At 35.8% G+C, this 72,089-nt stretch overlaps 1 long non-coding RNA gene and 1 other non-coding gene across 3 annotated transcripts; both read left to right on the forward strand.

The window, feature by feature from the left end:
• Positions 1-5,830: 5,830 nt before the first annotated feature.
• LOC149537910 (uncharacterized) lies at positions 5,831-11,245 on the forward strand. Of its 2 annotated transcripts, none has more exons than XR_016355934.1 (3): positions 5,831-6,671; positions 6,868-6,965; positions 8,754-11,245. It is a non-coding gene; the product is annotated as an uncharacterized LOC149537910 (long non-coding RNA). The 2 variants fall into 2 exon arrangements; XR_016355933.1 differs by lacking the exon at positions 8,754-11,245 and adding an exon at positions 7,311-8,455 and having other exon boundaries at positions 5,832-6,671.
• On the forward strand, positions 6,442-6,525 carry LOC149537911 (small nucleolar RNA snoR8a). Its single transcript, XR_016356600.1, has one exon. It is a non-coding gene; the product is annotated as a small nucleolar RNA snoR8a (small nucleolar RNA).
• Positions 11,246-72,089: the final 60,844 nt, after the last annotated feature.

The raw sequence follows: 72,089 nt of genomic DNA on the forward strand, positions 1-72,089 counted from the left end.
AGGATTAGTTCCTGATTAGGTTTGTATCTTCTTGGTTTGGAGATCTTGTTTTCACTTGGTGCTGACAGTTTGGTTGCGTGAGTGTAGACCTGGAGGATCTTCATGTAGGAGATAGATTTTATGATGCCATGGGTTACTTGGTATCATGATTGAGTGGAAGTTCTTGGCATTGATATATTTATTGAGTGCTTGCAAATGTTGGAGGTTTCTCTTAGATCCTGTTGATGCAGAAGCGTCTTTGACATTTGCATGGTGCACTTGTTATCTTCATGTTATGTGAAGATGGTTAGGTTTTGAGGACTCATGGAGTTCTTGATTATCTTCATGGTGTGTGGAGATGGTTCTTCATGGTATGTGGAGATGGTTTTCTTCATGGTGTGTGGAGCTGGTTGCATCTTAAGGACTCACAGGGTTCTTGGTAAAGGTGTGGTTTATGATTCATTTGACATGTTATCCTTGGTGTGAGGATGGTTTTATTATTATGCCATGGTATACTCTTGATACACATTTAGAGTTTTGACATGTTATTTATGTTCATATGGAGCATGTTATCTCTTTGGTTGAGATGGTTAGATCATGTTGTCATGTTTATATTCCTGAGGCCGTGGTTGGAACTTTGACATTGATCTTGGTTTAGTTTCTTGGTATTGAGTACATTGATCATAAGCTGGATACTTCATCATATTGCTATGTTGCATTTGGAGTTGGCATGGATTTATTGGTTATAGGTGCTCATGGATACTTAAAGACGGTGGTGATGCTGATTTCTCTTAGATTACAGATGTGTTTGTTAGGATGGTTGATATTTTTAGTAGGAAAGTCCGAGGGACAATCACCTGATATGGATTTGAGAGGAGATTGCTCTTAGACGAGTCTTGGTTGGAGACTTGGATATCTTGATGAGCATTCTCATTCCCCACTCTTAGTCTACTTGGCAGTTTGCTACTTGAGAGGTATAGCCCATTGTTTCTTTTAGTTACATTATATTTATGCTTGTCTTTCATGGATATGGATCTTGAGCTATGGTACATGAGTTAGTTCTAAAGGGTTCATTTGAGAGATGGTTTAGCATTGGTTATCTCCATTTGCATATGTTGTTATGTTGGTTGAGTTTGGGAGATGGTTTTATATTGGGCATATTCCTTGGATTAGGAATGGTTTTATGAGTTTGATCTTCTTGTGAGAGGCTTACATCCATGATTAGATAAATTGTACGGTTTGTGTGTTATTGTGGCTTCTTGTTGGGGTTTTATGGAGGAGATCATACTTGCACAATTTACATCTAGAGGTGTGTGTAGAAGGATATGCGATAGGTTATGATTTGCATGGTTTCTCTTTGGTCTTGGTTATCTTCCTGGATGTTCGGTTTCACTTACATTGGTTTTGAGATTGGTTAGAGATTGTGATCACTAGTTTGTGCTTATGTATGTCATATGAGAGATGACATGGTTATTCCTTTATCTCTTTCCTCTATTGGTTGTGGAGAGCTTGGGAGATTGTTGGAGACTTGTTATCAGAGTTGTTCTTGCAAGATATTAGTTTATGTATTGTGGATTTCCTTGAGACTACATGGATTCACTTCTTTGAGATGTGAGTGGATTGGTTATAGATTTGACATTATCTTTTGTAGTGGAAGCTTCTTGGTATATAGGTGGCAAGTATTGCTTTTAAGGCTTGTAATTCTAGGTTATTGATTGGATATGTCAGTGATACAAGATTCACTTGGTATACCTTTAAAGGTATGGATAGTTGGATGGGTTTGACACTTGTTGTGGGTGCTATTTCAACTATGGAATTTTGACAACTACATATACATGTTAATACCTTTGGATCAAGTTTTTTTGTTGGCATTTTATTTGGTATAGGATTTTATGATCTTCTAATGCGACAGGTTGGGTGGCTTTCTCTTTGGATGGCTTCTATGTATGTCCAATGGCAATGGCATAAGAGGAGGTGAGATCATTCATGTTTGAGATGCTGGATACTTTGATTTGTTGTGGGTACCAGGATGGAGCACATGGTGTACTTTGATCCATGATGGTAGATGTGTTAGGAGGGATTGTTCCCTTGTTCATTTATGTGGCTACGAGTTGACCCTATGCAATGTATACAAGAAGTGGGAGATTGTTGAGATAATGAGTGTTGCACACATTGCATAATATTGTTATATTGTTTTATTTTATTTTATTATGTAATGTTGCATCTAGATGGATGTGCAAGATGTAAAGATTCCCATGGGATATACTTGATGAGTTGTATTGTAACATTGTGATAATATTTTATGTAATTATTTAATATTGGAGAAAAGAATTAAATGCCCAATATTAAATGTGGGGTCAGTGGGTTAGGTAGCACATGGTTTTATCACATGGTTTATGTAATACCACTTGGTGGTTTTGTGGGACTTGCTACTATACAAGCAGCCACAAGGGTAGTTGTTGTGAGAGAGTGACAAGGAGAAGATAGAAGACAAGAGTGAGTGAGACAAGGCTTGACAAGTTAGCCAAGAGAGCATTTGTGAAGGTTGGGAGCATGACATGGGATGTGTGGATTCATGCTTGTTCACATAGTTTGCTTGGTTGTGGCTATGGCTTTGAAGGCTTCCATGGTTGTATTACAATGGTATTTTGCTGAATAATACATGGTGATGGATGCTTTTGGACGTTGGGTTTTTCCCTCAATGAGGGTTTCCCAGGGTATATCTTGTGTCACATTTTTGTGGGTATGTTGTCTATTCTCTTGCATGTGGATTTTAATTCCGTGTTTATTTCAGATCTATTATGGGTTATGTGGAAACGGTTATATTCTTTATTGCAAGTTTCCTTACATAGGCAACAATCGGGGGAGGTGTTAAGCTATTGAAAACCATATCCAATTATTCCTAGTTTACCAAGGACACAATGAAGGCTAAAGCTGAAGTGTAGAAAGAGCTCAACTTTTTGATTGCTAATTTTGATCCTTTGTAATAATTGACTACTAATTTTGGCAACAAGGTAACCACTTTGAATCACAAATTGGCTCATTATTGGAGTAAGGAAGACAAAGAGAATGTTACAAAGCCTATTAAATCCTAAGTTGGACAACTTGCAACATGGTTTGAGGGAAACATATCAAGCTTTGGTAGTACCAAATGTGTCTGTTCTTGAAACTTGGAAGGCTTAGCATACTTAGTGGACACATTGTGCTTATGGAGGATAAAATTAAGACATGGGAGATTGATTTGTAGGTTTTGGAGGATGACTTCAAGGTTATTTTTAGTAAATGGAAAATATAATGACTCTTGCTACTCTTTTGTTAATAATTTTTTGCCATACTTTTGTTTACCTTTGTCATTGTTGTCAAAGGGGAGTAATGATATATACGTAATGCAAATTTTTCTACAAGGAGATTAGTGATATGTTGCGAGTAGTGCAATGAATATACAATTTTGTTTGTAATGGTCAAGGGTATAAATGTAGCTAGGTAAATAAACACTTCAATTTTTTCTAAGTCTTGCCATCAACACCAAAGGGGGATATTGTTGGCATTTGATACATAGTTGCATTGTTATGTTATCATTGTTGGCAACATGTTTTGATTCAAGTTATTGGGTCAGTTGCACCGATGAAGTTAAAAGGTCAGATCAATAGATTGCATAAGTGTCCAGGCGATCAGTGAATAGCTAGTATCTAGGTTCAACAAGTTGAATCTTTCTATGGAGATCGAGTTAAGGTGCATGATCATGTATTTATCATCTAAATAGGTGTATCTAAGTGTGTCTACAACTACACAAGTTAAGGTGAAGATTTGCATGGAAAATTAGGGATTTAAGTGATGTCGCTAGGAAGAATAAGAGGTAGGATGAACAGTTTGGTTGGATCAATTAACCAATCAACCTTATGGTCGATGTTGTTTTGTTCTTGAATTGCTATGTTTAGGGCTAACATTATATATTTCAAATTTGGATTTTGGCACGGTCAGTGGAAAAAGATAAGTGATAGGCCAACTTAATTGAAGGCGATGAAAAAATGTGTTATCGACTTGAAGTTGATATAAATTAATGATAAAATTGAGTTTTCATGTACATAAGTATTGTTGTGATTGCAAAGCTAGTTTATTTGATGTAGAGATTGATTAATAGTCAATAATGAAGTAGATTTGTTAGAAAGGAAATGTTATAATTAGATTTGCAAAGTAAATCATCTAGTGATGTCACTTCTAACAAGGTGAGAAGGATCTCTAACATGAATTTAAGGAGCTCTTAGACAAAGTTTGAAATCCCTTAAGAGCATGTTCTTAATAGAACTTTGTTTCTAGCCTTTAATCGGGATTAAGATACTTTGAACCGAGTATACCTTAAAAGGGTGTTGTAATTGCTCCTAACTAATCATATTTCATTAGTGTACTAATGGAATATTGTATGCATCATTTCTATATGTGGTTTTCACCCTCTAACAAGTGTTTCCATGAGAAAAAAACTTGTGATCACTTCATATGTGTTATTTTATTATGCATATCATTTATTGTTAGAGTTGTTTAAGAAGTGTTTGAGATTTTTGTCTAAAAATGTGCTATCGACTTGAAGTTGATATAAATTAATAATGAAATTGAGTTTTCATGGATGAAGTGTTGTTGAATTGCAAAGCTAGTTTGTTTGATGTAGACATTGATTAATGGTCAAATAATGAAACATATCTATTAGAAAGGAAGTGTCACAATCAAGTCATTTAATCTTGGGTCCATCTCAAGACAAGGCCTAATAGGTTTTCAAATTAAATCCTCTAATGATGTCACTTCTAAAAAGGTGAGAAGAATCTCTAACATGAATTGAAGGAGCTCTTACAAGGAGTCTGAAATCCCTTAAGAGGGCATTCTTAATAGAACTTTGTATTTAGCCTTTAATCAGGGTAAATATGCTCTTAACCAAGTACACCTTAAAAGGGTGTTACAATTGCTCCTAAGTAAGCATATTTCATTAGTGCACCAGTGGAAGATTGTGGACGTCATTTCCATATGTGGTTTTCACCCTCTAACAAGTGTTTCCACGAGAATAAAACTTGTGATCACTTTATATGCAATATTTTCTTTTGCATGTTTTTTATTGTTCAAGTTGTTTAAGAAGTGTGAGAGAATTTTGGTTGCATTGCTTCACCCTCCCTGACCCCAACCCTCACACTAATGCCCCCTCCTAACGTGTCTTTCAAGCCCAACACTAAAAAACTACAATATTTGTCATTTGAATAAAAGAATTGGTAAAAAATGATATCCCAACCAGGTACGATGATACAGAGTACTTTGATATAGAGGAATGTGTAGTGCCAAAGAAGGCTTAAAGACATTCACAACATCAGTCTAGTGAAAACACAAAACGTATAGTGATTTAGTGGCCTTAGTTTCAGAGGTGGCCATGTCAAGTGTAACATTATTTCCATAACTCACTATATATCTCTTTTGCATATAGACACCATCTAATACAATAGTTATTTTTGCTACTTTACGTGTACGAGTACATCATAAATGACCTTGATTATGCATGTATATGTTGTTGAATTTTTGATTCATCTTGTTTAATAAGTTGTTGTAGGTATGCATCACCTTGATTCCTCGTAATATTTTTCATTCCCTTAAATTTTTAATTGATACACCCCTTACACTCAAAACTACAAGTAATATGTTTCTCTAATCAGTAAATGGTTGTTTACAATATATGTTTGATGTTTGGACAAAAAATTTAATCAACCCTCGAAACTACTATTCTAACTCATTGTTACAACAATAAGTTAGAAAATGAACATATTATTTCAATTGTTACAACAACGAAAAATTTAAAGAATATCCTTGAAAATTTTGAAGATAATACTTTTCTTCATCCTTGATCTTGCAAGATGGGATCCTTCCCGAGTGGAAGATTTGACCCCACTGTAATATTTTTGACCCAAAACTTAATGAATGATTGAAAACTATAATAACTGGACCGACGAATTTTGGCGTTACGAAAAGACCTTTGAATTTTAGGGTTAGGTTTAGGGTTTAGGGTTCTGATACAGCTCCTTTTAGGGTTTCATGAAAGATTTACTCGTGATAAATAAGCCATTCTAAGAAATTTTGGGTTCATTGTGAGAGATGGAGGGCAGAGGAAATCCGTGATTTTGTGAATTGCCCTACGCATAACTTCACTGAATATATTTAGTAGTTTTAATGTCATCTGTATAAATGTCCGTAAGCCCTGTTACATTGTTGGGAGTAAGAGATTACGGTTAAGTTCATTCTGATAATGGCAGAAGAACGAAAATTGACTCTGCTCCCAACGGTAAACAATAAAGGAGCGTTTAAGCCTGTTGCTGTAAATCTATGACATCAGGGTTTCGCGTACCTTAATAACAGTTTTTTCCTATGTTGTTAGTAAGCTCTAATCTTTAATTTTAATAAATGGTTTAAAGAACTAGTTTTTGGTTTAGTTTTGAAGGAGCGATGATTAGAAAGAAATTCCTCGTTCTGAATGCTAAGGCATGATAGACCACGAATCACCCATAGAATATGAGCTCCAACCTTGCTGATTTGTCCTATTTTGGCATATTTCATCTCTTTTTTGTTTGTCTGAGTATATGCATTTACAGGTCAAAGTTTTGAAACTTAACAAAATGCATTTCAACCTTGTCAAATTTTGCTTCTTGGGGTTGAGCCTCGAAATTGTAAGTATTTTTTCTCTTACTAATTTTAAAGCTTGAAGGTTAATTCCTTGGTAATACAATTGTCAGTGAGATTTGACGATCGATGCAGTCTGTCAAGTTTCTCTGATAGTTATTCACTTAAAAAATGCATTTTATTTTGTCCATTTTTGTCATCATATTAGTTTTGAAAAAACGAAATTAGCTGTAATCCACTCAGAGAAACGAAGGCTATGGAGACAGTGTGTCGAGTTTGACTCGGTTGGAAGGGAAGAGAGTGAATCGTTTTGCGTGGTTTCAGACTAATGGGTTTGCCAGGTACAACAAGATATTCTCAGACGCTTTGATATTTTGAGAGTAGCATATGAGATCAGTTGTAACCAATGAATTTGAATTAGTTTTAACTTGTTAGAGATCATTTAGCATGTAATGGCGCCTTTTCAGCTATTATTATTCTAATTCTTTTGAATCAGTGAGGGTTTCATTATGACCACCTCTTATGCAATATGGCAACAGTACTTTTAGTCGAATACAATTTCCAACTGCGAGCTTTTTGACATATATTCACCTTGTTAAAGCATACGAGATAATTTCATCATTCAGGCAACATTGAAGTATAATATAGCTCAAGTCAGAACTTCAAAATCTTTTTGTTCTTGCAAGGTCACTAAATTTTATGCTGGTCCTATCAAGTGAGTGCAAGATTACAAGGCACACTGTATTGTTTGAGCTAGAGAAGATAATGTTTTATTTGCGAAAATAGAGTTGGGGTTTGGGAGAACAAAGACGAAAGTCACAAGAAATCTTTCAAAGAACACTTAACCTTGATGCTTGGCTAGCCGATGATTGTCAATACAGTAGCAGTCAGCGGCAGAATGACCCCAATCAAATCATCTGACAGATCATCTTCTTGTAATGTAAAGAGAGACCCTCAAAGCCTGAGAGCTGTTTCCAAGAACGGCCTTTCACTTATAGCTTACATAATAGTTTTGTTGGGAGATATTCTAAAATATCTAATTGATACTAAACGTGTGAAAGCGTTGTAAGTGAGAAAGTATAGGTTTCTGTATCGATGCCGATATGATTCTTCAGGAAGTTTTCAATTGTTGCAAAGGAAGGACAGATCCTAAGCTAAAGATGGATGTTGGAATGAATAAAAGTTATTAATAATGTTTTGGGACCGTGAAAGTGCGAAGTACCACTCTACTGGGCAGAATGCTATGAGTCTTAAAGAAGCTGTAACCTTTTACTTGAATCTTCATCCCAACGGTAGATTTTGATCTTGCAATATTTTCTAACTGTTATTCTTCAGGTATGTAGGTTAAGCTGCCTCCCTCTACGGTATTCACATAACCAGACTTGACTAGATCAGATTTGATTTTTTTTTGACTGGCATTTTAGCTTTTGAGTATGTAGCCTAAGGTGCCCTAAAATATCCATATAACTCGATTTGATTGTCATTGTAAGCTGGACATTACGTTGAAAAGTACACTTAGTCTCATTATTGTGATTCTCATCTTCCCCCTCATGAAGAGTCCTTGGTTCCCCCTGAGTCCCAACATTGGCCATGAAGAATAAGTTCTCCATCCTTGGTCAATCCAAATGCCACAATGTGACTTGTAGTGGGCTTTCCATGTGAGCATCCATGAAATGCCAGGCCGTTAGTGGTTGATTGACATAAAATCATTGTTCGAAGAGGCTGGGTTTCAGGATCCATATAGCAGGAGCAGGGCTCCCATGTAAACAACTGCACAGGGCTTTCACGTAAAGAAAGCCGTGTGAAGCAATTAAATCATATGTTTCAGAAATAGTAACAATCTCTTTTACAAAATAATAGTTACAAATAATAGTTTATTACTTATTATATATTCATTCATTCCACTAGACCAAGTATGCAAAATAATAAAACTAATGATACAAACTATAGATTTATAATCATAAACTATAGATTTATAATCATAATCCTTTTGTTCACTGAGTTTTCTACTAAAAATAATTTGAAAAACTCAACAAGATCTACTAAAATACTTTAGTAAGCTCCTCTTTATGAAATACTACCTTGGAGCACCATTTTAAATGGTTTCCTCGCAATGTGTGGCACACAAGGTCTGATACACAGAGGAAGGTAAAATACATAAGATGGCTTTGGAGCATTTCAGAGGTTTTATAGGTCCGTGGTCTTATCGTTCAAGCCCAACTGCATCCTCAAGAGTATAGTGGCTACTTCTGTGTTAGGAGCTGTTGTAAAGGGTATAACAGTTTTGGGTTCGGGGCAATGAGGTTAGGGAATTTGGAAAATATACTGCTGTCATTTTTTTTATGTTATCTTATGTTTTCATGTGGTTGCTTATATTTTGTGCTTAAATTCAAAATTCAAGTTTCCTGCTAAAAATTAAGCAGCCACTCCTAGCGAAAATAAGCTAAGTACTGCTGACATGGGAACATTCTCTTATAGTCTAGTTCAACCAGTACTCAAATTTTGATCTTGCCACTACCTTATGTGGGTGTCTTACATGTGAAACCTAATTCCATCTTTATTTTGATCTGTGTAGTGTAAAGTCACCAATATAGTTCTTTTGCTATACTTATGGTATTTTCTCATTTAAAGTCTAGATGAGCCATGAGCATAGTAACTACAGTGGATCTGCAAAGGGGAGAAAAAGAGGAAGTAAGGTTGTTTTGATTGGGAATTTAGGATAATATGTGCTTCATCATTCTGTTGTTGTAATAGCTTCTCTTGATTAGATCTTGACCTAACTATATTTGAATGTGCCTTAACCAATCTAACTTGTCTTAGGTAAGGGGACGATTCATGGGAGGGGGCTTGGGCTCTATTTTTGTGGAGTGGATATCTCCATGGTAATTTTTTGGAGGGGACTGAAGGTTTAATTGGAATCTCCTTCTACAAAATAGAAATATTAGAAATATTTTGTTTTAGGAATATTAAAAGGGAAGCGGTCCAATGGATTTGTATTGTGAAACTGTTTAAAAAAATTAGCTCCTAAATTTAAGAAAGCTTGTGGTCTAGTAGCTCCTGAATATTTAAAATTATATTTCTTCATAAACATGTTTAGTAGGATTATTTGATTTTGGTGGAAAAGAGAGTTGATTGTTCACAAATGCATGATTCTCCCCTAAGCTGGTAGCTCCACCCTGTTTTCACCTCTTAAAATTTAAATATGATAATAATGAAATAAAGATATTATACATTTAAAAAATAATATTGATGAGATCATTAGCTAGTTGCAATTTTACATAAATTAAAGAAATTTGTGATATTAAAAACTTTCAATAGTTGGGGTGATTTGAATGAAATTCCTCGTCCTCGTTCATAATGCAAGGCATGACTTACTCATATAATATGAACTCTATCAAAACTTGTTATTTCTGTAGATAATGTCAAGATTTAAATACTCTCTTTATCACTGGTCGGTCATTCATCTTTTCAAGGTGAACAAATCATTAGCCTACGATGGCTATATATATTTTGGAGCTTGCGGAACTATCTTTAGATTAGGGGGACTTTAGATCTTCATAATATAGATGGTCCAGATAAAATGAGTTCTAGGAATGACGGAAGTTCTTAAGGCACCACTAACTCTTGAAGCGAAGAGTGACAACTAGTTGGTCCTGCTAAAATTGAGCGAATTACATGAATCCAGAAATCTGCTGACAATTTTTTAAATTTGCTTTTCTGCATATAAATTTTCAAATTAACATTAGACTTCTAGCAGTCTAATTTGATTGGCATGGCTTTTCAAAGTTTCCTGCATGTATGAATTGGACTGAAGAGCCACCTACAGAGATGATTAGATTTTTGTATTTTTCACCAATGGTAAGTTGAAATTGTATGTTTTGTGTTGGCTTTTAATTAGTAATGTGTTTACTTGTCCAAAGCCGAAGATCTGATATATTTTCCCTATTCTTTACTGAGTTGTATGGTTAGTATATATAATCTGAATGATAAATGGGAGGAACATTATGGATATTGATTCACCCTCTTCATTCGGGATGAGTTGTAAATGTACTCCCAACAGTAAAGAGGTGAGACATGAGCTTGATGCATACCTTTCGCAAGTAGCATTGGGTTACGAAGTGCCTCGATATGCAACCATTGAGTGAAATATATCATGTGTTTTTTTCAGTGTCAGCAGATTTTTCAGTGCAAAATCTGAAAAACCTTCACAATTGGTATAGTGTTAAATTTTAAAGAAATCTTAAATTTGTCACCCGACTGTTTTAGCAATGGCAACTATTGGTATTTGGTTACCATAAGAGAGATGTGCTACAAGCATCAACCAGATTTCTGTCTGAAGATGGCTAGGCTGTGGAGATTTGCTATATGCTAATTAGTATGTTGTATAAAATATTAGAATATCTTGACAGGGCATGCAAGAATGCTAAATACACTTCGGTATGCTGTTGAAATTTGAATGCGTCTTGATTTGAGAAGAGTCAGGTCATATATATTTTTAAATTAGAGTAGGGATGACAAAGGGAGTTTATTGTAGAAATGTTTTGAATCTGAACTTCGATTCACAAGAGAGGTTCCCCTGTTTATTTGTTTTTCCATTTAATGTCATTTCAATTTTGAGGTAGTTGAATCTGTCTTTGTGTGCTTGATCTTTTCAAATGAAGGAGGGGTGAAAATTTATTTAAGCTGAAAGAGAAACAAGAACAAACAGAGAAAGGACATCAAACAGCCCTGTCATGATCAACCAAGTGATCAAGTTGATGGAACAAGCCCATCGGAAGTTGTCTTATGAACAATGTTCCAAGTACACATGGTCAGAATCCCACTTAGCCAAACAATCAACAACACTATTCCATTCTTTGGGAATATGAGTGAAAGTAATCGACTCCAAAGAAGTACACAAATTATGAATCCGGTTCGCAATCAAAGCTAACTTCCAACTAACAACTTTAGAATGTTGTTGATTCAATAGACGTATCACCACTTGTGAGTCAGATTCATAGAGAAGCCTTCTCCAACCAAGGTCACAAGCATTCTTCACAATAGACAAAATAGTTATGGCCTCCATCATGTTGTTAGTGTGATGACCTTTATAAATAGAAAACACAAACTAAACATCTTCCTTACTATCTTTACCAACACCACCAATGCCAGCAAGGCTTGGATTTCCCTTGGAAGATCCATTTGTGTTGATTTTAAGAATGCTTTGCGAAGGGGCACTCCATTTCCCCACATTATTTGTCTTTCGCAAGGGATGTCTACACATCTTTCTTAGCAATTTTTCATGTGAGAGGGGAATGTTCAGACGATTATTGAAAATATCCTCCCTTAGTTCCATGGCCTTAGAGGTGTCACATTTTGCAGAAACAATTTCTCCCAAAGAATGGAGAATTTTCCACCAGAAGTGGGGAACTTCTGAAAACTCATCCTTAAAGATACGATAGTTCCTTTCCAACCAGAGATGCCAAATAATAAAGGAGGGTCCAAGAGTCTAGGCAACTTGAAGAAATGAAGTTTTGACAAGAGCCTTACTTTAGTGAGCAAAAAATTTTGATAGTGAGGAAACATGCCAACAAGATTGGTTCCACACATTCCACCAAGAGTGCCAAATATGTCTAGTGAAGGAGCATTGGAAAAAGAGATGAGAGGTTTTTTTTTCACTAGTTTGGCATAAAACACACATGGAGGGTCCTTGGAAGCCACGCTTGCATAAATTATCCCACATAAGACATTGGCTATGGACCACCAACCACATAAAAAAAAACATTTGGGCCAAGAAATTTTGTACCAAATTTGCTTCCACCAAGGCATCTAAATGTCCCCCAACCTTTGTCGAAGAAGCTCAACATATCTTGTAGACATTGAAAATTTTTCAGAGAAATCTTCGTTGTCCCAAGCAAGAACACCATTACCAACCAAAGTAAGACTTGCTTCCACCAAGGCATCTAAATGTCCCCCAACCTTTGTCGAAGAAGCTCAACATATCTTGTAGACATTGAAAATTTTTCAGAGAAATCTTCGTTGTCCCAAGCAAGAACACCATTACCAACCAAAGTAGTACGCTCATGAGATTGCAAAATTTGAAACAACTCCAACCTGTCATCCTCAAATCCTCTTGGAGGCCATTCAAAAGGGTGTTTCCAACAAAAGGAAGGAGCCAAACCTCTAACACACCTTGTTTTATAAAAATCAATTATGTCCCAACCAATAGCAATAAAAGTTTGATAGAGGGCATGTAACTGAGGATGAGTGGTAAGAATAGGAGGGTGCCCATCCCAAGAGTCGAGCCAAAATAAAACTTGTGATTTCGAATGACAAATCCAAAACAAACCATCTTTAACCAACTGAGCTCCAAATTTTAGTGTATTCCAAATCATGGATCCTCTCCCTTCTAGAGGAAAGCGGTGAACTTCACCCACATCAATATTTGGAAAATACTTATGGGTGAGAATACGAGCTCAAAGTTGATGTTGGTTAGTACATCGATGCCAATAATATTTTGTAGTGAGAACTTGTCCATTTAAAATAGGTAATCGTAAGCCAAGGCCACCCTCTTTTTGAGGTTTACACATTGTTTCCTATTTAATTAGACTCCATTTAGAAGTTGAAAGGTTCCCATTCCAAAGGGATTGACAGTATAGAGCATCAAATTCTTGAAGAAAACACATAGGAGCAGCTTAAATATAACACATGTAAATAGGAAGGGCTTGAATAACTGATTTTAATAGAGTTAGGTGAGCAACAGTTGATAGCCATCAATGAGTCCAATGATTAACCTTTTGTCGTAGTTTATCAAGCAAAACTTGTTAGGAAGATCTAGGATGTCTACCAACAGTAAGAGGAATACGCAAATAAACAAAGGGAAGGGACCCAATTTGAAACCTCAAAATAGTAGTAATATGCCTTTGAATAGCTTGGGGAGAATTGAAGAAAAAAATGAAGGATTTTGTTTTCATTAACTTTCTGTCTTGAAGCTGCAAGATGCACATCCAAAGCATGCCTAAAAGAATTAGCTTCTTGAAGACAGGTTTGTCCCATAAATGAAGTATTGTCCACAAATTGAAGATGTGAAAGAGGCAAGCTAGCACCCCATTTCCATCCATGAATCAAACCCTGATGAGCATGAAGCTTAAGAAAGTGGCCCAAACCCTCAACTAGAATGATAAAGAGGTGAGGTGAAATAGGATCCCCTTAGCGAAGTCCTCTAGAGGTCCCAAAGGGCTTTGAAGGAACACCATTCACCAGAATAGAAAAAGAAGCTGAAGTAACACAACTCATAATCCAGTTCACCCACTATTGGCAAAAACCAAAGCCTAAGAGGATCTTTTGGAGAAAACTCTATTTGACTCTGTCATAAGCCTTAGCCATATCCAACTTAATAAACATAGCACATTGTTTTGATGTATGCATAGAATGAATAACTTTAGAAGCAATAACAATTCCATCAAGAATTTGTTTACCAGCCACAAAACTACGTTGTTCCTCTAAAATCACAACTGGAAGGCATATCTTGAGTTTGTTAGCAATCAATTTGGTGATAATTTTGTACACAATATTACAAAGAGTAATGGGACAAAAGGAATCAAGATTGTTAGCACCACCTTTCTTAGGGATAAGAGTCAGTAAAGTATAGTTCAATGCACGAAGCATTTGCTTAGTATGAAGGGATTCCTTAACCACCTCTAAGAGATCCATATTAATAATTTCTCAAAAATCTTGAAAGAATTCCACAGGGAAGCCATCTAGGCCTAGATCTTTACCTTTATTCATCTCAAATACAACCTTTTCAAGTTTAGATATCAAAACTTGACAAAAAAGAGAATCACCCATCACAAATCCTTCCTTGTCCTTTCCTTGAGGTTCAACCATCATGGGAGCTTTCCCTTTGTCCTCTTTACCTTGAGGAGGAGGTGCCAAAGAGGGGGAATGAGCTCCCTTACAAACTTTAGGGCAATGTTGTAGGAGATGGCCATACTCATGACAAAACCAACATCGAAAAGGTAGAGATTCATAATCTAATTGGTGAATCCATTATGAAGATCCCAAACAAATTTCCATCGAATCCAGTAGGGGATTATTTAGATCTATCTCAACACAAATTCGGGCAAAAGAAATCACCTTTTTTTATCAAGGTTTTGTGTAGCAACTATCGTAGGCTTTCCCAAGAGACTAGCAATTTTATTGTAATGGACACCCAGGAATGCCCAAAAGTTGAACCAACTGCTGAAATTATATTAATTCTAAAAATGCTGCAATCAAGTACAAAGAGATGTATTCCAAAGGCCAAACCATAAGGGAATGACGTCTAGAATGTGAAATAACCCCAACGGAATTATTGACTCTTTAAGCACCAAAAATCTTAAAACTTCAAGGGTTTGATATTTTGTCAAACAGTTAGCCAACAAGCTTTGATGCCACTGAAATGACCCTAACAGGATTATTACTACTTCCAACACCAAAATCTTATTACTTCAGGGGTTTGACATTACGTCAAACAGTTTGCAAACAAGTTCAGTCCTCACTGTAACATTAACTGTACTGGAAAATGATCAAAGTACTTGGCAATGAAACAAGACCAATCCTTACGCAATAATTAATGACAGAATTCAGAAAGAGAAGATCTTATTGGATCTGTTACAAGATCTAATATACATGCTCCTAACTTTCCCCAATTTCATACACTAATTTAGACAGCAAGAAACTATGAACAATTGAATTACATAACTTGCCGATTGAGGTGCCGATGCTGAAGACGGTGTTCAGCTTACTGTTTGCTGCCTACGGTATATAGACGTCTGCCAATTAAGGGCAGCGTGGACCATCAAATAATTATTGTAGGGGCTGTAAAGTTCCCACATAGCCTCTCTTAGTCTGATCGCAGACCTTCAAACTTGGGTCCAAGCTCGTAGTTGGACGCAAAGACAAATAAAGTCGTTATTTACTATTTGTGATAACTCCGTTTTTTCCTGCAGTGATATTAGCAAAAATCGGGAGACCATAATGCAAATCTGCTCCTATTTATGTTTGGCTTCGCTGACTCCTTTAGTCTGACACGTTTCGGTTTTCATAAATCGAAAGTCATGAATATATTTCAGACTGCTCCTTTGGTTTTCAAGACGATTGCCATCTTTCGATTTCCTATCTTGCTGTAATGAATTTGCCCTGTACAGTAACACTCGGATATAATGCCTGACTGGAGCGCTGGAAGATTGTGAGATCCCAATTCCACTCTTGCTGCAATTCGGGTCTCTAAATCGAGTCAAAGTAAAACCAAGAATAGCTGTGGGTCCATGACAGTAATAAGCTCGACCACTAATATGATGGTGCATGGAATGTCCCCAGCTCTAGCCGGCCTGCTCACAGAGATTATGCATTTTAATGCAATCGATGTCCATTGGAGCTCGTTCCTCTAATCTCGATCTGTTCTCACTGTAACCTTCTATATAAACGCTAAAGAAATCTCCTTAATCTTCTCACCAATAGATCTTGATGAAAATAATAAACTTCAAACCTTGCAAAGCGTAAATCTTCGAATATCCATCCTCAGAATGATCCTCCACAAATTTGGCCTTAAGCCATGAATGAACGCCCTGATGAAATGACTGAAACATCACCTCCAATCTGCAATAATTCAGATGATATTTCACACCCTCAAAATTGCGTACCTATTGAGAGTTATCGTTCTCAATGGCCAACTGTGACAATTGCGAAAACCCTTGGTTCCACAATGCACCTGTGATTGAATCACAATCTGAAATCAAAAGGAAGATAAACAACTGCTTGATTTGAATGGAGCCCCGGGGTGCCTATTTATTCTTTTCTCTCCACCTTCTACAGAGACTTCTAGAACAATTTTGATCTTATCTCTTAAGTGACTTTATTAAATATTTTATAATCCAAGTCACTTTATTAAATTAATTAAATATAAAGTTATCTTTTAATATTTATTTATTTGATAACTTTATAAGTAATTAACTTAATATCATTTATTTCTTTTAATTAAAATGATTAATTAGTCGTCCTCATAAAATATTCATTATTTTGGACAACCAGATTAATTAAATTAATTAAATCGAATTGTCACCAAAAAATGGGGACATGACAGTTCGCCCTTCCCAAAATTGCTTGTCCCCAAGCAATGGCTGAAACATGAACCAATCAGTCTACCTGGATCCCAAATGTAAATCTGTGTATCATCCCAATCCGCACCATTCTCTCGTGGAGAAAACATTATTACCAACAGCTGAAAAACTGTACTCAATTCCCAAACAACTGACAATTCTGATGAAATCATCTGAAAACCAACTGTAGATGTCGGTAGAAGAAACCTTTCTGTAGATCTCAACCCAACTGAAACATCAACTCCATCAAAATTCAAACCCCTGTCAAAATGACACCTGCACCCAACTGCACTGTAAATATGACAACAGCCATAGGTGCCTGAATCACTGCCGTCAAATCCAATCTCTGAAAAATTGCTCCGGGTGTGTCGATGCTGCAGGCTGAGTAATTTGCTACTACCAATTTTATTTTCAAAAGATGGTGCCAATCTATCCCCTAATGGATGGTAAGAAACTGGAGCCAATCTACATCTGCGTGAAATATAATCTTCTTTCTCTGTGTCAAAAGAAAAATGATGAGCGTACCCTACCGCATAACGCTGATAAGAACCTCCAAACTCTGCTGTTGGCTCATCATCACTGAACTGGGAATCAACAGATGGCTCCAATTTTTGACTCCGAGTGACTGTAGGTCGGATAGGACCCTGTACACTCTGCTCAACAAACCCCTCCTCGAGATCCTTGTGAGGTAGCATAGTAGAAAGGACCCCTATAATCTTCTCAACCAATCCGCGAATAACACTAGTATCTCGGATGAGAACACCTTCTGTCACTTTATGCGAGTCCAAATGAACACATGCACTATCCAGCAAATACTTCATGAACGGTTCAGTGCAGTAAAAATTATATGAGGAAACATTAACATACTCCCCTTTACACCACAACTGGTCCTCCTGTAAGGGTGGCATACTCATATGTACCACACTATCAACTATTTGAGAAGAATCAATCTGGAAACTTGACTCTACCGGTATACCAACTCATTAGAACCAGCTACTACCGAATTCTGAATATGTGTAACATGTTCCTCAGTAACAACTGTAGGAGTGTACTCACCACCAACCACCTCAATAGACAAATGAATTGGGTCTGGGGCTGGTTTTGACCGCAAATGCTCCAACTCCACGGTCACCTCCTTCAACTGAAACTGCGACTTTTGTAGATCCTGCCGTGTGTCCTCTAAAGCCTCAATAGTCGCTATGAGCTCCTGGGAAAGCTCACTCACCTCCTCTTAACGATCCAAGAGTGCCTCATAGGCTGTACTCCCCCACTCAACCAAGTGATCACGGTCGGCTACCAATCGTAAATAATCCTGCTTCAAAATCCGAACAGCTTCACTCAAGGCATGAATCTCTGCCAAAGAAGAGTAACCACCGCTGGACTCATCTGTCATAGAAGAACCCCAACCAGTAACAGCCAACAACTGACGAGCAGTATCAAAATGCTCACAAGCGATAGCAATGTCTCGCTCACTAACTTTCAACTGGCTAATCACATGATGGCTCTGGCTAGATTGTCTTCTATAAACTCCCTCTGACGCATTGTCTAAAGGAGTATCTTCAAAGATACTGGTATCTGGATTATTACCATCCATATTTTTCGAATCAACTCCAAAACTCATATCAACAGCCAGAGTGTCAAAATCTGTAGTTCTGCTGTCAAGCTCTTCTGTACCTAAAGAAACTGTCAAGGAAGCTGAATCTTCAAAACTGTTCACTTCATTCTCCCGGATGTCATCAAGGCCAAAACGATCCTGGGACTCATCTGTACATGCTTCCAAATATGAAAAATCTTCAACACCCTTCAGCAAGAATGGTCGTCTACATATATAAACCAAACCCAACAACGGTGTATAAAAACCAATACCAACATCGGTCAGGCTGTTGGCACAAAGAAAGACAACACCGGGTATTCTGCTAATCTAGTCCATGATAGTATTTAAACAATCATTGCTACCATTAAGTGTTCTCCAGTCAATTGAATCCCAGACGCTGCTAAAACATTCTTGAGTCCATATCCGTAAACAAGGAACAACTGGTAACTCAAGCAAACTACTTACCTGAGTAATGTGACCAATACCAACTAACTCCTCATATTTGTTTGACATTGTCCTTATATCCTGGATGTGAATGCAAGATGAACTCGTAACATTATCAGCTACCATATATGATCCGTCTGCTGCAGGGAGCTGAATGTCAGGCATGTAAGATGAAACTAAGCCCAGCTCCATGCCATGCTCATTTCCATGTCTCTCCCAGTCCGGTAATGCCAAAGTTGCTCGAGTTTCCTCAAGCTCGCAAGAAAGCTTGACAACTTCCTCCTCCTTCCTCCTCAAGGCTTCTGAATAGTCTTTGGCAAGGCTTAGAAGATGGTCACGATCTGATAGAAGATGTAAATAGCTCAACTTCGTCGTTCCCATTCCTTCACCAATTGCATGTAAGTCACAGCAAGAAGATTTTGCCTGAACTCCCTTATGTCTTCCTTGTAATTGAATCATCTGGGTGTGCTCTTCTAACATCTCCCGCATCCTGTCATGATGAGATAAAGAAGCCACAATACTATCTTTGCTTACCTTCAGCTGGCTGGACAAATCATGTGAAGTACTGCCATTCTCATCCTCATGTGACGAAGCATCTAACTGAGCCTGGTACTCTCTCACAGCAAAATCATGAATACTCAGTGTTTGCTCATCTCTACTTGGTATCTCATCATCAACATCCTTATCATCATCTGAACTCACTTCACTGTAATCATTGACTGTCGGAACCAAACTACCATGAGTACCTGAGACAACACCCTTGGGAAACTCGTATTCAACTGTCTCAACTTGAGTATCAAGTTGACAGTTACTATCCATCAGCGTAATATCCTTCACCACTTCTTCCTGTGACCGAACTGAAACCTCTGACCGGTTGCACACTTGTTTCTCGAACTCCTCATTAAGGTTCCTAGTAACATCTCCCACTGTATCAATCAAGGCTTTGCGAGAAGATTTTCCAAATCGAAATCCAGTTGACTTATTCACCTTAGCTGGATCGGACAGCCTGTCAATCATACGGTGGTGCTTAACCAACAGTTCAGACATGTTATGTCTGATTTTTCTGAGCTCATCCTGAATGTCTGAATAGCTCTCCTTTCCACAATTCCGACTCTGCATACTGTGTCTATTAATGGTCCAAGATTGTGTCCTCGGAGACTTTGTGATGTACCTGTCCATCTTGGTTGAAGTAGAGTGCTGATCACTCGTGTAATTCGGTTCTCACCCCACAGGATGGCAAGGAAAACCGCTCTGATACCACTGAAATAACCCCAACGGAATTATTGACTCTTTAAGCACCAAAAATCTTAAAACTTCAAGGGTTCGATATTTTGTCAAACAGTTAGCCAACAAGCTCTGATACCACTGAAATGACCCTAACAGGATTATTACTACTTCCAACACCAAAATCTTATTACTTCAGGGGTTTGACATTACGTCAAACAGTTTGCAAACAAGTTCAGTCCTCACTGTAACATTAACTGTACTGAAAAATGATCAAAGTACTTGGCAATGAAACAAGACCAATCCTTACGCAATAATTAATGACAGAATTCAGAAAGAGAAGATCTTATTGGATCTGTTACAAGATCTAATATATATGCTCCTAACTTTCCCCAATTTCATACACTAATTTAGACAGCAAGAAACTATGAACAATTGAATTATATAACTTGCCGATTGAGGTGCCGATGCTGAAGACGGTGTTCAGCTTACTGTTTGCTGCCTCCAGTATATAGACGTCTGCCAATTAAGGGCAGCGTGGACCATCAAATAATTATTGTAGGGGCTGTAAAGTTCCCACATAGCCTCTCTTAGTCTGATCGCAGGCCTTCAAACTTGGGTCCAAGCTCATAGCTGGACGCAAAGACAAATAAAGTCGTTATTTACTATTTGTGATAACTCCGTTTTTTCCTGCAGTGATATTAGCAAAAATCGGGAGACCATAATGCAAATCTGCTCCTATTTATGTCTGGCTCCGCTGACTCCTTTAGTTTGACACGTTTCGGTTTTCATAAATCGAAAGTCATGAATATATTTCAGACTGCTCCTTTGGTTTTCAAGACGATTGCCATCTTTCGATTTCCTATCTTGCTGTAATGAATTTGCCCTGTACAGTAACACTCGGATATAATGCCCGACTGGAGCGCTGGAAGATTGTGAGATCCCGATTCCACTCTTGCTGCGATTCGGGTCTCTAAATCGAGTCAAAGTAAAACCAGGAATAGCTGTGGATCCATGACAGTAATAAGCCCGACCACTAATATGATGGTGCAGGGAATGTCCCCAGCTCTAGCCGGCCTGCTCACAGAGATTATGCATTTTAATGCAATTGATGTCCATTGGAGCTCGTTCCTCTAATCTCGATCTGTTCTCACTGTAACCTTCTATATAAACGTTAAAGAAATCTCCTTAATCTTCTCACCAATAGATCTTGATGAAAATAATAAACTTCAAACCTTGCAAAGCGTAAATCTTCGAATATCCATCCTCAGAATGATCCTCCACAAATTTGGCCTTAAGCCATGAATGAACGCCATGATGAAATGACTGAAACGTCACCTCTAATCTGCAATAATTCAGATGATATTTCACACCCTCAAAATTGCGTACCTATTGAGAGTTATCGTTCTCAATGGCCAACTGTGACAATTGCGAAAACCCTTGGTTCCACAATGCACCTGTGATTGAATCACAATCTGAAATCAAAAGGAAGATAAACAACTGCTTGATTCGAATGGAGCCTTGGGGTGCCTATTTATTCTTTTCTCTCCACCTTCTCCAGAGACTTCTAGAACAATTTTGATCTTATCTCTTAAGTGACTATTAAATATTTTATAATCCAAGTCACTTTATTAAATTAATTAAATATAAATTTATCTTTTAATATTTAATTTTTTTGATAACTTTATAAGTAATTAACTTAATATCATTTATTTCTTTAATTAAAATGATTAATTAGTCGTCCTCATAAAATATTCATTATTTTGGACAACCAGATTAATTAAATTAATTAAATCGAACTGTCACCAAAAAATGGAGACATGACAGAATGTTACAACAGAGAATGAACGCTCTCTATTGCCAAAAGAAGGGAGTGTGATTCACACATCCAAATTCTTATCAAATGCAAGTTATAATCATCCGATACAATAATCCCATGCTAAACAATGAGACTCTCACCCCTATTTATCCTATTCCTTCACCCTTCTAGAAAGAACTAAAACATTAAATTGCAAGTGCTAGAAGCTTCCTCCTTCCAATAATTAATGCATTCTCTAGAAATCCCTCCCTAGCAATAATTAATTAAATGATGAGAGGCTTCCGTCCTTCCAATAATTAATACATACCCTAGAAGCTACTCCCTTGTAATTAATAATTAAATTAATTAAATACAAAGTCACATTTAAATTGAATGACTTTATAAGAAATTAATTTAATTTCTTCTTATCCTCCACTTAGACTTTGGAGAACGTGAAAGCTAAAACATGGGATCATTACAAAATGGGCACCTACTGGTTATAACTTCGTGAAACACTTTGTAATCAAGCTCTGATACCACTGTAATGGGCACCCTTGGATGTCCCCAAAAACTAAACCAAATTGCTCAAAGGAATTATGTCAAACAGTTTGCATTCAACTTCTTAAAACCCCTTATAACTCTGAAAATCAAACGTTTATTTGTTTGTTGTGTTTCGTGCATGGAATTGGTATCATACAACATAAACAAGAAATAAACTACAATAATATGCAAAGTGGAAATGAACGGCTGGTAATAAAATGTTATTTTTAGAATTCATAAAACCAAATACATGGCAGATTTATCAACTCACTAATTACTTCAGCAGTATTGACATAATACTCCAGCCCATGCTTTCGAACTTGCTGCTACAATACTTTGTCCTTCAATCAGTCCACTACTTTCATAATACCATTCCCTCAAAGCGGCATAAGCGTCGGACAAGTAGGGAAGAAGATATGAGCAAAATATCAAATCTGCCTGTAGCCGGAAATGCAACTAAATTGCCTGATAATGAAGCCAATAAGAAAGAATTCCAAAGGCCAAACCCCAAGGGAATGACGTCTAGAATGTTACAACAGAGAATGAACGTCCCCTATTGCCAAAAAAGAGTGCGATTCACACATCCAAGCTCTTATCAAATGCAAGTTATAATTATCCGATACAATAATCCCATGCTAAACAATGACACTCTCACCCCTATTTATCCTATTCCTTCACCCTTCTAGAAAAGAACTAAAACATTAATTAATTGCAAGTGCTAGAAGCTTCCTCCTTCCAATAATTAATGCATTCTTTAGAAATCCCTCTCTAGCAATAATTAATTAAATGACGAGAGGCTTTCGTCCTTCCAATAATTAATACATACCCTAGAAGCTACTCCCTTGTAATTAATAATTAAATTAATTAAATAAAAAGTCACCTTTAAATTGAATGACTTTATAAGAAATTAATTTAATTTCTTCTTATCCTCCACTTAGACTTTGGAGAACGTGAAAGCTAAAACATGAGATCATTACAAATCTGCCCTCCTTGAAATTGCTTGTCCTCAAGCAATTAAGTAACATAATGAACTCCAACCTCCACCTGGATCCCAATTGAAGTAATGTGTGATATCCATATGGACATTAAACAAACTACAAATGAACATCATTAAGATCAACCACATGTCCTGCAAATTAGCTCCCAAAACTTGTGTTGATGAAGTATAAGTCTGAATGTTGCCAGAAGGCGGCTCCATAGAAGATCTATGAAATGTCTTCTTCCTCGTATCCATCCACATAGTATATATTGGATTGGAATGCATATTATCACTATCATACATTGAAAAAGATGTAGCTGCAGGTGAACCATATGTACTCATGCTAACTGTATCAACAATAGGTGTTGCCGCATCGAAATATATGGACATAGGAACAACATTAACTGCTGCAACAGAAAACTGAACCGAATTTGTAGTTGATGAAAACTCATAATCAACAACTTGTGTGGCTTCATTAGAAAATACATCAACCACTGCATTTATACCATTAAACTCCTCATTGGATGCTTCAACTGACATAGAAGTGGCTGCTGATATGATAGTATCTTCGCATTCTCCTAATTCCACTATTGCTACATCATCATCCCCTGACAAGGCTTCATATGTGGTCTCCTGACTTTGCACGCATGTCTCTATTGACTCTACTGAAATGCCCACATCACCAACATCATAGCTGGCTGGCTCTATACATGTCTCGATCCCACCTGAGAAATCGACTACCTTCTGCTCTGGAGCAACATACAAATCATCAATGTTGATGCCCATCTGTCTAGCCATAAGCTGCAACATCATATCCATTCGCCTATTCTGCTCCTGTTGCATACGTTGCCTCTTCTCTAATGTACCCAATAACTGTCTGAACATCACATCTTGATCTGGACTAATATACATCTTTATCCGGCTATCAATATGATCTCCACAGGATGGCAGGACTTATAGCTCTGATACCACTGTAATGGGCACCTACTGGTTATAACTTCGTGAAACACTTTGTAATCAAGCTCTGATACCACTGTAATGGACACCCAGGAATGCCCAAAAGCTGAACCAACTACTGAAATTATATTAATTCTAAAAATGCTGCAATCAAGTACAAAGAGATGTATTCCAAAGGCCAAACCCTAAGGGAATGACGTCTAGAATGTTACAACAGAGAATGAACGTCCCTTATTGCCAAAAAAGAGTGTGATTCACACATCCAAGCTCTTATCAAATGCAAGTTATAATCATCCGATACAATAATCCCATGCTAAACAATGAGACTCTCACCCCTATTTATCCTATTCCTTCACCTTTCTAGAAAAGAACTAAAACATTAATTAATTGCAAGTGCTAGAAGCTTCCTCCTTCCAATAATTAATGCATTCTCTAGAAATCCCTCCCTAGCAATAATTAATTAAATGACGAGAGGCTTCCGTCCTTCCAATAATTAATACATACCCTAGAAGCTACTCCCTTGTAATTAATAATTAAATTAATTAAATACAAAGTCACCTTTAAATTGAATGACTTTATAAGAAATTAATTTAATTTCTTCTTATCCTCCACTTAGACTTTGGAGAACGTGAAAGCTAAAACATGGGATCATTACATTTATGTAAAATGTCTTCTTGCCAATACTCCAGGGGGAGGCGAGGTATAGACGAACCCAAACAGGAACTCGAGAAGGCATCTCTTCAATTGAATTAAAATCTGCATGCCATGGGTTAATAAATAATCCATCCTGATGATAAAAATATGAGCCATCTTCAAAAATTCTATGTTCAAGAAAATAACCATAAAATAGCTATTTGTTGCAAGCATTATGTCCATATCTCCTTCAATCTGCCAGGAACACCGGATCCAAGCCTCGAGAGTGGACAAAGAAATGCGAATATCAAGAAACCTATAGATTAGAGCATGTCTACTCCAATATGAGACATCTTCCACTGAATTAGGAGAAATGAGCAAAACTGGGCGATCTTGGGTTCTAGGAAGAAACCCATTAACCTTCTTTATATTAGGGCCAACACTCGTATAAAATGTATTTGCTTGTTGTGCATGCATGCTTGAAGAGGAACCATTATGAAACTTGTCCATGCGAGAAAGATCCACAATTGATGCTAGAGCAATCTCTGCATGCAAAGATGGATGCCATGAAAACAAACAAAAATTAGAACAATTGTTAGCAAACTAAAAAAGTCCCCATAGACGCCAAACAGAAACAAAACCCACTACAATAAACAAAAAACTACTCTGCTGCTAAAATGCTTCCACAAAACTCCTGCATGCAAACCTGCAACCAAGCTAGGGCACCTCCATCTTCAATCTCATTGCTTTGATCTTGGACGCACATTCTACTGGATAGTTTTATTAGTCAAACTTATTGGCCCATGTTTCGTGAGTAATGTTCTATTCATTCTCATGAAAGATGGATTCTTGTGAATTCAACGTGCTTGATCTTGCTCTAAGTGATGACACACCATTGATTTGAGACCTACTCATCTTTTTTATTTTATTGGATTGTTGTTTACATCTTCTGTTTTGAGAAGACTATTGTATTTCTTGTTTGATCATGTACACATGCACGGTGCATTCAAGTACATTTCATTGAATGTGAAACCAATGTTAGGAATACACCTCGATGTTGTACACCTTGTTCTCATCTTACATCTGGTTGTTCTAGTTGTTTTTGTGTAGTGTTTTGAGAGTCATAGTGTATTTCTTGTTTGATTGTGTACACATGCACAATGCATTCATGTACATTTAATTGTCCCTGAAACTAATATCATGAGTACACCTCATTGTTGTACACCTTGTTCTCCAAGTGATGATAGGCCATTGATTTGATATCTATTAATCTTACATTTGGTTGTTTTGCATATTGTGTTTTTGAGAACCCTAGTGTATTTCTTGTCTTGATTGGACATGGTATTCCATTTGGCATTTATGTTGGCATATCAAAACGAGTCTAATAAATGCGAGTTAATGGTCTTTCATTTTGGAACTCTCCAATTATGCTAGCGCCTATTTGTTTGTGGGAATTCAATTGGAATAGGAATTAGGATTTGGAATTTGTTTTTAATTCTCACTTCAGTGCACCAATTCGAAATTGTATTCATTTTAGCTAGAAAATGAGAATTAGTTTTTTTTCCAAAATATGTGTTATTGGAATTGGGAATTTCTATTCCCATTTTACTTTTTCATATTTGATCGAATTTTCATGTCTATTTTCCCCAATTCATGGTTACTAATACAAATTTGCAAAAAATGATAGAATTCTACGGTGTCCACACAAGCCTTTCTCTACTGAACCCGATTTGGTTCAATTTTAGTATGGGTTTGAAAAGAGGGCCACAAGAACTTGTACATATCTATATTAGTAGTTGAGAAAAATACTAGATGACATAATTTCTTGGATTTTCTTGATCATTTCCCTACATTTATCTTTCAAAGCCACTTCTTGAACAAGTGTAATAGTGCTTTGCTTAGCCTCTATATTGCTCTCTTGGAGATTGTGTACCAAATATGAAATGGTGTCTGACAATGTAGTGGCTACCCCTAGTTTGCATTTTATTACTATTGCCGAACTCTTTTAGGCTAGTTTTGTGCTTGATGATTAGTAGTATTGTTTTGAGATTAGCAGATATTGTTTCAGATTCAGTGTTTTATGATGAGATTACTTAGTAGTTTATACCTCATGTATGCATGATGATTATTACAGTGTTTTTAGTTATTGATGATGATTAGTTAGATGAATTATCATGTGTTTTTTTATGGATATTTACCTTGTACTGCATGTGTATGGTGTGCGTGTGTGTTTTCTTTATATATGGTGTTTCTAATGTGGTTAAGAAAGGGAGTCATAGTCACCTTTAGTCAGGATTTACATGATGTGTTGTTTCTTGCCATTACTTGCTTAGTTTAGAATATTGTGTTTGTACATGTGTGGATTTTATGCAAATTGCAGGTATCGGGTATCAACTTCCTTGAATTGCTAGGATGAGCGTACCTTATCGCATTATGTCAATGGTAAGATAGGGGAGATAAATTCTTAAGTCCAAATTCTAAACCTTTAAGCCATTTCTCTTAGAAAACTAAGAGAAGCATATGAGTTGATTGCCTTTCGAATGCGTAGTATGAAGTTAATTCGTTATTATAACCCTTTAGTTTGATCTTGTATGTGCTTTTTTATGATGAGTTTTTGAATTTTTTTGTATAAGTCTTTGGGGATTTTCTATTAATTAAGTAAAAAAAAAATTATTAAATTAATGAATTAATTTAATGGACATTTATTATGGTATGTTAATATTTAATTAATTGGGAAATTAATTAAATAAAAAGAATTAAATTTAAAATAAAAGTTATAATTTTAATTTTAGAACGCGATAATATTTATTTAATTTAATAATAATATATTTAGAGTTCATTTTTAAATAAATGTTAAATACTATTATTATTTAAATTAATAAATAATTCATCAATAAACATTTCAAAATTAAAAGTGAAAGAGAAATTAAATTATTAAAAGTTTTAAGATCGCATAAAGTGTACATGAGATTAAAATTTAGTAAATTAATTAAAAAGAGAAGTTTAGTAAATTAATTACAAAGAGAAGTTGATTAAAATTTAGTAAATTAATTACGAAGTTATTTTATAATTCAATAAACGCGCATGAAAAAGATAAAGTTATAGTTCTAATTTTGGTGTTTTATATTTATTTAATTTAATAATAATTTAGTTAGAAGTTTTATTTTAATTAATAAATTTTAAATAATATTGTTAGTTGAATTAATAAATATATTATTAAAGCATTTCATGATTTAATAAGAGAAAGAAAACATAATTTAATAAAATTGATTTTAATTAAATTGCATAAAGTTTATGCATGAAATTAAAATATAATAAATTAATAAATTAATTAAATAGAGTAAGCAATTATTTAATAAAGTGTATTTTAATTAAATTGCATAAAGTGTATGCATGAAATTAAAATATAATAAATTAAATAAAGTGAAAAAATTAATTAATTTAATAAAGATATTTTAATTAAATATCTAAAAATTTGTGCATGAAAAGGTAAAAGATAACAAGTAATAAACAATAATTGATTAGCGAGATCCCTCACATGATTGCACAATTAGAGTCCAAAATAAAGGGAAAACTCTTTATCAAAGATTGTGTGATTGCACATCAGAGTTCTAAATTAAGAGAGAACTCTTTATCAGAGATCTAGAACTTATTATGCAATTACATAGGTTTTGGAGGAGCAATTTTGAAGAGAGAAATTTTTAGAGAAAGGGGATTATTTTGCATGCTCAATGTGATCGTTATTTTAGCATCAGATCTAGGTAGGATCTTGTGGTTTATTTGTACAGTAATTTTCCGTCCTTTGAATTCTTGTTTTCTCCGTGTCTGGTGTGTTTTTATTTTTAGAATTCTTTTGAGTTGAGACCCTTATTTTGCATATTTATTGTTCTTCATTTTTGGAACTTTTGTAAGCAATTTAATGATTGAAAACCTTGTGTGTAGATTAGTTGCTTATCGTTCTCAAGAAACATATGTATACAAATTGGAAACTAGAAACCCCTCATGTTAAGATTTATTATTCTGTGTTCTTGAATACATATGTGAAAGAGTTAAATTGAAACCCTAATTGTTAAATTGAGGTTTTGTATATGGAATTGTTAAATAGGGTTTTGGGTTCTGAAAAGAAAATAAATTTTGTTTTATAGAATTTGATTGGTTGGTTCGGATTTCTATATCAGGGCTCTTTTGGAAAGTTTATGTTCTTAGTAGGTTTCTATTTTTAAAAAGTCTATATTTTTAGCAAGTTCTTATTTTTAGAAAGTCTCTATTTTTAGCAAGTTTCTATTTTGGGAAAGTTTTTATTTTAGCAAGTTTTTATTTTTAGAAAGTCTCTATTTTTACCAGGTTTCTATTTTTTGAAAAGCTTCTATTTTTAGTAGGTTTCTATTTTTAGAAAGTTTTAATTTTTATTAGGTTTCTATTTTCAGAAAGTTTTTTTAGTAGGTCACCAATGGAAAGTTTTTATTTTTAGCAAGTTTCCTTTTTGGGAAAGTTTTTCCAAAGTTTGATAAATTTAAAATTATTTTGGTAATAATTGATAATTATAATTATTAATTATTTTAATGAGTATTGTTAAAATTTGAAAATTTTATTTATTACTTTATTATTTAAATATAATTAAAAGTAAACTAAAAATCAAAGAAATTAATTGGGAGAATTAATATTTTCTTTTATAAACTTGGATGTGTTTATATGGTTCAGATATATGAAAATGGTTTGTAATATTAGGTAAATTTTATTATTCGAAAACCTTAGTAATTATAATACTTTGAAAAAATGAAAACTGAAACCTTACTATTAACTCAACAATGTGTTTTCAAATCAAACCAAACTATGAAACCTACAAATTTTTATCTGTATGTTGTCTATGTTTTGAGTTTAGGTTGACTAGAGTGTTGACTAGTCTTAGGATGTTACCAGAGGCTTGAGAGTTCTGCATTTGTGAGGTTATGATGATTTGATTTCGATTTTTTATACTCAACCATGGTAATGTGTCTTGTATGCTCTATGATATGTGTTTATCTATTGATTGTGATTGCTTTCCAATGTTTTATTGCGAAACTGAAGTGAAAGGTGTGACCCATCTGATATAACCATTTCGAGTCTTCGATCAGTTGTATTTGGATTGCTTTCTAATCGCTTTTATAGGACTGAAGTGTTTGGTATGAATTGTTCTTGGGGAATGTTATGACATAATTAACTTAACCATTTTGAGTCTTCGATTAGTATTTTTGGGATGCTTTCTAGTTGCTCGTAAAGAATTGATGTGTTATTATGAATTATCTTTCGATGCTTTCTAGTCACTTGTATAAGACAGAGATGATTTTATATAATTTTTTGATTTATACTTTTATGAGCCTAGGGTAGGTTATCTATATGTAATGTCGAGAAGTGGCGTGCAATGGAGGCTAGGGTCCTAAGTGGCTGCTAGGGTAACCCATTGTAAGTTGTCTAATAAGTGAAAACACTACACTAAATGTGAGTAAAATGAACCTAATAAGAGTCTTTGTATGTTCTCATCCATGCCTCGAGTGCTAGTACAAATTAAGATGAGAGTAGAGAGAATGCTTGGTTGCAACCTTGCATCTGTAGTATGCATTGTCAGTGCGAGAGGATACTAGTGGCCACATAGGGATCATTAGGGAGTTGGGGTCCTGAAAAATTGCCAGAGTAACTCTAGCGTGATTCGTGCAATGACACTTGCCCGCTTACATAGTAGGTTTCCTATGTGTCTTGTGTGCCTCTGAGTATAGATGTTGATTTATCTTGGAACCCTTGAGGTAGAATACTTTTAGGATTTCCTGGATTTAGAGAGTAATTTTGATATTTGGATTGATATCATGTTTGATATTTGAGACTATCTCCTTAGCGCGGTGGGAGTGGGCCTTCTTGGGTTACCATGTAGTCGGGTGGTAGTGCTTTTTACTCTTACAATTGAGATTCATCCATAGTCACCGTGGTTGGAGCTTCCTTGTCTGCATTTCCTTTCATTCCATCTTTGTATCATTGATGGATGGTTATATCTTATGATATATGTTTATATCTTTTATGGTGGATGCTTTCATTTATTGTATTGTACTTTGTATCATGAATCTGAGGAGGATGATGTAATTCTGTCTTTATATATGTATATTCTTTTAGCCTTTCATACCCTGTGACATGTACAGTGGATGATTGAGCATTTCAAATTTTATTGCCAAGAACAAATGTATATTATTTAAGTGGACATTGGACTTTTAATTATTCTTTCATGTGGATGTAGTTATTATTAGACTTAGTATTAATTAAAATTTAAATGTGACTCAATGTCTTGGGATCCTTAAGAAATGTAACCTGTTATGTTTGCTTCTATATCATTGTATGTTATTGCTTCCGCTACTTTATGTTTGACGTGTATGTTATTCTTTAAAAAAAAAAAAAAAATGTTTGGCAAACTTAGTAAAACTTTAGGTTAGTTCTTTTGGATCCCTTGGCAGGGCGTTATAGACAAGGCAAGCCAATCCATGGCTTATGATGTGAGGGGCAGGGCCACAGTGTTGTGATTGGCAAAAGTACTAGATGCATGTTTGATTGACTCATTCAAAGCCGTAGAGTTGTGATTGGCAAAAGCACCAAATCCATCTTATTCAACCACACTAGAATTGCCCATCCCTTTGGAATCACAAAATTTGCACCTGCCTAAGAAATGAAATGAGGGTTTTGTAGGAAGTATTCCCAATATATAATGATATGTTGAAGTTGCGGAAAACCCTATTCCCACTTTGGGACTCCCTAGAGCAAACCTTATTCCTCCATGTTGGGCATCCATTATTCTAATTTTAGTTTTGTAGAAACAAATAGATTAGGAATAATAGAATTGGAATATAAAATTCTAGAATATCAAATCTGGAATATCAAATTCCAACAGCCAAATGAGCCCTAATAATTGATTTCTCATTTTTTAAGCAAGTTCTTGTACAAGTGACATGAGTTGCCAACTTATCATTGTATCATAAAATTATTTTGTGGATTGCAAATGTGTTTAGCTCACTATTGTGCTTTGGCTGCTTGCATGCCATAGACCCTTGTGTTCTCTTGTTGGACATTAATAAGTTTTATCTTTATCTATGGTGGTGGTTGTAATATACTTCACTTTTGATCCTTCATTAGAACATGATTTTTGGAGGGTTTTCTTTTTGGGACAATTTAGTATTGAAAACAATATTTTATTTGCTTAAATCTTTCTAGGATTGGAAATAAAATAGTTCTTATACACTGCTTGGATGCTGAGCTTATGGTCAAACAATTGTTCATTGTCTCAGTTTAATTGGGATGCTCAAGTTTTGTTTTACCTTTGAGTTAAACAATGATTAGCTTGCAAGAGAGGCCATCCCATAACCGCTTCTAATTTTAGTTTAAGGTATGAAAAATTTTAGTTGGGTGGGGGAATGCTTGCTGGCATAAATGATTAGGTTCATGATTTTCTAAAACTTCAAACACTTTGAACAAAGAGTGTAACTGTCAAATTGTTAAACTAGTTGTTTGATGTTCTTGCTTTTGACAAAGTTTGGGGAATTATTTCTTTTGATTCCAGACTTTCTTCGTGGGCAACTTAGAGGTCTAACATTTGATGCTAAAGTGAACTTTCAAAGGGAAACTCATGTTTTTTTGGGTTCAAAACTGATTAGAGAAAAACATTGCTTAATCGAGGATGGATGCAAAGTCTACAATGGGCCTCTAAAATTGAAACCTTTGATGTGTTGACTAGGATGTGTGGAGTCCACCAATGAAAGTTGTTTGTCTTTTCAACAATATTGGTCACAATAGCTTCGTGTTTGTTAACCACATGGTCATCAAGTACACTTGTATGCATCATTTTGGGTTGTAAAATTTGAATGTCCCACAACATTTAATACGTGTCACCTTTCCTTATTTCACCACCTTTGTTACATAAATGATGCACAAAGCATTTATTATAATTGTATTTTTGTGGATTCACCTATTTATCATCTCATATTCCACTCTTTTTTTTTGGAGAGTTTTAATTGTTAGGGCTCAAAAAGTAAGTAGTAGAACATTGTATCATCTTAAAATGGAAGCACTTCCATGTTAAGAGTGCTTAGCCCTCCAAGTAAGTGCTCTAGGGTCATGTCAAGTGCCTTGAATAGGTCTTTGCATGGCTCTGGGGAAAATGTTCTACTTCTCACTCTCTCTCTCTCTCTCTCTCTCTCTCTCTCTCTCTCTCTCTCTCTCTCTCTCTCTCCAACCTATTTCTGACAACTTTCTCTGTAAAACTAAGGACTTTGACTTTCTGGGTCAAGGATGACCTCGACCCTGACCTAGGGCAAGGTTGACCTTGTCCCTGATCCCAAGTCCAATTTTCAAGTTCCAAGAATTTTAGGATATCGGGGAGTACCGAGCTTCAGAAGGTTCCATTTTCCTGCTTTCGGGTCGGTTGCTTTGGGTTTCAGAATGGTACACTCTTAAATTGCATTTAATCTAGGTCCATTTCTAGGGTTTAAGGTTAATTGAGATTTAATTCTCCAATGTCGACCTTCTCTAGAAGTCTATGCCCTAGATCTCTATATAAAGAAGCCTTCTTCCCTCATTTTGACATCCACTTTCTATGAACCATGATCTACAATCTATCCACCTAATGTATGCACACAAGAGATATTGGACAAACAATTATTCTATCAAGTGAAGAGTTACTATCTATCAAGCGTTCAAACATTCAAGTGTTCAAGCATCCAATTCATCAAGGAGGTTCGTTGTTAGCTATTGAAGGATTCAATCTCTATGGAGCCCTCTTGTTGAAGATTTCTCCATCCACATTCATCCAAGCCTTTTTTCTATGCAAAGATGCATTCAAGTTTGGTGTTGAAGATCTAATGCCATTGATTTGAGATTTCTAACAATCCATTTTGAGTATCTGTACTTGTGGATTCAAGGATTCAAATCCTCCACAAGGATTTCAATATAAGAAAGGTGAATAGTTTCATTTACTTTGTTTATTTATATTACAATTTCAATTATATTTCAAGGTTGATTCCAAGCTGGGGTTTGACCAAGGAAAACCCCTCATCCAAACAACAAAACCCTTTTTTCTTGTAGATCAGGAACATGACAATGAATTAAAGTGTAGATTTGGATACCCTTTTCGCCAAACTTGCAGGATTTGTGAACAAAAATTTTATCAGAGTAGTGTAGGTCAAGGTCAACTTTTCAGGGTATAATTGTGCCCAGGGTGATATTATGCCCCTTTATCTAGGTCAAGGTCAACCTGCATTCAAAAGGGCAAAAGTTCTTTGGGTTTTCTCTGTCTTGACATTTCCAATTTGAAATAGGTTGTAGAATTCTCTGAAACTGTACATGGACATCATAAGTTAGTATTTTCCTGATTTGCTGTATTTTGAGGTTAGTATTTGTCTTCTATTCATTCCAGATTTCAAGTACATACTTTTCCATACTAACTTTATAGGATCTCCTCCTTTCTTCGTATTCTCCATTGCTTGATCCATTTGTACATTGATCACTTCCTTGTGGTTAATCAATTTGGATCATTCCTTTTGAGAATTTGGGTTGAGGATAGGTCCTATTTTCACCCTATTCAAACACCTTGCAACTTCAACCATTACTTTTGGTTTCATCTAGATTTTTTGGTTGCATAGGTATATTTACCTTTGAACATGTTCTTTTTGCATTTCTTTGTTTCATTTGTAGTTAATGTCTCTTCTTTCATGTTTTTCATTCTTTTGTATTTGTAGATTTCTTAGTAGGTGAGTGTGCTTTAAACAAACCCTATTCAATCCAATTGAGGATTATTTCCTCATTTAAGATGACTATTTAATTTGGATGAATCTAACTTTTGTGTTTTGTTTGTCCATGGATAGTAATATTCACAAACACTTTAATGTCTAAGAGGGAAATGTACTCCTCTAGTCATCTATTACCATCAAATAAGGGTTGCCTATTTTTCAAGTGTCTTGCATGGAATTTTTACAAATTACTTTTGTAATGGGGGTTTTGAATGTCTAGTAATGGTTTTGCCAAGGTCGATATCATTTGTTTTTTGGTCCCATAGAGGTAAATGAAGCCACAATAGCTTTGTGTTTTTTATTAAGAAACAAGGTTTTGAAGAGACCCAACAATGGAGGTGCTTAGAAAGACTATACAATATGCTCTTCACAATGGCTTTGTGTCAATGGTGGCTTCATGTTTACATTCGTTGGTTTTGCATGTCTAGTAATGGTTTTGCCAACATTGATTTTATTTGTTTTTTTGGTCGCATAGAGGTATATGAAGCCACAACGACTTGGTGTTTTTTATTAAGAAAACATGTTTTGAAGAGACCCAACAATGTAGGTGCTCAGATAGACTATCTGCTAATCAGATTGAAAAATATACAATACGCTCTTCACAATGACTTTGTGTTAATGGTGGCTTCATGTTTACATTTGTTGGTTCCTTTTGTAGTTGATGTAAAATATTTTACGTTTTTCATTCATTCCTTCACATAAGTAAGGGGCTTCCATTGAGCGTGTCCAGACCCTTTTTCTTTAGCTTATTATTAGATGTCATCAGTTCACCCCTCACAACATTATTCTAGTTGAGTTTGGGGACCATCCCTTTAGGTTGGCTACCATTTTTGACCTGATCTAGTTTCTTCATCATCTTCGTGGTTTTGCTGACTCTGCTGGTGATCGATGCAAATACTCTTACTTGGCTTACTACTTCTCTGTCTTTCTGGCAGAGTCCGATCTGACCTCCTGGGCCTGTTGCTAGTTCACAGAGGCTTCATCTTTGTTGGGTTTGATCGAGATAGATATTGAGCACCTCCCTCCATTCCAATTAACTCTTGATGCTCCCACACACCTCCTCCCCTCTTAGCAGGAGTTGAACCAACATGTTAGACTTGATATTTATAGACAATATATCTCTATGACTTGGTGTAACCTCACTGGTGGGTTATGCTTGAAGACGACCTTTTAGGCAGAACACTTTCTGATTATCAGGGACTGTATCATTGTGCCCCCTTGTTACTTATCTAGGTGTTGTGTCATGCCTTATGCATCTCTCTATCATCCTTTAGGGTTGGATTCCATTGGCTTTGGATTTAGGCTGATCACCACATGGACAAAGAGTACCGAACTTGTCACTTATGTACCTTGGGCATGACTGAGATGAAGATCTATTTCATCTTTCACCATCCTTCCTACTATGAGATTCATGGGAGATTCTATTGCTTATTTAGGGAGTGTAGCTCCCTTGCGGCCTTCTTCAACTACACAGACCAAAGATGCCTTGCACTGTACCTCAGAGAGGCTATGCAGCTTCGTGACCACACCTTACAACTTTTATTCCCCCAGAGAGTGACCCCAGTTCAACTCATCATTGATTTCTTCTCTCCCTTGTCTCCAGCACATGAGACAAAGCGACCTTCCAGTGCCACCATCAGCAGTGGCTCTAGATCTATGAGACCTCGTAGTGGTTATACTTGTCAGTGAAACCCTTCCAACTCTTCTCAGCATTGGTTTAAGGCTCCTTCTCACCCTAGTTTGTACCCTTCCATGCTTGACTTCTTTCTTTCGAGGAAGGACCTTTAGTCCTTGCCTTATTCTTGTGCTCCTGGCTTCTTGTTTCTCTTATTTTTCTTGTTTTCTTTCTTTTCTTGGCACTGTTTGGTGCCCTAGTTGCTAGCGACCTTTTATCTTGTTCACTTTTCAGTCCCTTAGACCTTTGTGGTCTCTTGGTGGACATTAATAAATTTATCTTATCTTATCTAACATAAAAGGGTTTATAGATTTGGTTTCAACAAAATGCCTATTTGGATTGGTAAATCCTAATTTGTGTAATATGTAAATAAGAGTTTATTATAGTTTGGTTTTGAGTCTGTGAAACTTCTCTTGTACAGGTTTGTGTTAAGGATTTGATTATGATAACTCTAGTAATGGGTTATACAAATTGTGTGTTAAGGATTTGGTTCTCTTAATGATATGGAAATTGAGGTTTTGCAAATTGTGTTAAGGATTTGATTATAATAACTCTTATGTATTTTATTAATGTGTTTTTGATACTCAAGTCCCATTGAAAAAGGTGTAGTGGGTCTTTGGGTATACTTTTGACTGTTATTGTAACCCAAAGTATGGGTGGTTGATTTGTACAAATCCTTGTTTCTTTGAAACTCATTTGGAGTTTGTTAATTAATCTTTGTTTGTAAATCCCATTTGCCTTGCAAGGAATTTGTCTTATATTGATCATCTTTGCTTTTTTAGTCATCTTCATATTTATGTTATTTTGTGGTATTTCTAACATGTTAGCTAAAATACAGTTAGTTCTTACAAGTGTTTGTTTATTAAAGGTAACATTATGAAGTAAGAAAATTATAATCAAAGGTTGACATTTCATAGGTATAAATAAGATAAATGTTGTTTGCTCATTGTCAATGCAGACTTATAATTGAACAATCTACATGCTATGTGTAATTGAAGCCCTATGACACGACCACACCATGGTTTTCTACACTATTTTGCAAATGTAGTTGTGGAGAATCCAAACTACAAACTGGTGCAATGATAATAGTCATTCTATTTGCACTTTTTTGATTATGGAGTTTTTAATCCTACTCTTGTTGAGCTTGTTTTTGATTTTGTGTTCTTCACATCCGCAACACTAAATAATTGACCCCATGAATGCTTGCATTATTTTGTTGATCATAGTAGAGATGAATCCAATGTCACAATATAGTTTGATAACATTATGTCAGTTTTTGTCCTCTTCTAGCATTTTTTGTATTTTCAATCATACTCTTACTATTCTGTGAACTTGTACTTCTCACTTAGATTAGAATAGTAGAACACAAACAAGTCATTTTGATGATGAAGAATAGTAGTATCGAATGTTGAAAACAAATTCCATCATTACCATGTAAATTGAACAAACATTCATTTTTAAATTTTTTTTTAGAGTAGTAGACTTCTTGCATTATCAAGATATATTGAAGATGCAAGATTACCATTATAGACTCTTGAACATATATTCCTTGTGCATGTGTGTGTGCGTATGCGTGTGCATGCGTTTCAACCCATTAACATTTGGAATTAAAATAACAAGGATTCAATTGGTAAGAAAATGAGGGTACGACCCTTTGTAGGCATGAGGGACAAGGAGCTGCACATCCTAACTTCATTATATTGGAAAACTTTGATGAGTGCATGATCTTTGAAACCTTATAGTATGAAATATGTTTCACTAGATTAAATGTGTTAGGATTAACCACAAACATAAATAACAATAATAAATCGCATAGAAGAGAACACAAGACACCAAGATTTAACATGGTTCACCCAATCCCTAGGCTACGTCCACCAAACAACGAGTCCAATATTATTACTATCCAGTAATTATAACTTGATTACAATTCGTAATCCCTTATAACTCAATACTGCTACAAGAAGCAATTATCACATCACACCTTATGAAATCCCCAAATCTAAGCCTTTTTTTATACAAGATTTTTGTTGCTTTAGGGTTATAATTAATTATAACATGTCGACCCAAAATTATCGATAAAAATTATGAAAATTTTATAATAAATTCCTAACCAGTCATTGCATATCAACAATCTCCAACTTGGGGACTGATCAGGCTCCACACTAAACAACAACCTCCCACTTGGAGACTGATCTTGTCGTAATATCGCTATCACATAGAGCTCCCATTGGTTACCACCTTGGACTTAGCTGTTCTTTTATCTTGTTTAGTCGAGAAGACCAACCAAATATGAAGAGGAGTTCAAGTTCTCCCTTGTCACTACCTTTGTAAACATATCTGCTGGATTATCATATGTATGTATCTTGTCAAGTTTTAACTATCTATCATCTGAAACTGACCGAATGAAATGGTATTGCAACTATATGTGTTTTGTCTTTGAATGTAGAGCAGAATTCTTTGCAAGATGAATGACACTCTGGCTATTTGTAAACAAATAATTATTTCTCTATGGGTGTCCCAATTCTTCCAGAAAGAACTGAAGCCATATCATCTCCTTAGCTGCCTCTATAGCAACAACATACTCTGCCTCTGTAGTGGATAAGGAATTCTCTTATCGAGAAACTTAGCTCACTGTTGCCCCACCAACAGTAAATACATAACCTGTAGTACTCCACCTAGTATCAATATTCCCTTCCAAATCTGAGTCAACATAGCCCTATAATTTAGTAGTAGAGCCCCCAAAGTGTAAACACTTATTCTTCTCAAATATCTGAGAATCCATTTGACTGCATTCCAGTGCTCAATTCTAGGACGATTCATATACTTGCTAACAACTCTCACTGCATGTGCAATATCTGGCCTTGTACATACCATAGCATACATCAAGCTTCCTATAATTGAAGCATAAAGTACCTTGGACATCTTATCCTCCTCTTCTTATGCCTTTAGACACATCTCTTTAGTCAATTTTAAATGATTAGGAAAAGGCGTGTTGACAACTTTGGCATTCTCCATAGGGAAATGATGCAACACCTCAATATAATCAACCTGAGATAATGTCAATTTTTTGTTCTTCCTATCTTTGCAAATTTTCATGCCAAGAATTTTTTTTGCTGCCCCCAAATCCTTCATAGTAAATGAATATGCTAACTATTTTTTTAGCCCCTTAATGTATTCCATGTTAGACTCAACTACAAGCATATCATTAACATATAAACATAAAATGATGTAGTTGTCATTATCCAAGCTCTTCAAATAAACACAATGATCTGAATGACATCTACTGTATCCATGCTCATGCATAAAACTATCAAATTTTAAATATCATTGCCGAGATGCTTTCTTCAAGCCATATAAATTTTTTTTCAATCTACATACTAAGTTCTCCTTACCTTTGACTTCAAATCCTTGTGGTTGTGCCATATATATCTCTTCACCCAAATCACCATGAAGAAAGACTATTTTAACATCAAGCTACTCCAAATACAAATCTTCAGTAGCCACAATACTTAAAACAATGCAAATAGAAGTCATTTTAACAATATGAGAATATCTCAACAAAATCAATGCCCTTTTTCTATGCATATCCTTTTACCACTTACCTAGCTTGAAATATTTTCTTACCTCCATCCTCTTCTTTCAACCTGTAAACCCATTTATTATGTAAAACCCATTTACCTGCATGCAACTTGCATAAATCTCATGTCTTATTTTTTAGCAAAGAGTCCATCTCTTCTTTCATTGCAGACTCCCACTGAATCTTTGTATCCACATACACATCTTCATCATAACATTTAGGGTTACTAGTATCAACTAGTAAAATAGAGTTCAAAGAGGGAGAAAATATTTTTGGAGGTCTACTCAGCCTTGTTGACCATCTAATATGCACCGAGGTGTGTGGTATTTTTTGCTATGATTGTTGCAGATCATGGGAAACTGATGTAGCATCATTTTTTGAGTATCATCCAATACTACATAACCATTTTCTTTCTTCTCATGCTACTGCAATAGATCTTTATACAACACTTTCTCATTGAATATGACATTCCTGCTTCTTACAATTTTATGATTTTCAAATTTCCAAATCTTATAACCAAATTTATCAACACCATATCAAACAAGTATACATTTCTTTGACTTGGCTTCCAGCTTGGTTCTATTTTTAGAATCTATATGTGAAAATGCTTCACAACCGAAGGTTTTGAGAAAAGAATAACTCACCTTCTTACCAGTTCATGCTTCCTTTGGAATACCACAACCCAAAGGAGTAGAGGGACCTCTATTAATCAAATATACAATAGTATTGACAGCCTCTGCCCACATGTTTAAGAGAAATCCAACATGCAACCTCATGCTCCTTGCACACTCCATTATTATCTTGTTCATGCGTTCAACCACTCCATTTTCTTGTGGAGTCCTTGGAATAGTTTTTTGTCTGTGAATACCATTAGTGGAGAAATGATTTTCAAATTCATGACTTCAATATTCACCACCATTATCAGATTTGAGACATTTTAATCTCTTATCAGTCTCATTTTCAACCAAGCATTTCCATTACTTAAAAGTTTGAAATAAACCCATACTTTTCTAGTTGCATCATCAATGAATGTAACATAATAATGAGAGCAACCAAGGGAAGATACCTGAGCTGGTCCCCATACGTCTGTATGCACAAGCTCTAATTTCTCATTTTTGTTCTCCTTCCCACTCTTCACAAAACTCACTCTCTTTTGTTTTTCATACACACAACTTTCTCAAAAATCCATATTGACACATTCCAGACCTGGTAAAACTTTCTTTGAATGAAGCAATTTCATTCCTTTCTCACTTATGTGCCCAAATATATTGTGTTAAAGTGCTATATTAGAATCTACAAAAATTGTTTGTTCTCCCTGCTCAGTTGCAACAACTGTTCCTGAGCATTCATCTTTCTCTGGAACAATTGAAGTAGAAGGAACAATATGACATGTACAAAGATATAAGGTGCCTAGTTTCACACCTTTTGCTACTACAAGGGAACCTTTTGAAACCTTCCAATTTTTATCATTAAAAGTAACTACACAACCTTCATCACGGAGTTGCCTTACTGAAATTAAATTCCTACTTAGCCTTGGAATATGTCTTACCCCATGTAGTAGCCAATGATTCCTATTCTGCAACTTAATCTTAACTTTTCCCTTTCCAACAATTTGACAGGGTTCATTATCCCCCAAATAAATAAACCCAAAATCCCCTTGAACACGATCAATAAATAACATCTATGGGGTTGTTAGTACCTGATATGGACACAATTTTAAAACTTCAAGTGCAGAGTTTTGAACCACTTTGAACTGAAGTTTGAAGTAGTTCAAAGTGTTCAAAATAGTTCAATTTGCTCATGCAATTTTAATGATCTATCCTGAGAGGTTCACTTATACGTTTCAATGGCTTGGTTTCAGTAATTCATTTGCAGGGTAGAGTTGCAGTTTGTTGCCCCACAAAATTTGAAGCTCTGTGATACAAAGTTCATATAAAAGCCAAGTTCAAGGATCTTTCCTAATGGCATTAATGCAATCAAATGCGGTAGAAAACATCAAAAAATTTCCCCACCTTTTATGACTCAGCCTGGAAGTAGAGGCCTTGGTTTTGAATATCAAATTTGATTCAATGGGCACATTGTAGTTCACCTGGTTCAGGTATGATTCATAGGTTCGCAAAGCTTAAGGGAAAAGACTTGTGGGCTCTCAAACATTCACACATATAGATCATGGTCAAAATATCAGTATGAATGGAACCAATGAGTTGATCATTGAAGCAAGGAGATCAAAATTTGTCTAAGCAATCAGCTAATGACTTGATTCATCACGATGGGGGAAATCAAAAAAATACATTTCAATACAATTCCTTAAACAAAAAACATTCATAGTTTTATTGTGGTGGTCGATATGTGTGATTAAAGCCAAGTGTCATTCAGACATGACAGGATGATATAGCTGCTGATTCTCCCAATATAGAAGGTAAATGCAATTAATGCATTTTGCGATTAAAGATCATTCCCATGTGATAAGGAACCTATGGATTTCCTGGTATAAGGCAGGTGTAAGCCAAAAATTCCAATGCATAATGAACTCAAACTCATGATACCAAAAGAATCAAAAGCATTTCCCTACGAAGCTCAAATCCAAATACATCTAATGAATGAATGAGCCTTAATCATTCATATTTGACAATGGAATAGAGATGTTGTGAAGCCCGAATAAACCCGATTACCCACATCTTGTGCTCATAATTCAAAGATTACAGTTTCTCAAGGAAGGAAAAGCATATGACGTGCTGAGTATTACTTTGATCATTCTCTTTTGGATGCTATCATAGATTCACACTACTCAAAGTTGATCTCATTCAAATAGTTATGATGATAACTCTGAAGGAAACTCACAAGCCATGGTGATGAGTCAAAATGAGAATCCAAAATTATATTAAAGTAATTGGGTTCTTGGTAGCGAGAAAGGTGAAGGGAGTCTTAGACAATTTAGCATGAAAGTCTGTGAGAAGATTGAAAAAAAGTGCCAGACCACCTATAATGAAAGTTGCCAGATAGCGCAGCTTGGTGTGATGAGGAGCACTACGGAATAAAAAGGCACATTGAAGAGATTGTGATTGGAGATGAAGCAAAAGATAATGACATTCAGCTTTGAGAGGCCTGACAACAACTATGAATGCCTAGACCATTCTCAACAATGCGATTATGAAATAAAGTATGTCGATAATGGCTTTTCTATGGGAGTCTTTGTAAAAAGAGCAGGTACATGCATGTGCCCCATCACCCAACACAAAACGAAAGGAATAGAATGTGCTGCGATAACTTACAAAGGAGAATGGTCATCAAATTATAATTCACAATCACTAATCAAAACTGACACTACATTATGCACAGATCTCATGCATATGGCAATACTCAAGAACCCAGATCTAAGCCTTCTTCCTTGCCGATAATACAAATTCTAACATTCAATCATTAAGGTAGATACATGCTCGGGTATATGAAGCCACGACAGTTAATTTTAAAAACAAATGTTTCTTTTGATAATGATAAAGATCACATTCCCATGGATGTTCATAACCTTAATTGAAAGATAGTTACACATGGAACCGTGTTTTCAAAAAGGTTATTCAATTATTAAACTCGAAAGCAAGTATGAATTTAAGCCAATGAACTGCTCTCAAGAATAGAATTTGAGTTTGGAACAAGAGAATGGCCCTCGACATTAAGGATATGATAGTAGCAATTACATCGAACTGGGTGCTACAGTTATATCACCGGCAATCAAGAAATTTTTGATACCAAAATAGAAGTATGGATAGCTTGATGATTTCATGCCAAAGTAATCAGATAAAGTTTAAAAAGTTAAATTATATGCCAGCTATCTAAAGAAGCGCATATTTTGAGGCGTCGTCATTTCTTTTTAAAGAAATATTTTGAAGTGTTGTGCTTAATGTGAATGAAGGGGATTTTTACTCATTATTTCCAAAAAATGAAGTAGAAGGTGAAGAGTTAAAAACATGAGAAGGGAAATTAAAGATTCAGTTATAAAACTAAATAGCTGGGGGGTCTCATGATGATTTTTTATGGCAAGCATAGGGACATAGGGGCATCCATCTTTTTTTCTTCGAGACTGTAGACTGTGGGCTACAACAAGGAGAGAAATTTTCATGAACTTTCTCATTTTCTTGTGGAGGTTATAGGGAATAGAGCTAGGGTTTCTTTTCTCTTTTTGAACTGTGTGTTAGAAAGTAGGAGAGTTGTGATTTGTTTATGTAATGTAGAGGAGGAGTTTCAACTTTCTGTAATGGTGATTGTAATTGCAAATGCATGATAAGGTCTTTGCATCTTTTATGCTTTAGGGAAGGGAGACTTGAAAGTTGATTGTTTATCAAAATTTTAGGTTTGAGCAATCCTCTTTTCCACTAATTGTGATCTTTGTGTCACTTTAGTTTTCTCTAAATGTACTTTTACTATCGTTGTTTCTTGTATACATTCAGATTGCAAGACATCTTCATAGCTCTGTTTCTGCACTTTCTCAAGAAGATGGAAAACACATTTCTTGATTTCAAACTTTGTAGCATGTTAGGGTGAATGGACTTTGTGTCATTTACCATTTATTTTCTTGTTTTTGTTTAGTTTTTTCACATCTGCTATGTGTTTACAAGTAGATGTTTGAAATCCTTTCATGCTTTCTAGTTAAAAGCATCCACAATCAATTCGTTGTATATCTTGCACGGGGAGCTGTACCCGATAAAAATTCAGAGGAAGGTTATCAATCCAATGATAACCTATCCAATTTTTGGTGCCAATTAATCCTCCCACTTGGGCATTCAGGGTTATATTTGCACACATTTTCTTCGAGGACAATCTGTTCACTAACAGGGGTGTACCATAAAATGAAACCTTAGAATCTAAAACCCAAAGATCATCAACACTTTCTAAAGAAATAAGCAAAACATCCTCTTTGGATTTGCTACTTACCACATTTGCCTCCTTATTCACTTTTAGTTTATCTCCTTCATTTTTTTTTGAGTTCAACAATCTTTCTTCTTATGCCCCAACTTCTCACAGTACAAGTAATCTCTTGATCCTTTGGATTGAGACCTCTTTCCCTTTGAATTTCCTCTTGATTTCCCATGATTTCTAGAATTACTTCCTCTCTCAGTCATTTTGTCTCTGCTTTGTGTGTTCAAAGCACTTCCTGATGTAGATCCACCTAAGGTTTTCCTACAAGTTTCCTCACTTAGAATAACACCAATCACATCATCAAATTTTAGGGTACTAGATCTAGAAACCTAATTACTTAGCCATTACCAAGCCATTCCAAATTTCTGGCAAATATCACAAAATCAAGAGAGCCCTAATTTATTCATCAAAATTGACATTCACAGAGGATAATAGGACAATTGATTAGTAACAATATTAAATTCATTTAAACGATCTGCAATAGATCCACCTTCTGCCATCTTCATATTAAATAAATGCTTCATGAGAAACACCTTATTTGAAGTAGAGGGCTTTTCATAAAATTTCTCTAGGGTTTGCATCAACTCTTCTTTCATCTTTTCTTTTCTAATGTTACATGTCATTGATGGTGCCAGACATAGCCAAATGCTTCCGACTACTTTCCAGTCTAGAATTTCCCATTCCTCTTTTGTCATAGTTCTTTGTTTCTTAGTTTTTCCTTCCAATGACTTCTATAAATCCTTTTGATAAAGATACTCCTCCATTTGCATCTTCCATAACTGAAAGCTCTTCCAATTAAACTACTCAACCTTTACCTTACCCTCATCTTCCATTACTCCCACTCAACTGTGAGAGTCCCACTCAATCATGAGACTTTCCTGCAGAGTATAAGTGAAAAGACAACTAGGCTCTGATACCACTTGTAATTAGGATTAACCACAAACATAAATGACAATTACATGCAAATAAAACCAATATCAAAAAATAATAAATTGCACAAAAGAGAACATAAGACACCAAGATTTAACATTGTTCACCCAATCCTTGGGCTACATCCACCAAACAATGAGTCCAGTATTATTACTGTTCAATAGTAGTCAATAATAATTGTTGTATATCTCGCAAGCCTTGTTGAGTTGTTGGCAACACAAGTTTAGTTTAGGTGCGAGTCAAAGAGTTCTGGTTTGAATCAAGTTCTTATTATAGATGTGTTGAGTTAGGTGTCCATAATTTTAAGTTAGTGTCAAGTTTATGTGTGTGTTGTTAATCATGAAGTAGTTTGTTGTCAATCTAATTAGTAGTCATTTAGGAATATTGTTGGGTCAACTATTGTATAAATTTGTATCTATTATTCAATAAAATAAGAAGCTAGAAGTTCATTCTCTCTATTTAAAATATGTTGTTCTATTTTTCAATATGGTATCAAAACTATCTTCCTATTAAATTTTGTCTATTAGAGAAGTTGTTAAGAAGATGAGGCCAGGATAAGATCCACCGGATGATTATGATTTCATTGAAGAATTTGTTTGATTTTTAAGAGATCAATGCTTTGAAAAATAGGAAAAGATTGGTAGAGTCTAGACAAATGCTTGAATAGTTTGAGGTGCTACAGGATCATAGAAACTATAGCTTTACAAGGGTTATGAGGCATTCCATGTAGAAATTCTATGTCCATAGTACATATCCATAGCATAAAATCCACCACATAACATAATCAAAGATATGTCCAAATACTAGATAACCATATATCATCATAGATCTATCATCATCTCAAAATGGCATCAACATGCAAATATGATAAATTGAACAACATAGCAGTATAGCATCTATGATACTGAAATCAAAGCATAACATTTGACCCTCAGGTCATCTCAAAAGCATAAATAATAACAAGAGTATCTAGAATCTCTCAAAAAAAAAATACAACAAGGTTCAAATTGCAAACACGAGAGACACTACATGATTTGGAAGGACATAGGTTTAGTAAGGCTTGTGCATCATTAAACATAATTAGAATGGTGGTGATGCAAAGTGCAACAGTGGAAGGTTTGATCCAAGTGCAAATACCTCCAAATCACCAAGTCTTCAATAAAGACTTCAAAATGCTTCAATCACCTTTTAATGATTATTCCACACCTTAATTAAACCCTAAGGACAACAATCTAATCTCCCAAATGCACCTTTACAACTTCAAGGAAAGTTTCACTAACTTGCTCCCAAATAGGGCTACAAGGGCTAAAATTTGAAAAATTGCTGTATCTACCATAGCCACACCTACAATACCTGATCAAAGGATGGATTTAGGAAGTGTTTAATGACCCAAACAACATTCCCCAAGACCAACTCTTGATCTACACCAGCACTCCACTAATCTTCCTAGGTACACAGACCTAATAGGGCCCCTATAGGCTTGGTTTTCAAAGGAAGATCAATGAAATGGGTGCATAGACATGAAAAAAGTCTTTAGGACTCTGAGGGAGGTTTAACACAATGCAAATCCACCTTTTTTTTGATTAATTTGCACACTTATAACTCCCAATGATCGATTTTCAACAATTTAGAACCAAATACATTTAAATATTTGGCCTAGGGCTTGCAAGCATAAATAGCTCCCTCTAGTTTTTGAACTCCTACTTTTGGAATTTGAAAATAAATTCCCCAAGCCTCCATTTCTATTGGGTTTCATGCAATTTGGATGGTATAGTCGCGAGCTATCCACTCATTTGCACAAAATCTTGTTGTAACTAGGGTTTCTAGGTAGTTTGGAAAGAAAATCAATAACTTTGCTTAGGAACCTTCAAATGAGGTCAAACCAAATGCATTTGATAGGTAACTCACCAAAGTTACTTCTTAGGATATTAAAACCTCACTACCAATTTGTACAACACATGTGAAATTGAAAATACAATAGATTTGAACAAAAAAAACTAGAGATTTTAATAAAATCAAGCAAAATTCCATACATCTAACAACCTGTTCTACTGGGAAGGTTGTGTTACATCTTTATAGATGAGTTGCACTGATCAACATCCTTGGATATAGTTGTAATCAGTTAAACTTCATGTTTAGCAATATTAGCAAGTTTTTTGATAAGTTGCTTAGCAACTTTTTGTTGCATTATCAATTTTTATTCAAAATAACCACCTAGAGACTCTAGACTATCCAAGGACCTCTATTAACTTTATTTAAGGTACTTCCACCTATTTCATAACTACTAAATGCCCTATAGGTCTTGAGGACTCAAATTTTATAGAATTACCAAATGAGTCTCAAGCCTTTACAAATGGGCTTATATCAACATAAAAACTATTCCTATTCTTCTAAAACATTATAATCTTCCTCATAAGCCTTTTAGGAAGGTGGTGTAGTGCAGGACCATTGAAGTGCCTTATGGAATCCTTGTGGTGTCTTTGAGTGCCCTACACCATGCTACCCTCCTTTAAAGAACTCAAGTTCATTGAGTTGGGATTACATCAAGCTGATAACCTGCCCTTTCAATTTCTGCTTGGCTCATCCATGTTACATCTTTAGTTGGTGCATATTTCCATTTGACCAAATATGAGTAATAGGTACCCCTCTTGGTTTGTTTGGAAATCCTCTTGTCCAATATACATTCTATTTGTGGTTTAGTGGTCTTTGGAAACTGAGATACATCTACATTGTTAGATTGACCTGTTCCTGCATCAAAATCATCAGTTTTGTATATTGACCCTTTGGCATCCTCTCCTTTTTAAGATGTATCATAACCATGTCTCCCATCTTAAATTTCAAATCTCTCCTCTTCTTGTTTGCATGTTCTTTGTATTTTACTGTTGTATGCTGCAGTCTATCCCTTTATTGGTCTTGAATGTCTTTCATGACTTGGGAAAAGTCTTCTGCCTATGCACTCTTTCTCTCCATGTCCTTGATGCTTCTAAGTTCCAAAAATCCTCTTGCATGGAGTTATACCGATACTTCTATTGAAGGAATCATTGTAAGAGTATTCTATCAATGGAAGGACTGTATCCCATGATTCTCCATGTTGCTACATCAGACATCTTAACAAGTTGCCTAGGGACCTGTTTATAACCTTAGTTTTCCCATTTGATTGTGGGTGATAGGCAGATGAAAAGTTCAAATTGGTTCCTAGCTTCTTCCATAGCATTCTCCAAAAATGTCCTAGGAAATTAGGATCCCTATAAGATACTATTGACATAGGTAGGTCATGTAACCTAACCAGTTCTTTAAAGAATAACCTTGCTATATGAGATGCATCATGTGTTGTTCTACAAGGGATGAAGTGTGCCATCTTTGAGAACCGATCAACTACTACAAAAATACTATCATGTCCTGATTTAGTCTTTGGTAAACCTAGCACAAAATCCATACTTATAGAATCCCAAGTTTTGCATGGGATGGGTAAAGGATTATATAACCCTACATTAGAAGTATGCCCTTTTTCTTTTTGACAAATCAGACAACTATCAACAAATTTCCTAACATCTGATTGCATTTTAGGCCAATGATAGAACCTTTTTACCTGTTAAAGGGTCTTATCTATTCCAAAGTGCCTTGACATGCTTCCACAATGCTTTTCTTTGATGATATTCTCTCTGTAAGAGCCCCTTGGCACACAAACCTATCCTCCTTTAAACAAAAGTCCTTCTTGAATTAGGTACTCTGCAAATTCAATATGGTATTTGTCCCCCATTTCTTGGCATGATTGGTATATCTCCTTGAAATATTCATCCTTAGCATACATATCCTTCATGATTGAGATACCCACACTTACTAATTTAATATTTTGGATCATAAGATTCCTCCCACTAAGGGTATTTGCCACCTTGTTCATTGTCCCCTTTTTGTGCTTAATTGAGAAGGCATATGCCTACATAAATTCCATCTACTTGATATGCTTTTGACTGAGTTTGCCCTACCTATTCAAGAAGCTTAAAGCCTAATTGTCAGTAAACACAATGAATTCCTTTTGTAGTAAATAGTGTCTCCACCTTTTAAGTGATTGTACCATTGCATATAATTCAAGGTCATAGACTGAATATTTTTGTTTTGCATCATTTGTTTCTCACTGAAAAAGGCCACATGCCTGCCTTCTTGAGTCAAGACTCCTCCTATGGCTTTAGTACTGGCATCACATTCCACTATGAATATTTTTCTGAAATCAGGGAACTTTAGGATGGGTGCTATCTTTTGTTTAAGTATTTCAAATGCTTCTACTGCTTCCTTGGTCCAAACAAATTGACATTTTCTCCCTCCTCTTATAGTGTCTATTATAGGTGCACAGACTCCACTAATTTTTTTAACAAATTTCCTATAGAAGTTACAAAGTCCATGGAAACTCTTGACTTCTATGGATTATTTGGTGGTGGCCAATTGATAATAGCTTCTATTTTTGATGGATCCATTTTGAGATAGCCCCTTGAAATGACAAAGCCCAAGAATATGAGTTCTTCTTTCATGAAAGTGCACTTTTCAAGATTTATCTTGAGTCCTTCCTCATGTAACCTTTTAAAGACTTGGTCTATGTTCCTTAAGTGTTCTTCTTTATCTTTACTAAAGATTAGGATGTCATCAAGATAAACAACCACAAATTTTTTTAGAAAGGGCTTGAGGACCTCATTCACGAGCCTCATAAAGGCACTAGGTGCATTTGATAGCCCAAATGGTATTACAAGCCATTCATAGAGCCCCTCTGTGGTTTTAAAGGATGTTTTCCATTCATCCCTCTCTCTTGTCCTGATTTGATGATATCCAATTTTCAAGTCTACCTTAAAGTAATAGTTTTCTCCCCCTAGTCAATCCAAAAGGTCTTCCATTCTTAGCATTGGGAATCTATATCTTATGGTAATCTTGTTGATTGCCCTAAAGTCTGTACAAAGTCTCCAAGTGCCTTCCTTTTTGGGTGCTAGGACTGCAAGAACAACACAAGGACTTACACTCTTCCTAATCATCCCCTTAGACAACAAGTCTTCAATCTATCTTGCAATCTCTGCATTTTGTTTCGGGGTCAGTTTATATGTAGCTTTGTTAGGCAATGTTGCACTAGGGATAAGGTCAATACAATGGCTATCTTCTCTTTTAGGTGGCAAGGAGGCTAGAATACTATCTGCAACTATCCCATGATACTTTTCTAGAAGAGACCTTACCTCCTTAGGACCAACATTTTCCCACCATTGTCCCTTCTTGGGTTTGTCTTTGGGTTTCACTAAAATCTCCTTTTTAAGCCTGGTTATTATAGCAAAACACAGGGTATCCTTATCCCTTAAGGTTTGCATGAACTCCTTCTCCCCTACCAAGGAAACATTACTAACTACATGGCCCACTTTCCCATCATTAGGTAAGGGGTTCATGGTATAATTTATGCCTCCTTTGGTTATGCTATACACATTGGTTTCCCCATCATGTTTGGCTTTAACATCATATTGCCATGGTCTCCCTAATAGGAGGCGGCAAGCATCCATATCTGTGACATCATAAATAATTTTATCTACATACTCTCCTAGAGTGAATTCTACCCATACTTATTCATTGAGAAGAGTTTGCTTCTCTCTAGTAAGCCATGATGCTTTATAATGATAAGGATGTGGTATCTTTTGCAATTTTAATTTATCAACCATCTCCCTAGATGCTTTATTCTCTATTGATCCAGAATCCACAATTAACTTACATACCTTGCCTTTGATTTTGCAAGTTTTCTAGAATAGGGCCTTCCTTTGTGGTGGTTCCATGGGGTTGGGCACCTTCAAGAGTGTCCTTTGCAGCATTAGGCATTCACCAGTTTTAGGATCTACAGGTCTAGAAGAAGTGGAATGATAAGAGGATATGCTTTGACCATCTTCTTCTTCTTGCAGCAATTGAACTCTCCTATCTCCATGCCTAGGATTGTCTCCAAGCTTTTGAGGGCATCTAAAGGACTAATGTCATGTCTGATTGCATGTAAAACAGTTTCCAGTGAACACATTGCCTCCCCTTCCTCTACCATTTCCACCTCCTCTATTGTTATTAGGCTTCCTTCCTCTAAAAGTACCCCTGTTGCTGAACTCATTTTCAGTATTTTGGTTCTTTCTATCTTCTTTGGAATGGTTATTCTTCCCTTGGAACCTTCCTCCTCTTCCTCTAAAATTATTTCCTTTCCCTCTATTGAAACTAGATTCTCCTCTCCTCTTTTGATTTTCTTCAATCTTCAAGGCTAGATTAAAATAGTGATGGATTGAATCAATAGCAATTAGGGTTAGTTCATCTTGAATACTGTATTTCAAACCACTTATATACCTTGCCAACTTTTTTTTGTTGGTTTCATACACCTTTTCCTTAAGAGTCAAATTGTGAAACTCTTGGGTATATGTGCTTAACATCCATATCTTTTTGTTTGAGATTATTCAACTTCTAATGTATTAGGACCTCATAATCCTTAGGGATGATTTGCTTCCCGATCTCTGCCTTCATCCTCTTTCATGTGCTGATCTAATCCTTTCCCTCATCCTCTCTTTCACTTTTTAAAAAGTTCCACCAACTAAGGGTAGGGCCCTTAAGTTTTTTCTTTGCTAATTTGAACCTTTGACTTGCAAGGACCTGATCACATTCAAAATGGTTGTCTAATGCTTCCAACCAATCCATACACTCATCTGGATTCAGTTTTCCATGAAAAGTAGGAAAGTCTCCTCCTTTCACCCCTACTCTTTCCAAGTTTTGCAAGAGTTGTCTTTGATCCAGTGGGATCTCTTCTTCATAGAGCTCCCTTTCCAATTCCCTTTTCATGTTTCTATTTTCTTCCCTTACTGCTCTGCTCTCTACCATCTACTCCTTTACAAGCTTGGCCAATTCAAAATTTGTGATCCTCAAAGGGATTCCCCTTTCTCCTTCTTCTCCTTTATACATATTTCCTTTATCTACACTCCTCAAGATCTAAACCGCTTTGATACCACTTGTTGCAGAGTGCAACAGTGGAAGGTTTGATCCAAGTGCAAATACCTTCAAATCACCAAGTCTTCAATAAAGACATCAAAATGATTCTATCACATTTTATTGATTTTTCCACACCTTAATTCAACCCTAAGGACAACAATCTAATCTCCCAAATGCACCTTTACAACTTCAAGGCAAGTTTCACTAACTTGCTCCCAAATAGGGCTACAAGGGCTAAAATTTGAAAAATTGCTGTATCTACCACAACCACACCCACAATACCTAATCAAAGGATGGATTTAAGAAGTGTTTAATGACTTAAACAACATTCCCCAAGACCAACTCATGATCTACTCTAGCACTCCACTAATTTACCTAGGTACACAGACCTAATAGGGCCCCTATAGGCTTGGTTTTCAAAGGAAGATCAATGAAATGGGTGCATAGACATGAAAAAGTCTTTATGACTCTGAGGGAGGTTTAAAACACTACAAATCCACCTTTTTTTTGATTACTTTGCACACTTATAACTCCCAATGATCAATTTTCAGCAATTTAGGACCAAATACATCTAAATATTTGGCCTAGGGCTTGCAAGCATAAATAACTCCCTCTAGTTTTTAAACTCCTACTTTTGGAATTTGGAAATAAATTCCCTGAGCCTCCACTTCCATTAGGTTTCATGCAATTTGGATGGTATAGTCGTGAGCTATCCACCCATTTGCACAAAACCTTGCTGTAACTAGGGTTTCTAGGTAGTTTGGAAAGAAAAATCAATAACTTTGCTTAGAAACCTTCAAATGAGTTCAAAACAAATGAATTTGATAGGTAACTCACCAAAGTTACTTCTTAGGACATTAAACCCTCACTACCAATCCATACAACATGTGTGGAATAAAAAATACAACAGATTTGAGCCAAAAAAATAGAGATTTTTATTAATTCAAGCAAAATTCCATACATCTGACAACCTATTCTATTGGTAAGGTTGTGTTACATCTTTATAGATGAGTTGCACTGATCAACTACCTTGGATATAGTTGTAATTGGTTTAACTTCATGTTTAACAATATTAGCAACTTTTTTGCAAAGTTGCTTAGCAACTTTTTGTTGCATTAACAATTTTTATTCAAAATAACCACCTAGAGACTCTAGACTATCCTAGGACCTCTATTAACTTTATTTAAAGTGTTTCTACCTATTTCCTAACTACTAAAAGCCCTATAGGTCTTGATGAATCAAGGTTTATAGAATTACCAAATGAGTCTCAAGCCTTTACAAATGGGCTTATATCAACATAAAAACTATTCCTATTCTTCTAAAACATTATAATCTTCCTCATAAGCCTTTTAGGAAGGTGGTGTAGTGTAGGATCATTGAAATGCCTTATGGAATGTCTTGTGGTGTCTTTGAGTGCCCCGCACCAGGTGGAATCAAGGAGAGGTGACACATTAAATGTCATGAGACTTTCAAGTGGAACAAGCCAATAGTAAGATAAGGTGGTGTATACAAGTGGATTTGGTGGCCATGTGATTGGTGAACAAGAAGTCACCGTGACTAGTACTGATGAAAAGGAAAACCACTTCTAGTATTGGGCTCATACATGTCCTAGTCAATGCATCGAAAGGGCTCATTTTTGACATGAGCATATATTGGCTTATTGATCTATGGATGAAGGACTTAGCGCTAGAAGTTTTGATTTGGGGTTTCCAACTAGGTGAAGAAAACAAAAAATAGTGTGGTACCCTAGAAGATAGGAAAGATTGTAGAATTATTACATCTTCAAGATGCAATAAAAATCAAGTATTCAGATTTAAAAACACATTTCTTGTTCAATTAGGAATACTAAGCTTGTTACATCATCAAGACATGTTTCCAATGAAAGATGTATACATTCCTCTTACAATTAAAAATAAGTGTTCTTACATTAGTAATATATCTTCATGATGCAAGAACAACCAAGTATTTAGAATTTAAAACACAAGCTTTTTACAATTAGGAATGCTACACTTCTTACATCATCAAAGACATTTTCAATGTGTGAGAATAATACTATAGATAATTGAAAACATATTCCTTTATTACTATGTAAATTGAAAACACATTCCTTGTTTACTTGAAAACATTACAATTTTTACATCAAAGAGACATCTTCACTATGCAATTGTTGACAACTCAGAATACATTCCTTCAATAATTTGTAAATTTAAAAAAAATTCCTTTTTTGATATAATATAAACGATACATGAAATCCATACAAAATATCTTGAGAACTAATAAAGGTGTTGACATATACTCTCAATCACCATATTTCATCTTGTACTTTGTGTATTCAATCACTTGTGCAATATGAGCCTATTGCCAATTAAAAAACATGCACAAACATAGAAGTTTTTTCAATGTGAACCATGTATGAGTCATTGAAACCAATAAGAAGGCAATTGGTTGGCGAGGTAAGTGTTTCCCTTGAGGCTTCAACATGCTCTCATCTCTAATAATCTTTTTTTTTCCAACTACACTTTGAATTCTACTTCCATGATTTGTCCCAACTGGTACTGAGAGTATGGGTGGGGGGAGGGGGTAGTGAATCAATATGAACTTTTCTACCAGTTTTAACAATGATCTCACTCACAAAACTAGTTATCAATATCTTAACTAGTAAGACAATAATAATTGCAATACAATAAAACCATATGAGATCACACAAGAAAACATAGATCAATGACACATTTCTTTGTACATGGAAACCCCTAGTGTGAGGGTGAAAACCATGGTGGGAGTAATTTACCCACTAGCCTTTCCTTGCAAGTAAACAAGGTGCCTTGTTAAAGGCTTAATATGTTTCTTTTGAGAACTTATCCTATTGGGAATGAATATAATTTGTTAAGATTACAAAAGTATGCTAAGGCTACCTTGTGAAAGGATTTAGATCCCTTTTTGAGAGATAACTTGTTAGAGGATTTCAAAAACTCAATACAAGTTTTCCCTGTTAAAGGCTTACGATAGTGGCAATGGTAAGAAAGAAAACTAAAAATTTAGATCTATGAGTATGACACACCTTGCCTTGTAGATCCTCTATGATCTCCTTTTGTTTTGGCTTAATTTCATGAATGCTCTTTGTTCACTTCTCTCTTTTCATGCTAGTGCAATGGCTTGCTATTCTGGTCTTTGGATTTCCTTTCTTAATTCTCTCTCTCTCTCTCTCTCTCTCTCTCTCTCTCTCTCTCTCTCTCTCTCTCTCTCTCTCTCTCTCTCTCTCTCTCTCTCTCTCAGATATTTGAGAAAAAATGTCTTCAACAACAACAACAATGAATTCAACAATGAAGTTAAAGTGTCCTTGTATACACTCATGTTATGTGGGTGTCAAAAACTTAAATTTATCTCACTCAAAACATGCATTAAAAATTTGAAATCCATTAGAGATCTAGTCACGAACTACCCATGACTACCTATACATAGGTGCCTATTCACATAGGCTATCCTATCCTTCTCCAAGTCTACATATAGACTTGCATTCTTCAACCACATCAGTCACCTCTTACTATGTGCATGCCACATCATTACTAGACTATCCTCTAGTCTTGTCACATCATTTGTGCCTCAACTTAGGTGAACTGTGATTAACTAACTTCTACAGCTATTTGCTGAACATATTCTTAATTGCACCATTCCTCTTTTTGTGACTTGTATGCCAGTCTACAATTGTTTGTACTGCCTTGCAACACTTCTTACTCTTATCAACTAGTTGAAAATCAATGACAACACTCAACACTTACATAATGCTGAAGTCTTTGTGATGCTAACACTTAGTCATCACCATTTCATAGGTCCAACATGCCATTATGACTACTCAAGTCCAACAATCTCCCCATTTGGCATCACCTCTTTAATTTTTTCTTCTTTTGTTAATAAGACTTGCTTCTTTTCACAAGTTTTTTCTCCCCTTTCTCTCTTTATTCACCCCTTTTATTTGTCTTTAACTTCTAGTCTTATTCTCTCCAATGTGGATTGATAACTCTGTTTCTACTTCTACATTCTTTTTTTTTTGGGAGTCTTCCCTTTGTTCTTAAACTTTATATCTACCCTTTCTTTTGTTGTAACCTTCCTTACTATATTCTCCATATTATGCCTTTTATTATATTATCCCCCTATCTTCTATGTTGACCCCTTTATGTTATCCAATCCTCCTTACTTGATATTCTCCCCTTTTTTGTTATCAAGGACAAAAGGTGTGGGGTTCCGAGGGTATACAACTTTTAAAATATTTCTATGTATATCTCTCTTGCTATGTTGAGTCTCCCATGACTCTTTTAGATGAGTGAAAACAAGTATTCTACTCCTTATCTATACCAGTTTCCTGATGATGCCTTCCTCTATATTTGCTGATGGCTTAGAAATTTAGGATTCTTCTTATTTGACATGTTCATTTATTATCCTAGGTAGTGGGGATAAGAATTATTGTAGTTCCATCAATCGAACTGCCCTCTTTTCTTCCTCTGCCTACAACTGATTTATCAAATACATGGTATTCTGAATCTTGGTGGAATGCTTTGAGGTTGATTCAGTTCTTTCTTCTTTGTTCTAGATCACCAGTTAAGGTATGTATCGTGAATGACTTTTGGAAAATGGGGGTTGTATCATTTAATGCTTCTGATATCTCATCAAGGATTATTATCTCCCCTTTCTTGTCTTGAACAAGACTTATTTGCTTCTCTAGATTTGTTATTGGAACATGTTGTTCGACAATATTTTTAACTCTTCTACCTCCTCATTGAGATGATCTATGAGAGATTTAATTTGACTGATCATCGTCAACCTCCTTGTATGAGGCTTCGGGTGCCAATTCCTTGATGATATATCTAGCCTTTACCAGTGTGCTCACCCTCTCATGTCTCTTTCTAAATAGCTTCAATTTCTTATACTTCTCCACTAGATTTGTATACTTGTTTAATTCACTATCATCAAGATTGTTGAGCTGCTTTTCCATTTTAGTTATCTTATCAAAGATGTTCTTCATTCTAATTGCTTCTTCAAATCTACATTGTACAATTCTACCTCATCCTAATATGCAGATGATGAGGTCAGTTTTGAGGACTCCTGTCTCCCTCTATGCTTCTTCTATCTATTTGATTCCTCTTTTGAATCATGCTTTGTCTTTCGTTTCTCTCTCTTTTTCATGCTACTTTTTCCTTTGGATAGGCTACCATACGATCTTGTCTTTTCCCAGTTGGAGTTTTTATTTTTCTCTCTTGAGGACAACATAGTTTGCCTCTTCTCTTGCTCCTTTTCCTTCATTTGTTCTTCCTCTAGGATGGCTTGTTCCATTGTGTTGTTGGGAATCTCCTTCATAGGTACTATTGCTCCTCAAGTGTGACATTAGTAATCTTTATCTTTATCTTCTCTTCTTCCTCTCCACCTTCCTCTTTCTCTTTTGTGTTACTGGTAAGAGTCTAACCTTTTGTATGACCTTTCTCCTTCTTAGTGTCCTTCTCTAGACTTGAATCCACCATTGTAACATCAATTATTTTAGGACAACTATCACCTATATGTGAGTCATCTTTATGTTGTGCTTTGACCTCTAGTGATGCAAGAGCATCCAGAGGTATAAGGGCAATCCTGTGTCACCCAAAAAAATGTACTTAGTTTTTGTTTCATGTCTTTTCATTTTTGGATACCCATTTGGGTCAAATAAAGGTTCCAACTCTCACAGTTCAACTATCAGTGTGCTAGAAAATCTCAAAAAAATAGGAGCATGAAATTTGGCCATCATTTTGGTGACCTAGAAGGTGTGTGAATTGGCCAAATGAATGTAATTGTGATTTAGAGCATTCCAAAAAAAGAATTAGGTCAAAAGGCCCCACGGTTTGAAAGTTATTGCAATTTTTTGAGTTTTGGAGACCTCCTAAGAATGCTTCAAAGTAAGGTTAGGGGCATTAAATGACCTTGAAAAGGGCCAAAAAATGGAGGATGATAAAAGCTTGTCCATAGGGCTATAGAGCGCTTCTAGAGCTTTTCAAAAATGTAAACGGTTCGTCAATCGGAGCTACGGTTCAAAAGTTATGCCTCCCGAAAGTTCGGTTACCATTTCTAGATTCTTCTAGATTTGCATTGAATTCTAACGCAGCTTCTGGAACCTTCTATTTGGTTGGTGGATGCCTACTAGCACTTTCTAGAATGTACTCCTAGTCCTTAACCCTTCGGGGTCTATTCAAGGAGATTTTTGGCATTGTAAAAGGCAGTTCGAAGTGGAGTTTGAGAGAAGGTACTGAAAGGAAAAATTATCTCTAGATTTATGCTATTGTAAGCCCTTAGGGCATGTTGCAAAGTTTATTTTCCTATACTATTTGTACTAGCTTATTTTCTCAGTTAATATAATTTTCCCTTTCTATTGTGTCCATTTTGTTCTTGGGTTGTGTCCCCATCAAGTGGTATCAGAGCGGGTTTTCCTGAGTGTGTAGACAGAGCACCGACTGTGAGGCAGTTTGCACCAGGACTGTGTGGTTGTGGGTTCGAGTTAGAAGATGCCTCCATGAAGAGAGCGTGGTGGAAGGGCCAGAGCTATTAATCCTAAGGAGGTTAGAGCCCTCCAAAGGCAAGTGTAGGCATTACAAGAGGAGCTTCGTAGAGGAGCAAATGTTGTCGCAGGTGACAACAGTGAGGATTACAATGAAGAAGAAGTAATGGGACCACAAGAGGAATTTGACGGGGAAGTTCTGAATCATGGAGAGGAAAGACTTTTTAGGGACATTACTAAGTTTTGGAAAAGACCTACAATTAAAGTGGGTGTATTTTTAGGAAATCTGAAACCAGATGAGTTGATCGATTGGATCAATGAACTGGAAGAATACTTTGAGTATGAGGATATCAGGGACCCAGATAGGGTTAAGTTTGCAAAGGCCAAACTGAAAGGCCATGCCAAAATTTGGTGGCAAGAGGTTCAATTGGAAAGAAACAGAAGAGGAAAGGAGAAGATCACAAGGTGGGATCGCATGGTGGACAAATTGAAGAAGTAGTTCATTCCTGTGGACTATGAGTTTGATTTGTTTAAGAAGATGCATGGGTTAAAGCAAGCAGGAAGATCAGTCCAAGAATATACAGAGGAATTTTACTGACTCTTGATTAGAGTAGGACATGCAGAAGCAAATAAGGAGAAGGTTTCTCGTTATATCAATGGGTTGCGACCTAGCATCCAGGAGGAATTAAGTCTGGTAAGAATGACCAGCGTTGAAGAGGCATACCAGTTTTCCCTACGAGTTGAAGAGAAGCTGAATAAAAGGTTTGTAGGAAGACAAAGGGGGCGTGGTCAAGGAGGAAGGGGAAGCGGTAGATCATCTAGAGGCTGCAATGAAACCCAAAAGAAAAATGAAGATGAGGGTGCTAGCAGGAACCAGAAGAATGAGGGTTTCAACCGTTCCTGTGACCAAGACTTTGGAAATCAAAGAGGAAGAGGTAGAGGACGTGGACAAGGAAGAGGAGGCTTTCATGGTACCTATTTCCATTGCAATGAAGAAGGTCATCATGCCTTTGAATGCCCTCAACGACAAGGACAGATAGGAGAGCTAAGAGCCAAGCAAGGGTTGCTCATGTGGATGAGGATGCACAATCATCACATTCAGAGGATGCAAAAAGAGGAGAGACATTTGTAAATGAAAGAGTCCTATTAAGGGGAGAGATTGAACCAGGACAACGAAGGAGTTTGTTCCGTACCAGATGCAAGTGTGAGGATAAATGTTGTGACGTGATCATTGATGGTGGTAGCACTGATAACTTGGTATCAGAAGAGATGGTCTCTAAGCTGAAGCTCAAGAGGGAGAAACATCCCCAGCCCTATCAGATTGCTTGGGTAAAAGATGATCATAAGGTCCTGGTAAGTGAACAATGTTTAGTGAAATTCAAAATTGGGAGTTACCATGATGAAGTTCTCTGTGATGTTATTTCGATGGATGTTTTCCATCTATTGTTGGGTAGACCATGGCAGTTTGATAGACATGCAGTACATGATGGACATGCAAACACATACTCTTTGACAAAGGATGGAGTTCACCATAAATTGAAGCCCATGAAAAAGGAAGGTGAAAAGGTATGTAGCAGTGCTAGGATTTGTCTTGTTGATGGAAGGAAGTTTTTAGATGGCATGAAACATCAACATATGTGCTATGCTTTGATTCCTAGGAAAGATAAAGAAGGTAGTAGTGAAATACCACTTGAAGTTTCATATTTACTAAGGGAGTTTGGAGATATTATCTCTGATAATGTTCTAGATGGATTGCCACCAGGAAGGCAAATCAGTCATCAGATAGATTTGATTCTAGGAGCTAGTTTTCCTAACAAGGCTGCTCATAGGATGACTCCCACTGAAATAGAGGAGCTAAATAGACAGGTTCAGGAGCTATTGAGGAAGGGCTTGATTTGAGAGAGCCTGAGTCCATGTGCAGTACCTGCAGTACTCACACCAAAGAAGGATGGAGAGTGGAGGATGTGTATAGATTCTCGAGCTATAAATAGGATAACCATCAAGTACCAATTTCCTTTGCCAAGGATGGATGATCTTATGGACTGCTTGAGTGGAGCTCAGTACTTCACAAAGATAGATCTTAAGAGTGGCTATCATCAGATACGAATTCGAGGAGATGAGTGGAAAATAGCCTTCAAGACCAAGGAGGGTCTTTATGAGTGGTTAGTCATGCCCTTTGGATTGACAAACTCCCCAAGCAGCTTCATGCGGCTCATGAATGAGGTACTTACGAAGTTCTTGGGAAAATTTGTTATTGTCTATTTGGATGATATTTTAATTTTCAGCAAGATTTTGGAAGAACATTTACTACATATTCGTAGTGTCCTTGAAAGGCTAAGGGAAGAGAAATTGTTAATTAATCTAAAGAAGTGTATCTTTGCAAAAAGGGAGTTAGTCTATTTGGGATTTGTTATATCACCTGAAGGTCTCAAAATGGATCCAGAGAAGGTAAAAGCCATCTTGGAATGGCCTACTCTGAGGTCTGCTACTGAGGTAAGATCATTTCATGGTTTGGTTAGTTTTTACAAGAAGTTTATTAAGAATTTCAGTGGCATATGTGCACCCCTAACTGATACAATAAGAGGGGATAGGAAAGAGTTCAAATGGACTGCAGCAGCTACGAGAAGTTTTGAATTGCTGAAGAAGAAGGTAACAGAACAGCCTGTGTTGGAACTTCTAGATTTTAGAAAGGTTTTCCAGGTGGATTGTGATGCTAGTGGTAGCACTATTGGGGTTGTATTAAGCCAAGAAGGTAAGCCTATTGCATATTTTAGTGAAAAATTGAATGATGCAAAGAAGTATTCTGTTTATGATCAAGAGTTCTATGCAATAGTTCAGGCCTGAAAGAAATGGAGGCATTATTTATTGCCAAAGGAATTTGTTTTGTATACCGATCATTAGGCATTACAGTACCTAAATAGCCAAGGTAAATTGAATCAGAGGCATATGAAGTGGGTAGAATTCTTGCAGAGTTATACATTTGTGTTGAAGCATAGAAGTGGAAAATCTAACAGGGTTGCAGATGCACTAAGTAGGAGACAGTCATTGCTTATAGTAATGCAGGTTGAAGTAGTTGGGTTTGATGAACTCAAGAATTTGTACCCTGAGGATCCTGATTTTGCTGAAGCATGGAAAGCTTGTAAAGAACCTGTTGTTGTAGATAGAACCAAGTGGTTAGACTATTTGATTCAGGATGGCATGTTGTTCAAGGGTAGTCAATTGTGCATTCCAAGGAGTTCCATGAGGGAAAATTTGATTAAGGAGAAACATAGTGGAGGGATGGCAGGACATTTTGGTCAAGATAAGACCATTGCCATTCTTAGAGAACATTATTTTTGGCCTCAAATTTCATAGGATGTGAAGAAGTTTGTACAGAGTTGTCAAGTTTGTCAAGTTGCCAAGGGGTTTAGTCACAATACTGGCCTATATCAGCCATTGCCTGTTCCATCAAGGCCATGGGAGGACATAACTATGGATTTTGTTCTTGGATTGCCGAGGACACAAAGGGGTAATGACTCAATATTTGTGGTAGTTGATAGGTTCTCCAAAATGGCACATTTCATTCCATGCCATAAAACTCATGATGCTATCCATATTGCAGACTTGTTCTTCAGAGAGGTGGTGAGACTACATGGTCTCCCAAGGAGTATAGTTCCTGACAGAGATACTAAATTTGTGGGGTATTTTTGGAGGACATTGTGGAAGAAGTTGAGAACAGACCTGAAATTCAGTTCCACTCATCACCCACAGACTAATGGCCAAACAAAAGTCTGGGCAATTTGCTGAGATGTTTAGTTGGGGATAAGCCCAAGGGATGGGATTTGATTCTACCACAAGCAGAGTTTGCTTACAATAACTCTATAAATAGGAGTACTGGAAAATCACCATTCCAAATTGTATATGGGAGTAACCCAAGGACTGCACTAGAGCTGAGGAAGATAGAACAAGGGGAGAGGACAAGTGCTGAAGCTGAGGAATTTGCTGAACATATCAAGCATCTACATGAGGAGGTTCAAGCACACATTACCAAGATGAATCAAGAGTATAAAGCTAGGGCTGATCAAAGGAGAAGACATAAGGAATTCCAAGTAGGAGATCTAGTCATGGTGCACTTACGAAAAAAAAGATTTCTATCCAGTACTTACAATAAGTTGAAAATGAAGAAATTTGGCCCCTGCAAAATTTTGAAGAAACATGACTCAGGAAATGCATATGAAGTGGAGCTACCAGATGGTATTCAAATTTCTCCCATTTTCAACATTGCAGATTTAACAGAGTATCATGATGATGGTGCAGATGAGGAGCTGGTGTTAGAGCCATATCCAATTCTTGCTTCTAAGAAGGAGGAGATAGAAGACATTCTAGATCATCGTGTGGGTAGGAGTACTAGAAACAGGCAATATGAAGAGTATTTGGTCAAATGGAAAGGACGACCGATCGAGGACTCAACGTGGATTTCAGTAGCTGAGGTTTCCCATTTGGGATTTCCTCTACCATTCATAAAGTGATAGGGTCACTTTTCAATCTACCCTGGGTGTCTGATGCAGGAGCATCCAGAGGTATAAGGGAAATCCTGTGTCACCCAAAAAAATGTACTTAGACTTAGTTTCTGTTTCATGTCTTTTCATTTTTGGATACCCATTTGGGTCAAATAAAGGTTCCAACTCTCACAATTCAACTATCAGTGTGCTAGAAAATCTCAAAAAAATAGGAGCATGCAATTTGGCCATCATTTTGGTGACCTAGAAGGTGTGAATTGGCTAGATGAATGTAATTGTGATTTAGAGCATTCCAAAAAAAGAATCAGGTCAAAAGGCCCCACGGTTTGAAAGTTATTGCAGTTTTTTGAGTTTTGGAGACCTCCTAAGAATGCTTCAAAGTTAGGTTAGGAGCATTAAATGACCTCGAAAAGGGCCAAAAAATGGAGGACAAGCAAAGCTGGTCCATAGGGCTATAGAGCGCTTCTAGAGCTTTCTAAAAATGTAAACGGTTTGTCAATCGGAGCTACGGTTCAAAAGTTATGCCTCCCAGAAGTTCAGTTACCATTTTTGGATTCTTCTAGATTTGTACCGAATTCTAACACAGCTTCTGGAACTTTCTATATGGTCGGTGGATGCCTACTAGAACTTTCTAGAATGTACTCCTAGTCCTTAACCCTCTGGGGTCTATTTAAGGAGATTTCTGGCATTGTAAAAGGCAGTTCGGAGTGGAGTTTGAGAGAAGGTACTAAAAGGAGAAATTATCTCCAGATTTATGCTATTGTAAGCCCTTAGGGCATGTTGTGAAGTTTATTTTCCTGTACTGTTTGTACTAGCTTATTTTCTTAGTTAATATAATTTTCCCTTTCTATTGTGTCCATTTTGTTCTTGGGTTGTGTCCCCATCATCTAGTGATGTTGTTGTTGTTTGCCCTTGTTGTACTTTTCTATCCTTTGGTTATTTAATTAGATCTTGACTCATTTGAGTCTTTTTCTTGGCCTATGAAACAATCTATTCTACTATCTTCTTTTGTGAGCTCTATTTCTTTGTTGACTTAGTTGTTTCTTTCTCATTTGTCTTTTCTTTTGAGACCCATGGCACTTTTTTGGGATCATGTTGCTTCTTTGTGCTTGATTTTGAAACACATATACTTAGTATTATAGCACCATACTTAAATATGCATGTGTTGTTATCCTCTTTATCTTTTGTATATTCTCCATTAGTTATGTGTCTAACCATCCACACATATCAAGTGAGTGGGTGTGTTCCTTTATAATTTGGTGTGCACCGTACATTGCTTCAGTTGATACACTATTACTATTGTTGGAGTGTTAAAGTTTGTGTGTAATCACTCTCTACAAGCTTCACCTTCTCATTAGTAATGTCCTTTATTGAACACATGCGCCCATCATGGTGGAATCCATTTAGTTTGGCCACATCTTTTGGTGAATACGTCTTGATTGTTAGATCACTTTCGGTTCTACTAAGCCTTATTACTCTCTTGATCACCTTCTTTGTGATCTTGTAGGGTTTGTTGAGCCACATGTACTCATTGTGCACCCTTTTGAGAATAAGTTTAACCCAACCATCCCTAAATAAATTAGAGATATCAATTGCATGGTGTAGGGCTATCACTTCAAGACCTTCAAATCCTTGTTTCTATGCACCATTGTGATGGAACAATTGATCCATTGCTCACATTTCCTTGTCACCAACTCACATATCCTTGCCTCTAAATATGCACTTACATTCTCAACAAGGAGAAAATTTCGTGGGAGTTTGGATGGGGATTTTCTCATGTCCTTTTCATCAATACTTATTAGGATGGATGTGTAAAATAGTAGGTTTCTTTCCTTTCCATTGATTAGCTCAACTTCATATTATTTTGAGTACTATTCCTCTCCCATTACTAGATCTATAAATCAGTTAGTTTCTTCTCACACTTGGCTTCTTTGATCTAGATCTTGGGTTTCCTTTCTCTTCTTGCTCATATTTGCACAAAAATATTACTTTAATATCACACCTTGATAGGTAGGGTTTTGCAAATATGAAAGCTCAAGATTTTTCAAGTTTGCAAAGTGATATTATCTTTGTGATGTGACTATTTATAGATAAAAAAAGTAATGTTGAATTTGTAACAGTAAAACATGTCTCTTACCTACCTCCAACTTTGTGCAATAAATAATTTTTGATGTGTCATCCAATAATCAAGATTTTAAAGATAACCCATCTTATTTTCATAGGTAAAGCATATTAGACTGATGACCACTTTCTAGTTACTCAAGGCATTACTCTTCGTGACTCACCAGTTTGAATTCAGGGACCAGTGTAAGATTTTCCTTTCTTGTATAACCCCTTAAGCTTTTCTAGCTTATATTGATTTGAAAGTATCACTATTTGTCAATGAGTTCACAACCTTTATAGGTATGACATTATCTTCTTCTGATTTCTTCTTGGTTCATACCTTGGTGAAGTCCTTACTAACTTGCTCAATATCTATGACCTTTTACTTTCCTTTCTTTCCATGGTGTTGCTGTTTAGGTTTTAGTTTGGCCCAACAATTCTTGGTAGTATGACCAATCTTCTGACATATGTAGCATGTCATACATGTACTATTCCACTGCCTAGTGTTGTTCTTGTGACTAGTCCTTAGCTTACAAAGGAATGCAAGATGACCATCATTCTCACAAGTAGAGAAAACCTGTGTGAAACACCTATCATTTTTAGTGTATCTCCTTGTTTTTGGGGATGAGTGATTTGATTTAGCCTTTGATCTATAGTCCTTGGCTCTTTGTGACCATGTTTGTTATGATAGTAATCATAACCTTCTTCTCTTGCTTCATTTGCATGATCTCTGCACTCATGTGCACTATGTCCATACTAGTGACATATATTGCAATAGCCTTTGTAGGTTTGCTAAGTACTGAGCATTACTTTCCTGTGCCAAGAAACATTTGACATATATCTTACTTTACCAAAATAGTAAAAAATTGAGTTTGTTGGATTTATTACCTCTTTTAGGTGTTTTCTTGCTCATCTTGAGGTTTGAGTCTTTCACTCCACAAGACTCTCATTTCTCCATTATGCCAATTCCTTCAAATCCTAGATCGGTTAAAATCGTAGTCTTCCTTTGAGCTTTGAGTTTCTCTTCTAGCTTCTTGATACTTTCAGTAGACTTCATGAATATTTTATTCTTTTCTTTGTGTCCTTTAGTTTATCCATTAGTAGGCCTATTTTTTCTTCCATCTACTTACTTTCTTCAGTGAGGATTTCTAACTATTATGTTTTGTCATGAAAATTTTCCTACAAAACACCATTCTCTTGTTAGATGTACAAGTGTTCTTCTTCCATCATAGTCATTTCCGCTTCCTTTTCTCTTAACAATTATTCAGTTTTCTGTTTTCCTTCTTGAGCTATTCTTAGTTCTTCATGGGCTTTATCTCTTGCTAGAATGGAATTTCCTTTCTCATTCCAAGCTTCACTCATTCTTACTACTGCTAGCTCTAGTTCCTTCTTCATTATTCTAATCCTTTTCATTAACTTTTCATTATCAATCATGAGTTTTGATATTTCTTCTTTAGATTCCCCATATCCACTACACTCATATAGATTATCTATTAGCACTTGACTTTCATCTAGTTTCTTTCTCTTTGCCAACAATTCTCTCAACTTTTCTTTCAAGTCTTCAATAGTGTCTAGAACATCATCAAAATGTCTCTAAAGTCTAGTGGCTTACATTTGATCTTCCCTCAACTTTTTAGACTTTCCATTAGTAGGGTTTGGACTATGATACCAATTATTGGTCCCAATCATTACTAAGAGCGGGGCAGGGGGTGAGTCAATATAAACTTTTCTACTAGTTATAACAATGAATCACTCACAAAACTGGTTACTATTCTATTAACCAGTAATAAAATAAGAAATGTACTACAATAAAACCATATGAGATCACACAAGAAAGCATACATCAATGAAATAAGTATTTATGAGTGGAAAACCCCAATGTGAGGGTGAAAATCATGGTGGGAGTAATATACCCACTAGTCTCTCCTTGCAAGTAAAAGGGTACCATGTTAAAGACTTACATTTTTTCTTTCTGAGATCTCATCCTATTAGGAATGAACATAATATGTTGGGATTAAAAAATCATTCAAAGGCTACCTTTTTTGGACACAACTAATGTTGATGAAGTAAAAAGGGGGATATTGTCAACAACTAATGTTGATGGAGTAAAAAGGAGATTGTTGCAGAATAGTGAAGTTGATGAAGATGAATGCTAGAACATTGTCACAAAGTATGTGTTAAAGAGTTATATTAGTTGTTATATTTTCATATTTGACTATACTGATTCATGTAAGTTACAATCATTTGAAGTATGTGATGTTGGATAAAGGAGTTGAAGCCAAAGTATGAAGATGTGAATCAAGAAGAATGCTAAGTATGTGAACCTAAAAGGACAATTGATAAATCAGTCTATGATAGTATAATCTTGATTTGATTGTTTTGCATGATTTCATGGAGTGTTAGGATCATATATAAGAAAGTTAGATTGGTTGGTAAGAGAAGAAATGAAGTTGGTGAGTGAATTGATAAGGCATACTGAGCTAAAGATAGTGGTTGATAAATAAAGAGGAAGAAAGTGTTGATCTCTACACCTATGTTGCCTATTAGTGTCCAAAAACTTTGTCATTTACTAGGCAAGGATGAATTGTCATCACTGTGACTGAGACATCTAGTAAAGGTCGAGCACATGAGGAATTGTTTACTTGTCATGTTGAGAAAATTAGAGATTTTTCAGCACCTTAGTTAAGAATGAGTGCATATATAGGTTGAGCTAACACAAAGGAGACTGAGTAAATTGAAAATATAGTTTTTTTCCAAAAAAAGGTAAGGAATAAGTGTTAGAAATAGGAATTACTAAGGGGGGGGGGGGGGGGGGGGGGTGTGAATCAATAATTTACAAACTTTAGTCACCAATTGGATATTATTAATTACTTGGAACCATATATAGGAAAGTAAACAAGTAATTCTGAATAGTAACAGTAACCATGCACAAAGATAACTCATGACACCATATTTTGTTAACTAGGGAAACATTGGACAAGGGAAAACCTTGGTGGGGATGATACCCACAAGATAATATATTGATATATAAGTTCCTTTTTAGAGAATGGACCTTGTTAGGAGTCAATGAGAAAATTTAGTATAGAGTCCCTGTTAGGAGACTTTCAATCCCTATTAGGAGATTCCAACCTTGTTAGGAGTTGTTGTACAATAGATACAAAATGAGCCCATTGCCCAAACATGCACTTCCAATTAAAAGAAGAGCTCATTGCCCAAACAAGTAATTAGACTTTTGGAATGTAGATATTGTAACTTCTTTCTTGAATGATCTCTAATCTTTAGCTTGATCTTGGATCACAAAAATAGCTTTAAAAAACTTCCCATATATCGCTTTCAAAGAAAGTTCGCATATCACAATACATCACTTGCTTGCACAACTTACGCTTCTTATCACAAGATGTTATTTTCATAAATACCATGCCCTTTACACAAATTTTTGCTGGGTCAGCTAAGACCAAAATATACTTTTCTAACTTATAGTAAACATCTAGGATGTCGACCCTAATTGGTCAAGTAATTAATTCCTTTCCTTTAATTTGCTATCCTGTTTCACTGGTAAAATATGAATATCTCTTTTTTGTACAGTCCATATAGACTTTTGAGGTTATAAAAATCATCATGAATATGTATACAATCTCCATCTAACTTCACTAGTCATAATATGATGTTGGTAACAAGTTACATACAGAACAATACATTGCTATAAACGAAATTCATACTTAGACAATTTTCTGAGTACCAAAAGCTAAGTATCTTTATTACCGAGGTTTCCTGCAAGCATGTACATCATATGTTTCTAACAATTACATATCTTCGTTAGCCTATTGTCAACAATCTCCCCTTTTGGCATTGATGGCAACAAAATAGGGAAAATTGGCTAAGTATCAAAAACTTGTCAAAAACAATAAAGTAACACTACATTAATCATTCATTACAACTTGTCCATCTTACATATGCTCCCCCTTACAATATGATTTTATACCTTACAATATTATCTTCCTCCCTTTACCTAATTTACAATTTTCTTATGTACTTCTCCCCATTTGACATCAATGACAAAGGTTTGTAAAAAACTATCCAAAAACTATCCATTTGCTATCAAAATTGTAATCAACTGCCTTAAATTGATAGTATCTTCATGCAATCATTAAAACTTGCCTTAAGATTGGTTAAACCTTTTATCCATGTACCCTTGGCTGATTCAACAGAGGTGAGAATTTCACATAGGGCATATGATGCAATCTCAACTACATTAAGATCAGAGTATAAAAAGTTAGAATAAGTGTCCTTGGTTTCGACACATTCCTCCAATTGTTTCTCTAAAACAGATATTTTCAAAGCAATATGCTCTCTAAAATCTGATACTCTCTTCAAAATTTGTTCCTTCCAAAGTTCCAGTTTCTTGATATCACAATGAACACTGGCCACTTGTTCTTCAAAGTCATCAATTTCATTAGAAGGATGTTGTATCTAGCTAGATAGAGCCTCTAGCTCACTCATCTTACCTTCAATATAACTATCAAGATCCTTGGTCAACTTGTGAGATAAGGTACACTTGATGTATAATACCTTTCTATCCTGTTGAAATTTTTGAAGTTCCTTGATACAAGACTTATCAAGTCATTCTTGATGTTCTAACAAATAGTGCTAAACAAGTTAGTATCATCTGAAATTTGTGCCTTAGATTTTGCAACATTCAACAAATTAGTAAATTCTTCATCGAAACATTTTAGCACTGCTTGTACCCTTTGTTCAAGATCTGCCTCTATATGTTGGATTGACAGAGTACTATGTAATCTATTAGTAACCTCCATCAAGGTTCTCTACAAGCTCTTCACTATCCTATTCTTTTCAATAAGTTTTGACAAACATGAGATCAAGTAAGTTTGATCATTATCATTAGTTGTTAGGCTAGCAAGTGAAAGTGGAGTAGATGAACTAGAAGGTTTAGATTTATCTTCCCTTTGCTTCTTCTCAGTTTCCTCTTTGACTCTTCTTTCTTCTCCCTCTTTTTCTTCTTTTTCTTTTCTTTCTTTTTCTCTCCTTTCTTCCTCTAATATATTTGTCTTATCTTCCTCCAATTTTCTTTTCATTTATTCTTCAACTAATCTTTTCTTTTCTTCCTCAACTTTTCTTTTTGTCTCTTCTTCAAGCAATTTTTGCTTGGCCTCTTCTATTTTCCTCTTCTTTTCTTTTAATAGCCTTTTCTCTTTTTCAATTTGTTTTAATTGTTCTTCAATATCCTTGGCATGAGATTCAGGCTATTCTAAACTCTCAAAAGGGTTAGTATCATCAATGTTAATGGTAATATTGGTCTCATCAATCTACATTGTGTCACCGCTTATTAACACTTTCGAGGTTCTGGGTGCTGGTGAAGGTGCTACCTTGGATTCTATAATCACCTGATTTATGGCTGTTGCTATTTCACTTCTTATTTTTTCCTTCTCACCCATCATAAAAATAAATGGTCTTACTTTGTTTCTTAAGTAAGGTGCTAAATTATTCAATAGTCTCTTGACTTCTTCTTTTTCATCAATCTTGCATAGAGTCTTTATCATAGACTTCCAAAGTTTTAAGTCCTCTTCTTGAGCTAGTGCCTTCTTTCAATAAGTCTATCATAGACTTTCTAATTTAACATGCCTTCAATAACCTTGATTTTTAGATTATTGGCTATTATATATATCATAGCAGAGACATCAATCTGATCCTTCTCAATCTCATTATACAAGTCATAAAATTTGTTCATCTGAACAAAGTTGTCTTCATTAGCAATGGATAAGTTCATCTTCTCTATCTTTGGCTTCCAAGGTTGCCGAGATTTTCTTGCTAATTGTGTAGTAGTTACCTTCTCTTCTGATTTAGTTTCTTGTTCTTCTTCACTAGACTCAACAATTGTCAACAATCTCTTTTGTCTCTTTCCTGGTCCAGTGGCTTATTGCTTGACCCTTTTTTATCTTGGTCACAAATTCCACTAATCTTTCTAATTTCTTCTTTGTCTCACTTAGCTACACATTTGATACTATTGCATATGGAATGCTCTATTCCAAAGATGTCTGTGCAATAGATACTAAAAAGGTTGCACACATTTTATACCTTGTTTCATAGTCTTTCTGACTGCCTGTGACTCACTCTCAGTCACACCAACCTTTGTTAATTCTTTATTCATTATTTTCTCTATCTTCTTGTGAAATGCCTTC

Source organism: Cupressus sempervirens, chromosome 9, assembly GCF_028749045.1.
Source record: "Cupressus sempervirens isolate cs-2001-9-10 chromosome 9, ASM2874904v1, whole genome shotgun sequence".
NCBI lineage: Eukaryota > Viridiplantae > Streptophyta > Pinopsida > Cupressales > Cupressaceae > Cupressus > Cupressus sempervirens.